General features: G+C 47.8%; 5 protein-coding genes across 9 annotated transcripts in view; 2 read left to right on the top strand and 3 right to left on the bottom strand.

Moving 5' to 3' along the window:
- Positions 1-1971: 1971 nt before the first annotated feature.
- Pigt (phosphatidylinositol glycan anchor biosynthesis class T) lies at positions 1972-12355 on the bottom strand. Its single transcript, XM_021155614.3, has 12 exons — positions 12130-12355; positions 11844-12021; positions 10074-10201; positions 9705-9805; positions 9478-9564; positions 8856-8943; positions 8653-8750; positions 8397-8562; positions 7437-7637; positions 3319-3484; positions 3139-3222; positions 1972-2619 (listed from the first exon to the last, which is right to left on the bottom strand). Exons 1-12 carry the CDS (start codon positions 12320-12322, stop codon positions 2367-2369), a joined length of 1743 nt encoding a protein of 580 aa, XP_021011273.1. The 5' UTR covers positions 12323-12355; the 3' UTR covers positions 1972-2366.
- A 6807-nt stretch (positions 12356-19162) lies between these two features.
- On the bottom strand, positions 19163-42803 carry Dbndd2 (dysbindin domain containing 2). Of its 4 annotated transcripts, XM_029474010.2 has the most exons (5): positions 42625-42803; positions 37451-37635; positions 21904-22050; positions 21587-21724; positions 19163-20239 (listed from the first exon to the last, which is right to left on the bottom strand). In XM_029474010.2, exons 3-5 carry the CDS (start codon positions 22040-22042, stop codon positions 20040-20042), a joined length of 477 nt encoding a protein of 158 aa, XP_029329870.1. In that variant the 5' UTR covers positions 22043-22050; positions 37451-37635; positions 42625-42803; the 3' UTR covers positions 19163-20039. The 4 variants fall into 4 exon arrangements, with proteins under 4 accessions (XP_029329870.1, XP_029329871.1, XP_021004939.1 ...); XM_029474011.2 differs by lacking the exons at positions 37451-37635; positions 42625-42803 and adding an exon at positions 24065-24086; XM_021149280.3 differs by lacking the exons at positions 37451-37635; positions 42625-42803 and adding an exon at positions 23308-23576.
- Positions 36116-41768, top strand: Tp53tg5 (TP53 target 5). Of its 2 annotated transcripts, none has more exons than XM_021149255.3 (5): positions 36116-36199; positions 36479-36553; positions 36742-36872; positions 38266-38753; positions 41707-41768. In XM_021149255.3, exons 1-4 carry the CDS (start codon positions 36152-36154, stop codon positions 38726-38728), a joined length of 717 nt encoding a protein of 238 aa, XP_021004914.2. In that variant the 5' UTR covers positions 36116-36151; the 3' UTR covers positions 38729-38753; positions 41707-41768. The 2 variants fall into 2 exon arrangements, with proteins under 2 accessions (XP_021004914.2, XP_021004906.2); XM_021149247.3 differs by lacking the exon at positions 41707-41768 and adding an exon at positions 39354-39415.
- Positions 42804-44941: 2138 nt separating the features above from the next.
- On the bottom strand, positions 44942-48911 carry Sys1 (SYS1 golgi trafficking protein). The gene is made up of 4 exons (XM_021149267.3): positions 48710-48911; positions 48301-48537; positions 46522-46589; positions 44942-45544 (listed from the first exon to the last, which is right to left on the bottom strand). The coding sequence occupies exons 2-4, from the start codon at positions 48460-48462 to the stop codon at positions 45304-45306; spliced, it is 471 nt and encodes a 156-aa protein (XP_021004926.1). The 5' UTR covers positions 48463-48537; positions 48710-48911; the 3' UTR covers positions 44942-45303.
- A 17941-nt stretch (positions 48912-66852) lies between these two features.
- The window catches only part of Sdc4 (syndecan 4), an 18766-nt gene continuing 16812 nt past the window's right edge, over positions 66853-68806 (top strand). The window contains exon 1 of the mRNA XM_021185829.3: positions 66853-67005. Coding sequence (XP_021041488.1) covers positions 66931-67005 — 75 coding nt within the window. The 5' untranslated portion in view covers positions 66853-66930. The remainder of the gene's footprint in view (positions 67006-68806) is intronic.

Below are 68806 nucleotides of genomic sequence, written 5' to 3' on the forward strand. Positions count from 1 at the left end.
CCCCATCTCAGAAAACATGGTAGTGGGCTGGAGAGAGGTCTTAGCAGTTAGGAGCACAGGCTGCTCTTTGGCTTTCATTTCCAGAGCCTACATGGTGGCCTATCTGTAACCCGTCACAGGGTCTCCACGGACACCGTATACATGTGATGCAGACATACATGCAGATAGAACATACACAGAATACAAGAGCACAGGTGGACAGACCTTGAGGAATGACACTTGCCGTAACATCTAGCTTCCATATGCACCCACATACACAAAGCTGTCAGATTCTGAATGTGTTCTGAAGGTGCGCACCGGATGTGGAAGAGAAGACCAGACACCTCAAAGGGCTGGACTGGTGGAAAGACATGGGAGACAGTGGTTGAGCACATCTCGGGTGGGACAGGGACTATGACAAGTTCAGTGATGGGGACTCTAGCCATCAAATGAAAAGGCGGGTAGAGAAGGGCAGCTGTGTAAATCAATGTTGGGAGAGGCAATCGATCATACATGCAGGAGCAGCCAGCATGTTGAGGCCATTTCTAGCTGACATGCTGGGAGAAAACTCAGGCCCATTTCAAGCTCTTCTGACCTGGTTGTCATCTCCCACCACTTAGCTGCCACAAGTGCCACCCACCTACATTTTTGTTTTCTTTTTCTTGTTTTGAGACAGGGTTTCACTATGTAGCTCTGGCTGTCTTGAAACTATGTAGATGAGGCTAGCCTCAAACTCAGAGATCTACCTGCCTCTGCCTCTCTAGTGCTCAGAGGAAAGGCACTGGCCAATATGCCCAGCCTTTGTTTTCTTCTGTGTTTTAAACACTGGGTCTATGTAGCCCAGTTGAGCCTTAAACTCACAATCCTAACTGCAACCTGGAGTGCTGAGATCCCAGCTCCTGGCCCAGCCACACTCATGCCCCTCTCAGCCTGCTTATTTGCTACTTGGGGAGAAAGTGCAAAAAGAAATGTCTAGACCAAGCTGCTTTTGAGTCTGGACTAGCCCAGCACCGTTCCCTCCTGTGCCTGCATTCTTGTGCTGCTCAAAGACCCAAGTGGCCCAGCCAGTAGTTAAGCCAGGTCTACTGCTATGCTCACACCGACAGACTTCAGGGTGTCCCCGTTCCCCTCTCTATCCTGGATCCCAGACCAGAATTCACTCCCATGCTCGCACTGCTGGACACTGGTGGTATGTCCTGAGATGGTCACATCCTGAGAAGATCCATGCAGCAAGCACTGGTGACAACAGGGACAGTGCAAGGCCTGTGGGAGGACAGAGGGCACTGATGGCATCCTGTCAGGTCACAGCCTTCCCAGAGGAAGCAAGAGTGAGCAGGCAGTTAAGGGTGTGTGGTTGGTGAACAATGCATTTTGTCTAACTGACGAGCTGGGAGGAAAACGTGGGCTATGGGCAGAGAGAACAAGTTACCTGAGTATGCTGGGGAAGCTGGGGTGGGGGAGGCTTACTGCTCACGGACTTGGTCTACAGGAACCCAGCGTTCTCTAAAGGAGGCAGGCAAGGGCAGGCTCCAGAGCTAGTGCTAGATCTAGCGAGCGGTCCTTTTCCTTTTCCTTTAGAGACAGGGTTTCTCTGTGTAGCCCTGGCTGTCCTAGAACTTGCTCTGTAGACCAGGCTGTCCTGAAACTCACAGAAATCCACCTGCCTCTGCCCCACCCCCCAACCGCTGGGATTAAAGGGGTGCAGCACCTGGCTAAGAAGTGGTCCTTAATACCAAACATTTCCAGGCACCACAGAGACTCCGCCATTCTGACACACTGTAGTTAGCCACTGCTCTGCCTTTGCTAGTAGGATTTTCATGATCATAGGCTATATTTACAGAAAATCTCCCAGCCAAAACCAGAATTGGGGAGTCATTAGGAGAAGGGTGGGAGATACACAGACGAGAAGGCATTTCTGTCCGGGGTGGGCCTATAGGCATCAGAGGCTTTAGCTGGGAACTCTTCCCAGGCCTTAGGAAGGAATCAATGACCTAGGAAGGCAGCCACTTTATTACAGCAGTAAGTTCACAGACACTCACCCCCCACCCCACCCCACCCCACCCACACACACACAGCACCACAGCTCTACTGCACCCATTACCTGGGCCATCAGAATGTCCTGTAATGACAGAAGCATCTCTAGGCTGTCCAGCATACTGCAGCATGAGCCCCTTCTAGGCAGAAGCATGGCTGCCACAGGAGAGGAAAGGAAGGGATTTGGCTCAAGTCTACGACACTGGAAACCACGCCTTAGCCCAGACCAGCTCCAGGGGGAATTAGCCTCAAAAGCTAACTCTGGAGACACAGGGGGGGGGGGCAGAAAAAGCCCTGCCCTGCTCCCTTGGGTCGGGTGAGCGTGCAGCTGCAGTTGCTGGATAAAGGGAGGACTAGAGAGGGGGCACACCACGGGCACGCCGGATGAGGTTAGCCAGCCGCTTGGCCAGGCCGCCCGACTTGGGCTCTTCGATGTGAAAGGTTCGGGTGAGGAGATTGTAAAAGGAGCCATAGCACACGGCCACCACCGTGCACGTAAGGCAGATCACATTGTAGGGCATGCTGAAGTCCGGGGTGGGCAGGTTCACCAGCAAGGGCTCTGTGTAGAGTCGGACAAAGTAGCTGGAGCCATCAGACACCGGGAACCTAGGGATGGGAAGGAGGGCTGAGACAGGACTGCTGCCCCACCCTCCATCTCCCTACTCTCTCCACAGCTTGTGTTGCAGGTCCTAGTGCTGACACCCAGTAAGCATCACCTCTCCAGAGAGCGCATGCTCACCTGGTCAGATCAAAGGAGAGCGCCAGCACGGATGCAAAGGGCCGCCTTGTCTACTGCCTTAGTCTCAGCCTTAACGGCTCTCCTCAAAATAGGTAACCTACTGCATGCCGCCACCACCGCCTCCACCAGCATAGCTATCTAGAACAATCTGCCCATGGCTGTGAGCACAGGGGACAGGCCACGTTGTCTATCAGGCGCTCTCTCAAGTCCCTGACACTTCGTAAGCGTTCCGCTGGTGTTAAGTTTGGTAGGTACATGCAACTCCTCTCATCTTTTTGTCTTAGCCTTTTATCCATCTTTACCAATGTCACAGACCACTAGGATTTCAAGAAGGCTGGCTAAATCTCACATGACATGGAAGAGCAGAAGGGTGTGGTCACACTTACAAGGTGTTGAAGAGAGGGCTCCCTTCCCAGTCCACTGGTTTGGCTGCCACCACACTGGGCACAAGGGCGCTGAGGACAGATGGGCTACAGAGAAGCAGACAGACGGGCGTGTTCTTCACTAGGTCCTCCCACCAAAGGGTAGGAGGTGGGGAGGGTGCAGTTTACTGGGGTAGATCCCACCTGACATAGAAGCCGTGGTTGGGGTCTGGTGTGTACTCTGTCCACTTGAGCAGGGCTCGTTCAAACTGGATGGAGACCTTGGTGACAGAGTTGGCTGGCAGCTGAATAAGCATCTCCAGGAGGTGGGGCTGCTGCCTGTCCTGAGCAGGTTGGTAGTGGATGTAACCTGGATGGAGACAAGAGCCATCTAACTGTTTCTAAACTCAGACTTTCTGCCTTAGGGCAAAAAAGGCAGTTCAAGCTAGGGAAACAAGTGGGTTCTCAAAAATGGGAGAATGTTTCCTGTATCCCAGGGCACAGTCAAAAGAGGCTGCCATGGATACTGCAGCCCATCCGTCTTTTTCTTTTTTTTTTTTTTTGGTAAAGATTTATTTATTATGTATAGTGTTCTCTCTGCATATATGCCTCCATATCAGAAGAGGGCACCAGATCTCATTATTGATGGTCATGAGCCACCATGTGGTTGGTGGGAATTAAACTCAGGACCTCTGAAAGAGCAGTCAGTGCTCTCAACCTCTGAGCCATATCTCCAGCCCCCATCCATCTTTAAAACTGTGGCGTCTTGGCTGGTGAGATGGTTCACGGGTAAAGACACCTGCCACTCAGCCTGACAACTTTGCTTGTTTCAATCCTTGGAACCACATGGTGAAGAGAGTCATCCCCTGCAAGCTCTCCTTTGACCCCTGACACATGCCTCAGAACAAACACCCCTCCCCCAAACAAACAAATGATGAAATAATGAAATTTAAACTGGGTCAGCAGACTTCACTGTCTGATATAATACAAGAGGAAGTCTAGTCATTTGGGAATTCTTGCCAAAAATATAGGACATAAATCTAATCAGGTTTCTAAATCTAATACCAGCTTGCAAGGAATGCAGGGGTGAGGTACACATATTAAATAGCACCACAAGGACAAACCCGGAATGTCAAACACTCCTCACACACGCACGCACGTTATGTAACAGATGACCCAGTTTTAGCAAACAACACTTTTTTAAAAGTATGTATGAGAAAGCCGTAAGAAAACCTGTTACTTTGTAAGTGAATAAGTCGGGAGGTAGTGGAGTGCACCTCTAATCCCAGAGTTTAGGAGGCAGGTGGATCTTCAGGGCCAGCCTGGTCTAAATAGTAACTTCTAGGATAGCCAGAGCTACACAGAGAGACCCTGCCTCAAAAACCAAAGCAAATAAATACACGGATGGATGGATGGATGGATGGATGAACGGATGAATGGACAGGTTCAACACCCAGAGCTGTGACCTGTTATAGGTGAGTGTTAACACTTACCAAGCATGAGGTTCTGGGTTCAATCTCAAGCACAACCATGTTTTTCAGTAGTTCTTTTTAAAATGACTTAATTTTTGTTTTACGTTTATGTATGTGTGCCTGTGAGTGGGTATATGCACAAGAGTGCAGTACCCAAAGAAGCCAGAAGAGGGGTTAGATCCCCTGGAGTTGGAGCTCTGAGCCACCTGATGTGGATGCTAGAAACCAAACTTAGGTCAGCTCAGAGTGGTGAGTACTCTTAGCCTGCTCAGCCTTCTCCGCAGCCCCCACCAGCAGCACCATTATTTTTTTTTAAAAAGGGGAGAAAGGAACTCAGCAGAAGAACATTTGGCTCACACATACAAGGTCCTGGGCTTGCTGGGCAGTGGTGGCGCACGCCTTTAATCCCAGCACTCGGGAGGTAGAGGCAGGTGGATTTCTGAGTTCGAGGCCAGCCTGGTCTACAAAGTAAGTTCCAGGACAGCCAAGGCTACACAGAGAAACCCTGTCTCGAAAAAAACAAAAACAAACAAACAAAAAAGGCCCTGGGCTCAGACCTCACCCGCAGCAATGCCAGGAGGTTGGGAAGGAAGCACAGGAAATGCATCATGTGAACTGAGTGAGCAGAACACAGGACCTGAAACTCCCTAAAAATTAAAGCCTGTGTCCTTCAAGATGGACTGGGTGTAAGCCAGATAAGCCCTTTCCTCCCCAACTTGCTTTTGGTCATGGTGTTTCATCCCAGCAACAGAAAACCTGATTAGGACAGAAGTTAGTACCAGGAGTGGGATACTGCTCTGACACACATGACCATGTTTTAAAGAGGATTGTAGAAGGACTTTAGAACCTTGGGGTAAAAAAAAAAAAAAAAAACCATTGAATGTTGAGAGCTTGGTGAGCTGTTCTGCAGGAGCTTGGAGGATAAGAATGTTGGGAGCAGTACAAATGGTGGAGGTCTGGCTTGGGAAGTTTCAAAGGGAAACAAAGACTCTACCAGGTCATCTGTGTGAAGACTCTGTGGTGTTTGGCCAACTGGAGCTCAAGAATTGGCTGTGATTAACAAAAGACCAGAAGCACTAAAGTAAAACCCATGCTTTGCTAGACAGTAGATGCTGGTCAGTGAGCTGAAGAACTAGCTGTGACTAAGAAGAGACCAGCATTATGAGGTGAAGTCTGGAAGTGTTATCTGAGAGTTAGCACAGATGCTGTGTTCCAGAGGTAGCCAAGGTTATACCTAGTGTTGAGCAACAAAATTTGGTAGTGTAAGAGTTAGTCACCTAGCTGGTTCTGAAGGGATGAGAGCACCTGAGGCTTGGCACTATGTGGTAGGATTGGAATCTCTGAAGAAAGCTTAGGGAAGTCTATTGGTGAAAGAGCAGCTCAGTTACAGGAGACGACCCCCGCATTTTGGAAATGCCAGTACATGGAATGACCACCAAGAACAGCAGCAGCAGTGGGGTGGAGTCAAGGCTGCAGAGGGCAGAGTCAAAGAAGTGACCCAAGTTCATCCAAGGAGCCCACACAACCACGAGGGAGTCCCAGACACTGGAGCCTGAGCTGCTTGTATTGCTGGATTTGGTTTTACTTTGTTCAGATTGTGACTGGGCCTGAGTTCTTCCCCTTGGAAATGAGAAAGTATTTATTTTTGATTTTATAGGAGATGAGAGACTTAGACTTGTTTGGTTTTTTGAAACAGGGTTTGTGAAGCCCTGGCTATCCTGGAACTCACTCTGTAGACCAAGCTAACCTCAAACTCTAAAGGCATGTGCCACCACAGGCTGGCTGAGACTTTGAATTTTAAGACTGGGTATTTTAAAGACATGGAATTTTCTCTTTCCTTCTTCCTTCCTTCCTTTTTTTTTAAATTTACTTTTTTGTTTTGTTTGTTTTGTTTTTGTTTAAGACGGAGTTTCTCTGTGTAGTCTTGGCTGCCCTAGATCTAGCACTGTAGGCTAGGCTGGCTTCAAATTTACAGAGATCTGCTTGCTTATGCCTCTCCAGTGCTTGCATTAAGGTGTGCCACCACTGCCCAACTAAGAGAATTTTTAAACATTTGAATTTTTTTTTTTTTTTAAAGTGTGATGTTCTGCATCTCTGCTGAGATAAAGTTTGGAGTATTGTTTTTTTTTTTTAAGATTTATTTATTGATTATATGTAAGTACACTGTAGCTGTCTTCAGACACTCCAGAAGAGGGAGTCAGATCTTATTACGGATGGTTGTGAGCCACCATGTGGGTGCTGGGATTTGAACTCCAGACCTTTGGAAGAGCAGTCGGGTGCTCTTACCCACTGAGCCATCTCACCAGCCCAAACATTTGAATTTTTAAAGACTGTGGAACATTTAAAATCTGGAATGCTGATATTAATGTGTGATTTTGGGGAAGAACAAGAAAGGAAAGTTTATGATTAACAGTGATGTGTTTGTGTTATCGAGTCACCTTCTTTAATCTCCCAAGAAAGTGAAGAAGCTACACACCCCACTTCTACCTCCCTCTCATCTTCCACAACCTGTTTCTCCTGGGCCAATCCACTCTCTCAGAGTCTTTGTCATGAAGCACAAGAATGTGCTTAGGGGCTCAGGAGGAGACACTGAGGACACACAAGGCTGCTGGCCCCAGAGGCGCTAGGAATCAGCATGAGTGCGTTCTAACTGTGGCCGCTTAGTGAGTGACTGCTGAATCCGACACAGTGAAGCTTTCGGCTGCAGTTTTGGAACCTGCTCCTAACCCCCTCCTTCCCACCTGCGCAGGCCTTCAGGTTTACTTTGGGAACTGTTGAGAAGTGAGTCTGGAGGACCTAAAGCTGAGGGGAACTGAGGCGGGGGGGGGGGGGGGGCTGTTAGCTCCTCACTTGGTTTATTCTCCTTGCCCTTGGAGGTAATGGTGAGCGTGTGCACATACAGCCGCAGGTACCAGGGCACCACATCCAGCAGCAGCACGGGGAAGGCCCGGTAAGGATGGGAGTTGTACAGCAGAGTACTCAGCTCTCCCTTCTGCAGTCCGTAGCCACTCACGTACCGCTGCGCATGCAGGAAGGGCACGGGGAGGGCCTCTGCCAAGAGAAAAACCAATCAACACTGCATTGCTCCTAACAGAAACTCACTTCCCACCCCAGCTTCCTGGGCCGTGCTCAGAGTCCCAGGGCAGGGAGTAGATGCAGAAAAGCTCTGGCATCCAGCACTCAGGAGGCAGAGGCAGGCGGATTTCTGAGTTCGAGGCCAGCCTGGTCTACAGAGTGAGTTCCAGGACAGCCAGGGCTACACAGAGAAAACCTGTCTCCAAAAAAACAGGAAAAAAAAAAAAAAAAAAGCAAAGCTCTGGCAGGAGCACAGGGAAGCCTGGGCTCTGGAGTCATCCATCTTCCCTCGCTTACAGAGATGAGGACTAGCATAGTACCAGGGCTCATGTGTCCAGCACGGTGTCCCTTCCGGCCACACCAGTACTCCAGGGTGCTCTTTGCTTTCCCTCGGTGACAGCGCTCAGAAACTGAAGCTTCTCTTTACAACACAGGAGTGGTAGGTAAGCCAGTCTTACCTACTACTCCATGTCTGCAGCACGGCATACATCTAAAACAACTTGGCCAACCGAGTGCACAAAAGAACTCTATTTTACATTGCTATTACATCATCCACTAGGGACCTCTGGCCCCTGCTTTGTTATAGACAGTAATGCCTGGTGGAGCTAGGAACTTGCCCAGTCATAAGGCTTGGAAGACATGGGTTTAGAACCAGGAACATATTAAGCAGGGAATTGGGTCTGAACCCCTATGAATTTGAAGAAAAAGCGTATCTGAATCTGCTGCCAACCTCACCATTGTCTGGGGGTCTCTTCCATTTGAGCTGGATGTTGAGGTTTCGAGAGTTATTGACCATGGCTGTGTCAAACAAGTCATAGACGGCATAGGTCTTCCTGGCGCCCAAAATGACATCCTGGTATGTGGAAGTTGGGGGAGGGCTCACCTCCAGTGTTTCATTATCCTAGCAATACAAGAGCAGCATTCAGAAGCAAGCAGGGGGCAGGCTGATGTTGGGGAAGAAGGGTGTGTGTGTGGCTAGACACCTTGGTACCTGGCTGTAGCCTGTGATGTCCACATAAACTAGGCTCTGAGACGCCAATGGACAGGCCTCTGTGAGAGTCCGGGAGAACATGCGGAAGAGGGACCAGTCTGAGAAGAAAGAACAGGGCTGAGCGAGGGCTAGGATAAGTGCGTCCATGCAGTCAGAGCAGGACCTCAACAGGGAGGTAGAGATGACGTGTCAGGACAGCTTACCTTTCTTCCCCTGTCCTGTGATGAAGGCGTCAAAGACAACCGAAAGGGTCTGCCTCAGCTCCCAGGAGACGCTGGTACAATGAGCATTCTGTCATAGGGATGGTCAGTCAGGGACCAGACTCTCATCTAACACGTAGCTACAAGGACTGGCTCGGACAGCACCCCCCACACACACCTGTTTCTTCATATCTTCACTTTGGCTGCCTTGCTACCGTTCCCCGGGGAGCACCTGACCCTGAGCCAGATCCCATGTCAACAGCTTTATGCACATCAGTTTGATGAAGCATTAAAACCACCCTCAAAGTAGAATCTATTACTCTCATGTGACAGATGAAAGAATGAATGAAGTTCAAGGAAATGAAATGACTTCCTCAAGGTCATGCCAGCTGGCGAGTGACCGAGCCAGCGCTGCATCCACAGGCTGCTGCTCCTGATTTTGTGCTCCATGAGGAAGATTTATTGAATGCTTCCCAGACAGCCGCTCAATTGCCCTGGTGCAGAGCCAATATCTGCATACAGAGTAGCACTCCAGCCACTCGCTACTCAGCCGGAGTCAGGCACATTAACTTGCACTGCCTCTCTGAGCCAAGGATAACGCCCACCCTCACTCCCCATGACTTACTCTGCAGATAGGCCGGATGTGCACTGCCTGGGAGTGGTAACTGGTGTGGAACAAGCGGTCTGCTTTCAATAGCACTGAGAGACCGGCCTGGAGGAGACAGGAAGAGACACAGGGCTGGTCAGTACCCCACTTGACATAGGGGCACAGATTCCCTTAACTATGCCCTGGCTGCCAAGCTGTAAGGGACACATCTGCCCCCTCCTGTCCCCTCACCCGTCTTCACTCACCTTGGAACTGCAGGGCAAGAGCTTCTTCCATGGCGTGAGGTTCTCGGTGCAGACAACCTCCCGAGGCAGCACAGCGTAGCGCAGGAAGTAGTCATCAGTGTCTGAGGGAGACAGGGCTGGGTCCTGTCCCTCCGAGATGTAGGTGACCTCATCCACCCACTGCTGGACAACTCTAGTACTACTGCCAAGTGGTCCCCCCTCCAGGTGGGACTCCAGGGAGGAAGCAATGCAGAGACAGCAGTCTTAGGAAGCTACCTGGGACCTGTACACCCACCACATTTAGCATCTAGCCCCGCTGTGGAGGAGGAGCCCGAGGGGAAGGATGCGAACGTGGAGGGTACAAGGAGGAAAGGCCCAGGGCTATCTCACCATTGGCCAGCCCCAGAGGTTTGAAGGAGGCGGTGGGAGTGACGGTATTGGTGGAGTCGATGAAGTTGAGGGATGCACAGAAGATCCCCGAGAGGACATTGCTGAGCTCCTTCCAAGACTTATCCACACTAGACAGAGACAAACCTACTCACTGGCCTGTGGTTACAGCCTTGAAACCCCAAGTCCTGTGTGGCCTCCTTAATATAGCCACAGCTGACTGCCAAGTCTATGGTAGAATGAAGCTGCATCTCAACCATGAGACAAGCCAGATGATGCTCAGGGATGCTCCTGCCTCGCCTTCTCTGGGCATCTCAGCAGCCCTGCAGGTCTTTGTTCAAGTGTCCATCTTGCCTGGGAACACTCTGCTCATGGTTCTGTCGCCTTCAAAGTCCTGCTCTGGTCTTATCCAGGGAGGTCTTATCTGGTCTTAACCCAAGGAGCCTTTTTGCTCACCTCAAGCACGGTCTGTAGTGTTGTGCTTCTGAGAGTCCAAGACCCCACTTAAGCCCCTTTTAGGTGATGGCTAGGTGCCAGCAGCACATCGCCCGAAGCACCCGCTACATCTGCTGTGCAATGCCAACCTACACAGCTTTCCAAAAACTTTAAAACTACTTGTTGATATTTACATGTCATTTCTCATGCAAAAGTCTGATCTCTCTTGAAGTGACAGTCTGAACTGCCATACGGTTACAATCCATAGGAACTGAGTGGTGACTATTTCAGATCGTCACACAGACTTTTAGGTCTGCCACAAACCCTAACCCTCCCTATCAGGGCTCTAAACCTGGTAATGTCTGCACTACAGATCCTTGCAGGGTAGTTAAGAGGCAAACGAGACACCCTTAAATTCTCACTCCAGGGTTTCACCAATGCTTTAACTCCCTCTGTCATCGGTATTTTGTGGCCTATGCTGAGATAAGTTTGCAATCTCCGCACGGAAAAATTCTACTCTAGGAAGGTCACAGCAGCTACGGGGTGATTTTCTGTAGTTCACAGACAACAGCTAGAAACTTGATTCTGCTTTAAAGTGAAACTCTTGTTTTATTTCACAAAGACCATCCTGTAGCCCACTGCTATCCCACAAATGTTTTGTTAGGCATGGGTATTGGTTTTTTTTTTTTTAATACAAATGAATGTCTTAAAAAAACACGCACCTAGTCTGCCAATTATCTGTGACTTTATATCCCAATAATAGGAACCAACCACCTACTATTTGCCTCGAGAAATGCATGTAGTACCTCAGACTTGGAAGTTTTCAGGAGACGATGTTCACTCAATAATAATGTAATTTCAATTTCTTCATGTGGTATGTGCATGCATACTGATGCAAATAGCTGTGAGGGCCAGAAGTCAACAACCTATGTCTCTTTTATTCCCTCTGTACTTTGTTTTGTGTGTGTGTGTGTGTGGGGGGGGTACTTCTGTCACTGATCTTGGAGGTCATTGATTCAGGCACACTGGCTTCCAGCAATCCTGTTCCTCCTGTCTCCACCTCCTCAGTTATGGGCCTAGAAGCCGGCAGCAGCAACCCGACTTTTAATGTAGGTTCTGGAAAATGAAACTCAGGTCGTCAAGCTTGAATAGCAAGCATTTTACTGACTGGCATCGCTCCAGCCCTGTAATATTAATCCTTACTTCCAAAATCAGTTTTAACTTGGTGTGACCGCTACCTACTGGAGTAGCTGATCCCAAGGCCAATGACAAGATGACAACACTTTGCCTGCCACACCCCCTCCAGGGCCTGTGACAGGTGTCAAGTTAGGAACTCACTCGGTGACAGTGTCTTGGAACCAGACCCAGAGCTCTGCACCTGACGGAGCCTGCAGGAAGGGTGGCCCCCAGTATCGCGTCCTCCAAAAGCCTTGCGTGAACGACAGGTGGAGCTCCCGCAGGGAGTACTTGGAGATCAGCTGTCCCAGGGCTTTAGGGAAGAGCCTGTAATGGGACACTGAAGAAAGCAAGGCAGGTGAGCGGCGACCCAGGCCCCACCCCTGAGTAGCTCTCTTTAGGAACTGAGCAAGGTGCTGCAGACATTTTCCTGGGGTCCTGAACTCACCGCCTTCCCGCTGCAGATCCGAATCCCAACGCGTGCGGAACTGGAATGTGGCGGCCACGTCGCCGGAAGGCAGTGGAGTGATAACGAGCTCCTCTCGCAGGCTGTCGCGTGGGCCCTCCGCGAGGCCACAGCAGCCCCGTCCCACCAGCAACAGCACCAGCAACGGCAAACCGAGCGGCATGGCAGCCGCCATACCTGCGGCCGCTTCCGCCTCCCAGCATCGCCCGCGCCCACCAAAGGCGGTCATCCAATAGGAAGCGCGGGTGAGAGAGGACTTCCGGCGCCGTCCCGGAAACCACTCCGAGGTTACCGGAGGGACACGGAGGACCGTCTACAGATCGTGAATTTTGCCGACCTGGAGTGAAGGGTTGTGGGCGTGTAGCGGGGGAAGAGAGCTGGCTTGAGGGCCCGCGCCACCTCGAGGTGCTTTCACCAGCTAAGAAGTGCTCGATATGCAGTGTGGCCATCCCGGTACCAAGTGCTGCTATTACAGGCGTGAGCTAGAACCGTCTAGTGACTCTATTTACTTGGCTCAAAACCTAGCCTGCAACGGTGAGGGCAGAGTTGTCCTACCCCCTCCCTGTTGTCTTAATAAAAGAATATAATAAAATAAGAGTGTATGGCAAAATTGAAAGAATGAGCAGCTATTAAACATGTGTCTTCAACCATGTAAATTAATTCCACCATTAACATGTTGCTATGGGTACCCACCAACAAGCCCACTCATCTATTATAACTTTGATTCCATCACGGAGTAAATTTCACACATGGGTATTGTGCATTGTCAGAATTTAGTTTTGTTCAAAAATTTCTCACAAAATTACCTGGGTTTTAATTAATATAATATTGTAACTTCAAATCTTACGGAGATATAGAATGTTCCTAAGAACTGGGGCTGGGGATGTAAATAACTCATGGCAGAGTGCCTAGTAGGCATGAGACCTTGGGTTCATACTCGACATAGCAATGTGTATTGGGAGGGAAGCCCCAAACTTAAAGTCCCACCTAAGGTCCCAGAAAATGGTCTAATGCCTTTTTCCTGTCAACAGCTATCTCCAGAACACAATGTAGAGGCAACCAGTGTTCTTGTAATAGATTAATCTGTTCTAGGACTAAATGTAAATGACAGCATGGTATGAGGTTTTGTGTGTTCTTTCCTGAAAGGAATGATTTTGAAACCACATTGTGGTTTAGAGACAGAAACCATAGCTTCATGGGAGTCGGCTCTACATCCTTTGCTCGTCTCTAGGGAAACCGTGCTGATTGGCCTCGTGTTCTCATGTGTATAAGGTTATTTACTGCTGTGCAGTGCTAACATTGTGTGGGTAAGCCAGTTTCTCCATTGGAGACACTCCATGGGCAAAGGAGTGCTTGGTAGCTTTGGTTATCGTAGGCAAGGCTGATGACAGTCTGTACAAGTGCTTTGCACACCTAGGTTTAGCGTGTCCCTTGGGAGAATATTTAGGAGTAGGATGACTGCGGCGAAGGGGAGGTGCAAGCAAGTCTCAGACCTTTCTCCAAAGTCTGTCATTTTATTTTTCTATTAAAAACAGGAGAGTTTGAGGCCAGCCCGTTCTACATAGTGGGTTCTGGAACAGCCAACACTGTAGTAAGACTCTATCTCAAAACAAACGGACAAATTAAAACCTCAAACATCAACAAGAGCTCTGGTTGTACTGCACCCTGGTTAAAATCTGGTGTTGTTAGGTTTGGGATGCAGTGATGCATAGGATATCACTGTAGGGCTAATTTGCATTTCTTTAATAATGGTGTTGAGCACTGTTAATGTTCATTATCCATTCACTTATTGTTTCTTATGAACATTCTGCTATGTATCTTCTTTAAAAAACTTTATTATTGAGCTGTAGCTCTTTCCATATTAAGCTGATTTGGCTTTCCCACTTACCCTCCAGGAAACACATTCATGAATGAGTTTGTGGACAGGCTCTTGATAAAGCACAACTGTCTTTCTAGGAAGAGCCCAAACTTTGTAATTAGCATGGTCTACCAAGAAAGATTCTAACAGGAAATGAATTGTTAAAAAGATGACTTTAGTGGTTGCAGAGATGGCACAGTGGCTAAGCGCACTTACTGCTCATCTAAGTACCCGAGTTTGGTTCCCAGAACTCACACTGGATGCCTCACAACCACCTATAACTCCAGCTCCAGGAGAGCCCAAAGCCTCTATCCTGTGAGGGCGCTTGTACCCATTTGCATGAACCTACACACAGACACATAATTTTAAAAGAATAAAATTGTTGAAAAGATTACTTCATTCTCCCGCATCCAGTGTTCCTGATTATATTAGACATACAGGAATAAGGGAGAGATTAGATGTCAGGTAAGGATTCGGGTCTCCACACTGGCCTTTAATATGTACAAGTATGAGCAACCTGAGAGTTTCTTTCCTCATCTGTAAAAACCTATTTTCAGAGGGCTGGAGAGATGGTTCAGTGGTTGGAAGCACTTGAAGCTCTTACAGAGGACTTGAGTACTGTTCCCAGCACCCACGCTGGGTGCCCCACAATTGCCTACCGCTCCAGTTCTAGGATCTCTTACACCCTTAGGGCCCTATGGACATACATATACAAATAAAAGGAATTTTTAAAAACGACTTTCAGGGCTGGTGAGATGGCTCAGCGGTTAAGAACACCAACTGCTCTTCCAAAGGTCCTGAGTTCAAATGCCAGCAACCACATGGTGGCTCACAACCATCTGTAACGAAATCTGATGCCGTCTTCTGGAGTATCTGAGGACAGCTACAGTGGACTTACATATAATAAATAAATAAAATAAAAAACCATCTTTGAACATGAATATTTAAAAAACGGACTTTCAGAGTCATCACTAGTGTAATAAATTATATGTGAAGATTAAGAACCACACCTCTTCAAACAACCCTATCAGTTAAGTACGGCCATGCTCATGGAATGAAGTTTTTTTTTTTAATTAATTGATTTATTTACTTATTTATTTTGTTTTTTTTAAGATTTATTTATTTATTATATGTAAGCACACTGTAGCTGTCTTCAGACACTCCAGAAGAGAGCATCAGATTTCGTTACGGATGGTTGTGAGCCACCTTGTGGTTGCTGGGATTTGAACTTGGGACCTTAGGAAGAGCAGTCGGTGCTCTTAACCACTGAGCCATCTCACCAGCCCTGGAGTTGTTTTTTTTTTTTTTTTTTTTAAAGGCCCAAACTAAAACTAAAGTGTGGAAACAGATAATTTAAGCTCACAGTGAGTGACAGAACCAGGAACAATGGCTACATTACCAGACTCCAAATACATTTTTACAGAGTAAGTGCCATCATGATTATTCCAGCTTATGCTGTTCTCTCCTGTAGCAGGCCGCAGTCATCCATGCATGTGTACCATGGCCTTCATTACTTTTCATAATCTGCAGCATGTCTGCTCCTGAAAGAACTATTGGCCAACTTGGTATTTTTGTTGTCTGTGCAAGTGGCAGCACACTGCAGGTATATAGTCAGTCAGTCAGTCAGTCATATCAGAACAAATAAGACTCGGTGCCACACAGACCTGCTGGCCTCTCATCACCATGCTGTTTGCAAGACGCTGCACACCTGAGGATGAGTGCTTTTAGGGACTCTGCTGACCTTCTGTTTCCCCTATCGCGCAATTCTTCCCTCTTCAGAGTCTATCAGGACATCTACCCTGTAAGCCTTGCACTGTGGCCTGGAAGACTGAAAGCTGGGCTCTTTCATTTGGAGTTGGCTCTAAATCTGCATGTTGTCTCCATGGATACTGTGTGGTCTGAGGAAACAGTCAGCTCGGGATGGAGCCTCTGAAGGCTAGCCAGGCCCCTGTGGCTTGGCAGGAGGAGAGATCATTGCCTCTACCAGGAAATGGTCTGGTGGTCCCACAGACCCTAGTCTTTTCCAGAAAGAACTGGGGCTCATGCTAGCCCAACTGGAGATTTCCCAGAGGCTCACAAACAATTCCAGTTCTCAAGAGTACTGTAGATCCCTCCCCCAAGAAGGCTTCTGCCCTCAACGCCACAGTCTTAGCATTGTGAGCTAGAAAAGGAAAAGATTTATTGGATGTTGAGGGTAACCAGGCAAGCACAGCTTCTCATCACTCACCCCAAAGGAAAGAGAAACCCTGTCAGGATGAGCCCATCAAGACATGGGGGAGAGCTTCACTATGCTCAGGGGAGGTGGGCACAAGACAAGGACTGTTATCTGTAACAGGATCAAATTACAAGAAATTTTAACATGACGCTGGGTCCCTGGCCCAACTTCATCGATGACCTCAGCTTGAACCCAGAGAGTTTTGGGCAGAAGGTCTTTATGCTACACGTTCACAGAGACCGCAGAGAGCTGAAGGGCACTCTCGCTTCCTTGGAGAAGTGTTTCCTTCCACAAACTTCTCAGTATCCTTAGACATAGTAAGGATAACTGTAGAACTGTAAAATGACTTCCTGGTGGGAAAAACCTGAAGCTGTAAGCAGTGTCAATCAGCCTGAGGAGTGCTGGCTTAGGCTTAGGTCACTCATCCTGCAGGTAGTGTTGGATATGGGAGGGGGAGGGGGGAGTCTAATAACTTTTTAATGTGAAAAAAATGAACTAGAAATCCTTAATGCTGGGCCCTAAAATGTCTTTCATTCAGCGTTCCCTGGGTGAATTCCCTCTTACCATGGCTTTACTTCCCACCCATGCATCCATTAAAGCACGTGTGTTTACTTTCTCAGTCTAATCCTTTTTACCCAGACTCCACACTTAGGGATCCAGGTCCCAGCTTACCACGTTGTCTCCGATGTATCAAAAACACTCAAACTCAATACATCTAAATAAGTTTATTACAATTTCAACCCACACCCGACAATCACCCTGTGGCATGAGGTAGAAACAATACTGTACCTTAGTTCCCTTCCTTCCAAACTCACCCAATAAAAAGGCATCCACGTTTGTCTCTGAAGTCTTCTAAACCCTCCACCTTCCTACATCCTGCCACTCTGCCCCAACTCTTATCTCCTATTTTGATAAATGCAATCTTCTGGTCTCTGGGTACTTGATCCCTGTAATCAGCCTCAAGGGGCCTTCTAGCCATTCTCTCTTCCCCTAGCTTCTTCCTACTTGTTATTCTGGTCTCAGCTCCGATGTCACTTCCTCAAGGGAGACTCCCCGTGACCTCTCTGAATAGGCTGGCTGTTTTGCAGCACTAGTCATAGCTGCAAATTTACATTTGGGCTCCACGACACTGAGCTCGGTGACAGAAGCAACTCTTTGGATACTGTATTTGTGTTTCACACTTGTTAAATACCAACACGCACTACTTATGGGACGAAGTAATGCCAATTTGTTTATACCCTGCTTGAACCTGAGTAGGAAGATCACTTCAGCCTACTGGACCTGTTATGACTTCTATATGTTACTGTATTCTTTGTTCATCTAGAGCCTGCCTTCTCCAGTATATTCTCTAAACTGCAGTCAGAATTACCTTTTAAACAAGCAAGTCCAACCGATGAAGCAGCCTGCCTGCCTCCATCTTAGGCCTGAAGATCATCTGACAGTGAAGACCAACTAGGCTCACTCATTCCTGTTTGTGATTAAATCTGCAGTCTCAAGGATTAAACCTGCTGCGCACCCCCTGTAACCTTCACTATAAATGGTTCTGTGTGGCCCAGGGAACAGCAGCCATGCTTGTTTCAAAAAGTTATGACCGTTTTGGAACCCTACCTTGGTTTCTGAAGGTTGTACGGACTACCTGTTGACATGACCGCCTTGTTAAGACCGCCTCGTTAAGACCGCCTTGTTCTGCTTCTGTAACCCTATTTTGCCAAATACCCCATTTGGAAATGACTCTACCCCTGAGCTATAAAAACCGTATCTTCCCCATTTCCAAGGTTGATCTCTTGAAGCCTGCCTTTAGGGAGACAGCCTGGGTACACGAATAAAAAGCTTGCTTTAATTAATTTGGTCGTGATGATTTGGATTGGTGGTCTTTCTCCTTGCACCTCTGGGGTTAACACAACCATTTGTAATCTTTCATTATGTCCAGAAAAGTCCAAACCCTGTAACATGGCCTCCGACCACGTAAACTGCTAAACGACTACTATCCTCTTTCTCCTTAGGGAAACAAAACAAACAAACAAACAAACAAAACCCTGACCAGTCAAGACAGTAGAGTGCCGGATAAAAAGGGATGTCCCAGCATCCGCTAGACTCGGTGCTTCTCAGAGATGTTAGTGGCGCTGTTATCCGATGCAGTGGCATCAAATTCAGTGATTTGAAAGGGTTATATTGTCTTTCCAAAAGCTAAAATTTACTCTTTTAGAAAATGCTGTGTCAGTGTCTATAAAATGTCTAAAATGCTACATTTTCTGTTATAAAATTCTGGGCAATGAAATATAAGTGGGCACCATTTCTTACAGCTTCCTTCCAGGTGAGAACAGACCCCAGGCTGTGCCCTTTTTGCCCATTCTCCACTTCATCTCGTTTTCTGCCTTTTTCAAAGTCACGCTGGCTGATGCCTTGCCAGCCATCCTAAACACAAGGCACGGGCAGGAATGGACATCCGTGCCCTGGATGGCTAAGGAAAACCACCCCAAAGCAGCCTGGTGCTCAGTTACTATGGACCTTCCCCAAGGAGCCCGAGATTTTCAGCTTCTTTGGTATGAGGAAATAAATTTATCTCTTAAGTCATGATCTTTTACTAGCTGTCACACTGAAACCTAATACAGGCTTCAAAGCATTTCACAATCTGACCTTCATCAAGTTTACCTCTCCCTGTATATTTTTAAATCCAACAATTTAGCCAAACCGAGTATTTTAGCTTCTTTAGCCTTCTTCTTCCTCCTCCTCCTCCTCTTCTTCTTCCTCCCCCTCCTCTTCTTCCTCCCCCTCCTCTTCTTCTTCCTCCTTCTTCTCCTCTTCTTCTTCCTCCCCCTCCTCTTCTTCATCCTCTCCTCCTCCTACCTTCTTCTTCCTCTTTTTTTTTTTTTTTTTTTTGCTTATTTTATTTTTGAGACAGTCTCATGAGACCCAGGCTGACCTCAAATAAGCTAGGAAGCCAAAGCTGTCCCCCTGCCTCCACCTCTGAAGTGCAGAGGTTTCAGGGATGAGTCCCACGCCCAGCCCAGCCTTCCCACTTAGTGTTCTAAGGCAGCAGCTTCTCCCCACGGAACCCTTCTCCCTCTGCCTTGCTTGGCTACTTGTGTCCTTTAGATCTCTGCCTAAGAAACCATCTTGCCACTCTCTTTCCTGAGAGCAGAGGAGGACGTGCTCATGCTATGTACTATACTGTACTCTATTTACCTGATTTTCTCCACCAGACAGTAACTCTGTGAAAACAGGAAAGTACTCCATCTTACTCAGGACTCTCTTCCCAATGCCTTGCAGAGATGAAATTCCCAAGTACCTCTTGGCAAAATGGAGTGAATGAGTGATGGAGATATGACACTAGTTAGTTAATGACAGTGGGGTTGGTATCTTTGCAATATGAAGAATGAGGTGAAATGAGTGGTATATTATTATTTATTATTTATACCATATCCTGTTCCCAAAAGAACTTATAGAGGCAGGATAACTGGAAAGTGGAACTCCTAAGAACTTCCCCTCAGAGACACTGGCTTAGGAGACTCTGTGGAAGACAACAGGATCATCTGGGGGCAGGAGGGGACTAAGGAAGCAGTTGCATCTTGTCCCACCTCACCTCTAGAGTCTCACGTGGAAGTCCTACCTCAGAAGAAAAGCACTGTGGGGGCGTGGCAGCAGTATAGCGTTAGCGGTAAAGCAGGGGAGGCTAACTCGCAGGCACACCGTCCACCATCCTTCCCTCCCTTTGGTGCTGAGGTAAGGAAAGTGTCAGGGCTTCTCCAGGCTCTGCGGGGCCTAGGTCTCCTCTCCATGGAGAACAGCCGGACTGCTCAGTCTGTACGAGGCCCACTGCTAGCTGCAGGGTCCAGGCTCTGCCCCTCCGTCATCCCCGTCCTCCTCATCAGACTGTGCCAAGGGAGTGTCTCCTCCTCCATCACTTGGATTTGGACTGCGCAGGTTGGAGGAGTCAGAGGACAAGGAGGAGGTCCGGGATGTGGTCCTGTCAGACGTGGGTACCAGCAGGCTCAGCTCCTCTGGATGGTCATCCACTCCTGCCCAGACAGAAGAGCGGGTCAGGGCCACACACAGGGCTAGAGAACTCAGATATGAATCTGGCCAGAAAAAAGTACAGAGGGCTGGCACGTGTCCAGAATTACTTCCCAGTCAGTGAGGAGCCAGAATTAGAACCTCCAGCCCCTTCCATATCACTGTACCATCTTTTGACATCCCCGGTGTCAAAATCTGAAAGTTCAGGCTCCTCCTCTCATTTCTTCCTGGAGAGCTTTAGGGAAGCCATTTTCCCTACCAAGGACTCTGCTCTTCCTGGGGAAGGGATACCTGCATTTCTAAGTTCTTAGGGTAAAGTCCTAAGAATGTGTATCAAATGTCTGAGAGGCCATGAGGAAATGAGAGGCCATGAGGAAATAAGAGCTATTTGGTTTTTTAGACTGGGCCTTGCTCTGTAGCTGGCTTCAAACTTGGGATCCTCCCTCCTGCCTCTGCTTCCTGAGGGCTGTTATCAGAAGGAGCGACGGACCTAAGGAGCTGTTTAAAATAAGAGTATGAGTCTAACTTGGTAAGCATTCAGGGTCTGGAGCCAGGCAGAGGGTTTGAATATGAGCATTCTACTTCCTGCCTATGTGACTGAACTTCTCTGAGCCTCATTTTCTTTTACTTCTTTTTAATTTTTTCAGTGCTAAAATCAAACTCAAGAGTACTTGCCAGGCAAGCATATTGTGTAAACTGTGCTTCTAAACTCATACCTAGCCCGTAGCTTCTTTAGGAAATGAAGAGCCTACTCCCTACCTTGACACAACATTGGGGTCAAGAGAAAACCTTGTGAGTTCAAATCCCAGCACCTAAATGGCAGCTTGTAACTGTCTGTAACTCCAAGATCCAATACCCTCACCCAGACATACATGCAGGCAGAACACCAATGCACATAAAATAAAAATAAGTTATTAAAATAACTAATATTATAGCCATACATGGTGGTACACATCTTTAATCCCAGCATGCTGGGAGGCAGAGGCAGGTGGATCTCTATGAGTTCAAGGACAGCCAGGGCTACACAGAGAAAGATTGTCTCGAAAAACAAACAAACAAACAAAAAACCAAAAAAAATTGATAGTAATTATGTTAATTCCACAAATATAAAACTTTAAAAGCTAAACTAGCTAGCCACTGCTAGAACTTTGACTGAGGAATCTATACCTCAGTTGCCCCTTAGAGTCAACTTCCCTAGATGAGAGCAGCCAACTGTTTCTCTAGCAAAAACACATACTTCCAACTTCTACTTAAGATTCTTCCCTGGCTCAGACCTACAACCTCTTTCTTTTCTGGCCCAAATATCCAGCTCTGGCCAAATGGTACTCAGATTCCCAAAGCAGAGGACATACCAGACATCTGGGGAGCTGGCGGGGACTCCTCACAAGGCAAGAACACATCTGCTCCATCCTGATCCGCAAGATCAATAAACTCCACTTGCTCCAGTGTGTCCACATTCACTTCCATAGATGAGATGCTACCTATGGGGGCTGCACACAAGGGAGGAGAGCAAACAGACCAGGCTAGAGCTGAGAGATGATCACATGTACCTGAAAGACCCCAAATTGGGCCACAAAAACAGGAAGGGAGCTGGCTCCCAAGATCTGAAAGCCACAAGGACACCTTTCCCAACCTAGCCCAATTCCATTCCTCACAACTTGAAACTTACGTCTTTGTGACTCAAGGTGCAGATGGGACAGGGGGAAGACAAACTCTGTCTCTGGCTGTAAAATGTCCTCAAAGAATTTCTGCCTCTCCCGGAGCCGCAGCTGTTGGCGCTCCAGGGCTGCTCTCGGATTTGGGTCCATGTCAGCCCCTGTGCGGGAAGAGGGTAAGGCAAGCACAGATGTGGGGATGAGAAAGAACGCAGTGGGGGCCTAGGCATATGGAGCCCCTTGACAGCTGGCATCCCAGCAGCACAGCCTCACTTCCAGTCTGGACAGCTCTGGCCTCAGCAGCCTCTTTCGCTTCTGTGAAACAAGACTCAGAAAGGGGCGAGGCTGGCCCTGGTTCCACAAAGGGGATGTCAGTTCCAGGCACCGCAAGAGCCTGTCGTTAATGAAGGCTGCCAATGCTGGCTAACTGCCTACATGCCCTTCTGAGAGACTGGAAGGGGCTGGCCATTTGATGGACCCAGCTCCCCTCTGAAGGCCAGGGAAGAACAGGGCAAGATGGATGAAGTATGGGGCGCTATACCTCTGGTTCTTCCCAGTCCTTACAAAACTCAAAGACTATAGCAAAGTCAATAATACTCCATGCTTCCTGCCCCCCCAAAACACACACACACACACACACCACCACCACAATCCTCATCACCTCCAAACCCTTTCTCTGAGGGCAAAGACCTAACTTCCTGACTTGCCTCTGCCTCTTTCTGGCCCCAGGGGTCCCACCTGAAGGTATCATCCTACCTACCTCAAACACTATCTGACAATATACTTCGGGAAGGAGGGCTGTTTGTAGAGGACTGAGCACCTGTCCTCTGAACTCTCAGAGTTGTCCCCTCCTCTCACACATCTGTTTGGCTTATTTCCCAAGTTAGTAAGTACCAACTAGAAGGGTGGGGACTGAGTACAGTTCAGACCAGGTGTCTAGATTGCCAATACTGAGTTTTGCAGAACACCAGAGCTCTGGGGCCAGCCCTGTGCATTCATCCCCGTTCCTGGTACACTACTGAACCCATGCATCACAGGGAACAGGGGAAGCTCTAGGGTGAGGACCACACTGTCATCCTCCAATAAACCTCATCTGGCCACAGTGTAATCACAGCGCGTGGCCAGGTCCTCGAGTACTGGGGTAGCTCAGGAGGGACCCGAAACTAATGATAGAGGCAGGGCCAAGTCAGTGCCTGGAGCTGATGTGGCTGCCAGCTAGCTAGGGAGAAGGGAGCCGCAGACGCGGACTCCAGAAAGGCTCTTAGAGCTGCCGCCCAGGTCACAACGCTAAAAATACCCAGGGCCCCAGGGGCGGTCTGCGGAGAGGAGAGGGGAGGCGAGCTCGCGAGGGAGCTGCCGCTGACCCGGGGCCACCCGGACACCTCTCTTTTCCCCTCCCCCTGACGTTGTGGTCTTACCAGGCTGAAGGGATTCACAGGGGGGCTGCGGAGCCAATTCCCAGAGCTAGGTAGTTGTTTACACGACCATAGGTACTGGGAAGAGTAGGGCTTTGGAGACGGGAGGCTGACACCGGGAAGGAACCAGGGAAATGGAGAACGAACGCCCTCTGTCCCGGCCCCACCCGCGCCTGAGGAGGCAAGAGGCAAAGAATTCCCTAAAAGGGGACTGGCGCGTGGGCGAAGACGGGGCGGGCGGAGGAGGGCACCCCAAGTTCCCGTGCTGCGGGGGCCCAGTTCGCGGCACCTGAGCCCAACCCCGCATTCCCCCTACCTGCAGCGCCCGCGCCCCGCTGGCTCGCTGGGTGCGCTCCCGACAGGCGGCGGCGGGGGCGTGGGAGCGAGCAGCGCCGGCCGGGTGGGGCTATGCCTGCGGGGTTCCCTGGGGACCGGCGGCCCTGGGAGCCGGGAACGAGGAAGAGGCGGGAGGCGGAAGTGGGGGCGGGGCGGGCACTCGGGGCTGGCGGCGGAGGACAGCTCCTCTGAACGCCGGGACCCGGACTTGCGGGGCGGGCGAAAAGTTCCCGCACGCATCCCTCCTCGCTCCGCCCGCGCGAGGCTGCGCGCGCCCCGAGGCACTTGCGGCACCCCCGCCCGGCGCACAGCTGCTGCGGGCACACGCGCCGGCTCCGGCCCACGCACACTTGATGCTCTCCGACTCCAGAGCAGCGCCCACGCAACGACCACGCGCACGCGCCCGCTGCCCGCCTCACCGCACCTCGATCACCCTGGCCACGGTTACGCGCACACTTCTCCAGAAGGTGCGGGATGGGGAAGCAGGGTCGGCTGCTGCCCAGCGAGTCAAGTGCATGGACCTTGGATTCCCTCAGCTGGCCTAAGGACCACACAGAGCCGCCGCCCTACGGGTCAGCGCACTGGGCGAGTCAGTGCTGGAGGGGATGCGCCGCACCCTACACGCCGGCAGGGAGCCAACACCTCGAGGTGCTCTAGAGATGCCAGACGTCCAGCCAGGCGTAGGTGGGCGGCCCAGTCGGAAACAGCCCCCATTCAGCGTCTCCTGGCTCAAACCAGGGCTAGGAGTGTCCAGTATAGCAGCCCCTGGATGAAGGCTCTGTCGCCTCCCTCCCCATGCCCCATGCCCTTGTCTGGGCTCTGAATACAGCGTGAGGATGAGCCATGACTGGTGTGTGTGTGTGCTTTCCATTAGAAATGTGTGTCGGGGCCAAGCTACCAGGAAATCATCCTTGTCATCTCCCTCTCCTTTGAGACCCACATTAAAATACACCTCCATTTCACAGTCATTTCTGTTCCCACTCTGGCTCAGCCTCCCACAGTATTAGCCTCCTTCAGGGTTTCCTGTGCCCTCTCTTGCCTAACTACATTCTGCACACAGGCCAGCTCAAGAGCACACGTCTCATGTTTTAATGTCCTTTGTTATAATAAAATCTACACTCTGGTATTTTAAGTTTTCCTTTCTTTTCTCCTCTCCTCTCCTCTCCTCTCCTCTCCTCTCCTCTCCTCTCCTCTCCTCTCCTCTCCTCTCCTCTCCTCTCCTCCTTTCCTTTTCCTTTCCTTCCCATTCCTTTCCATAAGGTTTCTTTGCATAGCCCTGCTGTCCTGGTACTTGCTCTGTAGACCAGATTAGCCTCAAAATCCAAGAGGACTCAGATCCCCCTGCTTTTGCCTCCTGACTGTGTCCCTATGCCCAGCTTCAAGTGATCTTGAAAAGCAGGGAAGCGGGAGGGTTGTGTGCAAAGGGTTTTGGGTATGAGAAACATGCACATCTGGGTTTCCCCACAGGGGGACAGTACTCCTGCAATGCCTGAGGCATGGACTCTTCTGTGTGGCTAGGCTGAGAACAGCCCTGTGAAGTAAGCACAGCAAGCTCCCTTCTCATTCATCCAGAAGAGTGCACTAGTCTGTGGGAGGCAATGAATCCCGAGGTTAAGATTACAGCCAGACCCCTTCAGGAGCTGTAAACTACTGCAGCTCCTAACCAGCTCCTAACCCTTCTCTGACTCTTGATCCTGCCTACTAACTAGGGCTGATTAGCCCCTCTCTCTTAGTGTAGGACTTGAGACACACTGGAAATGCTCCATCAACCTTAGCTCTCTAGGTTGGGATGGGTTCTGAGAAAGGGGAAGACTGCATTCTACTATGAACTTAAGCATGGGAGGGGCCCTGACTGTCGGCACTTCTGTGGGAGTTACCGGTGCCTCTGAGGTAAATGTTGTTATGTCCACTTTACAGACGCAGAAACAGAGCTACAGTAGAGGAACTATTGATGTTTTAAGCTCGTCAGTGACAGGGCTGGAACTGGAACCTAGGTAGGCCGCCTCCTGAGATGGCTGCCACCACGGCTCCAAGCATGCTCTCTTATCCTTTTGTAAGTTTCGTTTTTCAAGAAATATAGCAATTAGAGTCTAACTTCTTATTAATGGATAGAGTAGATACTTGGTATCATTTTATACCATAGAAATGAGGCCAACTCTGGATGGCGTACATTGGCTGGAGCTTAGCTCCCAAGGTCACCGACTCTCTCTCACCCTATCTCCTACCCCTGCCCCATTTTCAAACTCATCTCAGGAAGAACAACTCTGGAAAGCAGGCTTTTTAAAGCTAGTCAGGTGCAGGAGAGCAGGGCAAAGTGTAGAGCAGGAGCTCACTCTAACTGACTGGTATTAATCAACTGAGCCAGCCCTACATTATCTTCAATCAAAGCTGATGAAAGATCAGGGTGTCTGTCCCTTTTATTGCCAGATATTTACCAAGGACTGGTTAGAAGAGGGCGATATCCAAGCTAAATTAAGTCATCAAGCTACACTGTGTCATCCAAAAGATTGATCCCAGGTGTCGAGGAATGGACTGGTGAGGGAGTAGAAAAGATCAGTAAGGAGAAGATGGCTGATACTTCTGGCTTCCAGCTGGGATGCAGGCAGCTGGGATACAGGCAGCTGGGAAGAGCATCAATTTCTAAAATTTGTTATACAGTCTTCATAGCTTTTGTCAACCCTCAGAGAATCAAGGTTGCAAAGCAACTAAGGAACGTGAATTCTAAAGGATAGGCGCCTCCATGAAGACGCAGAATGTAGGCCCTGGTTTACTTCTGAGGGGGAATATGAAATCTCCATGCATAAAGGTAAGAAGAATTAGAAGAACTAGTTAACTAAAATGTTTATTGAATCATTAGAGGTTCGCTGTGGCTCAAACGGGCTAAGTCTGCATGAATCCAGAGGACAAAACAGTGATAGAGACAATTCAGTCTCTCACACTAATGGCTTCACACACAACAGCAACTTCCAGGCACAAATAACAGTGCTTGGTGCCTACCATTCTACGTCCTATGTCCATGGATTGGTCAAAGCACAATACACACATGGACATACAAAAACTCTCAAGAATCAAAGTCAGGCTGGATAGTGGTGCACACCAGCACTCAGGAGGCGGACAATGGAATGTCTGAGTTCAAGGCCAGCCTGGTCTTCCCAGAGAGTTCCAGGACAGCCAGGGCTACACAGAGAAACCCTGTCTTGAACAAAACCAAACAAAACCAAAGAGTCAAAGTTATGACTCTTTGTCAAGTAATTAGAAGGACCAGATCTGAGCCCCAGATGCTGCAGCTGTCTGACAGAATTTAAGAGAACAATGATCCATGAAATGTTCTCATGGAAAATGGAGATGACATAAATGAGCAGACTCTTCAGCAGAGAGCAAGAAACTATTGCAGATCATGTGCAACACTAGATACAGACACACCCGAGGTCTGAAGAACACATTAAAGTTCAACACAGGAAGCAAAGGAAGAAACTGGCGAACTTGAAGACAGCGCGACAGAGGCTTCTCAAGACAAAACAGATAAAATAAACAACATCACCACTAGGGCTGGGATATCACTCAAGTAGGGAAGGGCCTGTGTAGAATGCACAAGGCTCTGCATAAAAACAGGGTCTGAGAGCATGTACCTATAATATCAACTCTTGGAGGTGGAGGCAGGAGGGTCAGAAGGTCACCCTTCATCTGCATAGTGAGTTTGAGGCCAGCTTGGGCTACATGCAGCCCTGCCTCAAAAGAAAGAAAAATATCTAGAGTTAAAAAGTAGGCTAGTGTGGTGGCTCACGCCTTTAATCGCAGCACTCTGGAGGCACAGGAGGTAGGTCTCTGAGTTGGAGGCCATTCTGGTCTACAGAGTGAGTTCCAGCACAGGGAGAAACCCTAACTGCTTTGCCTTACTATTCTATTGTGCTCGCTCTCCATCTCTCTCTCTCTCTCTCTCCTCTCTCTCCCTCTCTCTCTCTCTCTCTCTCTCTCTCTCTCTCTCTCTCTCTCTCTCTCTCTCTCTCTCTCTCTGTGTACATGCATGTGAGAATACAAGTGTCAGCTGTGCTTGCTGGTATGTAATACTGTACATGTGTGCCCAGAGGTCAGCCTGAGGGATCTCCCTCCACCACTCACTCACCTTACTTTTGAGACAAGGTCTCTCTCCGGATCTGATCTCACACATTGGCTACCCTGACTAGCAGCAGGGTGGGACTCTGGCCAGCGTCATCACCAGCAGGGTGGGACTCTGGCCAGCCAGCACACCTGGCTTCTACATGGGTGCTGTGAATCCAATTCAGCGCCCCATGCTTGCACAGTAGGTACTTTATTGACTGAGACATCTCCCCAGACCCCACTATCACTATTTTACTATTTGTATCCTATAAAATCAGATTGTATATTTTAATCGTATACAACAAAATTATATACAATAAAACTTCAAAGATTTCCTGTTGAACACTTTAAAAATAAATCACCACTAATCACTCGTGCAGCCCCCTCCTTGAGGAGAGTGTGAGGATTCCAAAGGCCGATTCTCTCAAGAGCTAACTGGAAGTCACTAAGTAGTAGTCCTATGCTCTTTTTGTCTTTTGTGGGGGGGGGGGCGGGGGGGGGGTTCTCTGTGTAACAGCCCTGGCTGTCCTGGAACTTGGCTTTGTAGATCAGGCTGGCCTTGAATTCACAGAGATCTGGCTGCCTCTGGGACACTTGCAAGTGCTGGGACTAAATCCATGCACCACCACGCCCAGCTTCCTATACCTCTGTATGTGTTTTATAAGTTTTGAGTTTTCATAAGACTCATTTTGAGTTAATTTTTATAATTAAGATCTGGGTTAAAGTTCACTGATATATAACAACAATGCAAGGACTTCAATACAACTTAATAAAAAGGTTATCTTCTAACACTGAAGGGCTCCGTAATGCCTTTATGATACATCATAGCTTCCCGGTAACACTTAAAATCTGACAGTGAACCCTGCAGCTTTTCCAAAGCCACACTGTATTTGCCTTTCTTCATACATTTTAAAATTAGATTGTTGATTTCTAAACAGAATTCCATTAGGATTTTGACTCTCTTCTGTTTATTTTGTGAGAGAGTTCTGCAATACAGTCCTAGCTGCCCCAGAACTTGTGGTAATCCTCCTGCCTCTGCCCCCCCTACCCCATTTTTGGCATGTAGGCGGGACAACATACCCTGCTGTGTCCTCAGCTCTCAAGCTCTGTTCTGAACATCCCACCTCTGCATATTCATTTGCAGATTAATTTTTTCAACCTATGTCTGCCAATGGAATTTTGAAGTTCAGGAGCCTTTTCTTGCTGTTAAAAATATTTTTAAATTTACATTTATTTATTTATTTATTTACTTCATACATTTGTCAGAGGACAAGTTACAGGAGCTGACTTTCTTTTTCTACCACATGGGGTTCAGAAATCAAAGTCAGGCTGTCAGGCTTTGTAGCAAGCATCTCTATCCAGAAGCCATCTTGCCAGCCCCCAAATTCTTTTTAAAAATTTGAAATAACTATAGATTCAAAGACAACAGAAAACTCTTGCAGCTCTTCCTTGGTCTGAGAAAGATTTTCTCATCCCTCAAAACTGCCAGGTGTGTTAGGTCGTCAGCACACTGTCCGGACTGCAGTTAGGGCTTTGCTGAGTTAGGGCAGTGCGGGCTGAGAGGTTCTCCAAGATCCGTGACCTCACCACAACACAACCCCTGCATCTACGACTCCGAGAACATCAGGGAAGGGAAGATGGGGACTGTAAGTGCCGAAGCACCAGGAGATCTGCTGTGAGATTGTGACTCCTAGGAATGACAGAAAGATTTACCCATGGCACTTCAACAGCATGGCTGCCTAAGCAAGGTCTGAAGAACTACCACCGCGGTCAGCACACTGACATGGAAAGGGCAAATCTCCCCGTCCAGACTCAAAGACATAAATAAGCAATCCTTACAGTGGGAGAAACGGTCTCCCTAGGAATAAGCTCCCTACAGTTCCACTGGTCAGCCTTGAAATAAGATACTGGCAAGTTGTGTGTAGACTGTATGTTTAGAGCTTTCTTCTCTTTATGTATGTATGTGTATGTATATATATATATGTGTGTGTGTGTATTATAACAATAACAATTTAATAAGAGGCCACGAATTTTAGAGGAGGCAAAGGTGGAGGGGACACAGGAAAACCGAGAAGATGCAATTATAGTTTAATCTCAGAAAAAGTGAAAAGACAAAGTACACAGACACTATGGCGCCTGGAACAGGAGTTCGAGTCTCTTTTCTTTGGGGTGGTGTCAGACACCAAGGCCAAGGTAACTCACTGGAGTTCCAGTTACTTGCTTACGGTTTCAGAGGGTTAGCTCGTTATAGCTGAGAGCTTTACATCCACAGACAACAGAAGAGAGACGCTAGGTAGGCCTGGGGTAGGCTTCTAAAACCTCAAAGCCTACTTCCAGTGACGCAAGCAAGCAAGAAGTATAAGCCTATGGATTCCATGCTCAGTCACACCACCAGAGGTGGCCACTCTAGGCCCCAGTAGGTGACTTTGTACAGATGTGCACATTGGCAGCACTAATTGGACTCAGTGTGTTACAATAGCAGAGTGTTTAAATTGGGAGGGAGACATGTTGGGGACGGAGTGCAGGGTAGTTGAGAGGGAGGGAACGGGGGTGATATGACCACGATACAGTGTACATGTATTAAATCTTCTAGGAAGAAAAGAAGAACTCAGGTGATAGACTGTATGTCTAGAGCTTTCTCCTCTTTATTATTCCAGGGTTACCATCCAAGTCACTCGGTAGGCTTCTCTCCCCATGAAAGCATTTTCCCTGTGGAAACAGGAAGAACAAACCAGGTGGACTGTGGAAAACTGCTCATGAAGCGCTGTCACGGAACAATCTGGTCTCCAGGGTATGAACTGCTCAGGTGACTCTACTTTGAGAAGGCAGACACCTTGAGCAGATAAGGAATGACAGCTTTGACTTAGCTAAGTGTAATGGCTCACACCCAGGGTCCCAGCCTCCTAGCACTCTGGGGGCTAAGGCAGGAGGACTGAAAGTTGGAGACTAGTCTGCACCACAGAGTGAGTTCCAGGCCAGGCTGGGCTACATAGCAAGACCCTGTGTTAAAAAGATTTTTTGAGGCGGGTGGATTTCTGAGTTCGAGGCCAGCCTGGTCTACAGAGTGAGTTCCAGGACTGCCAGGGCTATACAGAGAAACTCTGTCTTGAACCCCCCGCCCCAAATATATATTTTAAAAAAGATGTCTTCATTACAGCCACAGTCAGTGCTATCTTACAAAGCTAAGTAGAGGACCAGCAACTGCGGTCTCTGGTTTTTCTCCAGAGGAGTAGAAAAGTAGAAAGCTCGTCTGCATAAACACCAAAGACAGCTGTTCACTGCAGCTCTGTTCATACCTGCCCAAACCTCAAGTCACCAAAGATGTCCTTTTTAAAAAAGTGTTTATTTTATATATATATATATATATATATATATATATATATACACACACACACACACATATATATATATATATACACACTGTCACTGTCTTCAGACACACCAGAAGAGGGAATTGAATCCCATTACAGATGGTTGTAAGCCACCATGTGGCTGCTGGTAATTGAACTCAGGACCTCTGGAAGAGCAGTCAGTGCTCAACCCCTGAGCCATCTCTCCAGCCCCACAAAAGATGTACTTTAGTAGGCGAGGATAAACTGAGATGCTTACAGAAAATACTATTACTTATCACTAAAAAGAGGTGATCACTCAAGGTATGAAAAGACACGGAGTATGTTTAAATGATATTATTAAAAAAAGCCAATTCAAAATGGCTAGAGAGTGATTTTCTACTTTGATCACAGGACATATGGAAGGCAAAGCTGTAAACTGTAAAGAGGTCAGTGCTTGCCAGGGCTTGGCCGAGAAGGGGGGGATGAATAAAGTGGAGCAGAGGGGATTTTTTTAGAGCAATGAGACAATTCTGTGTGATGTAATATCCAGGACACATTATTAAACATTCATCCAAAGCCATACACTGGACAGTAGCAAGCGGGACCCCACTATGAAGGATGGCCTCCCATGATAAAGCTAACACAACACTCCATGTCTGTCAGAAACTAAGTGGTACTGTTGGTGGAATGCAGAGGCTACTTCCTTAAGGTTAGAAGGTTATGGGACATTTCTGTACATCTACTTATTTTTTTTTCTTTTTGAGACAGGGTCTCACTATGTGTCTCTAGCTGACATGGAACTTGTTATGCAGACTAGGATAGCCTTGAACTCACAGAGAAATCTGTTTCCCAAGTGCTGGGATGAAAGGCCATATCCTGCTACTTAATTTTGATATAAGCCTAAACCTCCTCTAAAAGATAAAATCTTACATGTGTTCTAATAGATGTATAACTAGAAGGGAATGAAATGCAGTCAGGTTGGGCCCAGCACAGAATCTAGCCTTTGTGTGTCAGGCCCAGCCCTCCTGGGGCTTTCCAAAGGTGACTCCAAGGCTCACAGCCTGGCCCCTAAGCACACAGTAGCATAGTACTTACATTGTGTTCACTTTCCCGGGTCCATCCTGCCACACATGGCTTAGAACCTCACTGCATGCCAAAACCCTTTACATTCCCTCTAGTGAGAAGGCCCTGCTCACTCCTTATCCTTTGTCTGGCCAACATTGATATTTCCTTTACTAATCCCTTTAGATTGGGTCAGGGCCCTCATTTACCCTTGTCACAGACAATGCTATATAGTTGTGGGTTTTTTGATTGATTTTGTTTTTAACTTGATTATGACCTATGATCCTGTAGTGGCTATTCCTGGTTGTCAACTTGACTATATTTGGAATGAACTACAATCCAGAATTATCAGTGATCCTTATCTGGAGGCTTGGAGATAGATCTTGAGGCATAGTGGCTAAGGATTCCAGAAGATTAAATCTCTGAGTTCAAGGTCATCTGGGATTAAAGGTGTGGTAGAACACACCTTTAATCTGGGCTACACCTTCTGCTGGAGACAATATATAAGGACATTGGAAGAAGGGAGTCTTGCTCTTGCTCCTCCGCCTGCTTGTTGAGTGAGACTGAGTAACTGCTAGATCCTTGGACTTCCATTCACAGCTACTGTTGACCATTGTTGGGAATTGGACTGCAGACTGTTAAGTCATCAACAAATTCCCTTACTATATAGAGACTATCCCTAAGTGCTGTGACTCTAGAGAACCCTGACTAATACAGATCCTATCAGACACAGTTCTAGGTCCTGGAAAACTTACCAATGAATGAAACAAAAGCTCCCACTCTTGAGAAGTCTACACTCGAGTGGTGCCTTCCCCTTGGCCTATGAGTTTGAGATGCACACAGAAAGGGGGCATGCTCTGCCTACAGGGCTGCTGTCCAAGGTGCCTACCCCAGCGCACACCCCAGCTCCTGAGCTGGCACTGTACGTGATCTGATGGAGCTGATGGAGCTAACAGGCCTCAGAACATCTGCAGTCCGGTACAGTCCACTGGATAAGCCCGTAATGGCAGTAGCAGCAGCAGGATCCCTGAGCAGAGAGAGAGGCCAAGGAACACTGGGATCCACAAAAGAGTGTGCACAAGGGATTGTCTATGACATCTGTCTTCCTTCCTGATTACCCGTTATCTTCCATGAGGCATATCAATGCCCCCAACACACCTTCATAAGACAGATAAAGGATGTATAAGGAAGTCCAGGATGGAGTGGGTTACTAAACTTGACTGGATATCAGACTGGCTGGGCAATGGGGCAGTGCCTGAGAAGCTAATTCTTACAAGCTCTTCGGATTATTCTGATGTAGCCACCCGCACAGCAGGGCTTCAGACAGACCATCGTCCTTTAGGGTGTGCCTCCATCTGTCCTGAGCCACCATAATTTCCTCTTCAACCTCATGTTCTGCTACCACAGCCTCCATTTCTTTCCGGGCTCTGCTCAAATCTCATCTTCTTGATAAATATTTCACAAACCAGACTTCTGCCTTAAAGGGGAAAGTTATGTGTACGTATGTGTGTATCTGCATGTGAATACAGACACCTGTAGAACCAGAGGGCTGGTGGAACCCCCTGAAACTGTGGTTACAGTTGGATGTGAGCTGTTCCACATTAGGTGCTGGGAACTGTTAGGTCGGTCCTCTGTAGGAGACGGGCTTTTAACCACTGAGCAATCTCTCTAGACTGGTTCTTGTTTTGTCTGAGAGATAGTGTCTCTGTGTGTAGTTAGGCTGGTCTTGAACTGATCCTCCTGCCCCAGGCTCCCAAGTGCTGGCTTCCAGGCTTATACAATCACACTTCTTAACACAGCAGACCCCTCCCTTTACCTTTCTTATCCCCTCCCCCTGTTTACTTTGATCCAAACACTTAGCTCCTTCTGCTGTAAATGACAAGGTAAGTCTGACTCGTAGGCTCAGGGAAGTCTACTCCTCCATTTGAGAATCTCTGCAGGCTTGTTCCAAAATGCAGCCACCACCAAAGGTTAAGTGACTAAAGTTATAATTACATGAGTGACACTGAGCATATAAAGGTAAAGTGCACCCGCTTGTCCTTTTCTAACCTGAAACGCCATCATTTGTATGTCTCCCCGAGAGTCTTTACCCTGTAGACTTGCATAGATATGATGCATAAAGGCATGTTCCTGAATAGTTTTTCTCTACCCTAAGTCCAGTGACACCAACTGGTGAGCTGAAATTAACTTCAATAGGAGCAGTTCACAGGAGAGGTAAGCATGACGAACTGGGTTTAAAAGTATTGTTTCATTGATTTGTCCCTGGTTGGCATGGTCCAAATTCAGCTCATCTGTTGTATTTATAGTTTTCTTGCATTAAAACCATGCCCACTCACATACTATCTGTGGCTGCTTTATACAGAACCAAGGTAGGCAGTTACAGCTATAGCTGAAAAGTCCCACAGTAGCAGCCCTTCACAGAAGACAGTTCCTGGCAACTGGTCTGTCCTTAAGTAATAGAAGCTGGGCTGGGGTGGCGCACGCCTTTAATCCCAGCACTTGGAGGTAGAGGCAGGTGGATCTCTATGAATTTGAGGCCAGCCTGGTCTACAGAGCAAATTCCAGAACAGCCAGGGCTGCCCAGAGAACCCCTGACTTGAAAGTTTAAAAGAATAAAAGAAAGAAAAGAAAATCCTAGAGAAAACGTTAGCTATGCAAAGCCAGTCAGGTCATGGAGGGAGAGAGATTTCAAAGTCTCTCTTATTGTTTCATAGTTTCTGCTATTTCATATTTTTGTTTTCTCGCCCTCTAGTTTGAATAGAAATTCCAATCCTTATGATGGAATCCGCATTTGTTTAGACATGATCACATGCTGGCCAGGGATAGAAAGAAGACTTAAACAAAATTCAAGGAAAGTGTAAGTACGTTGGGAGAGAAAACTAAGGGAGAGCTAAGCAAAGGAACTAAGACAGCTCTCTGAGTTTGAGGCTAGCCTGGGCAACATAGCAAGACAATTATTTCAAAAACAAAATTGACAGCTCTGTGCTTAGAAACACACTCCACTCTTACGAAAGATCCAAGTTTGCCTCCCAACACCCAAGCACCATAACCGCCTAGAGCTCTAACTCCTAGGGACAGCACTCTCTCTGGCCTCTGCAAGCACCCCTACACACACACACACACACACACACACACACACACACACACACACACACCATATAAATAAAAATAAATTACTAATTAAAACCCAAAACAGGCTGGATGTGGTGGTGCATGGCTTTAATCCCAGCCCTTAAACAATAGAGGCAGGCAGATCTCTTGTGAGTTCAAGATCATCCTGGTCTACAAAGAGAGTTCTAGGACAGCCAGGGCTCTGTCACACCAAGACACCCTGTCTCCAAAACCCAAAACCAAAGTCAAACAAAAGAATAGTAACTGAACAATAAAATTTATAATAAGAGCATTATAAGATTATTTTTAGATTTCTATCAGTAAAATTTATAATACACACATATACTATTTGAGGGATACTTGTCTCCACTACAGTGTAAGCCAGTCTACAGCCATACCACCTAAACTGTGCCTGATTTCAACTGAATATAAGCTCATTTTATTCTAGGAATTATACAGAGAAAAGAAGGTCACAGGTGCCAGTCAACATATGTGGCCTGGATAGAGACGGGCAGTTTGGGAACTCCCCTTTTCATGGATTGACTTTTCGGACCTACATCATGTTCTCGGCTCTACCAGCAACCAGTCATGTGAACTTGTAAACTATATAACCTTTAAAAATCTTAGCTTCATTTAAAAAGAGGGGTCCATCTTCTTATCTTATAGGGAGGTCATGATCATATTCACCACCTGCCTCATACTGAGCTTCTCCACAGATGGGTGTGGCCTCTTGCCCCTTCACCCTTTACCCCTGGAGACACAGTCCTGATGCTGTCGCACATTTCAGTGATGTCACAGCTCCCCTGCCTGGCAGCTCCAGCACCATCCTATGTTACTCAGCCGAGCGCTGCAGTGCGAGGAGCAGGGTGCAGGCAGCACTGGTCCAGTCTTGCTCCTACAGCCCCAGCATGAGTCCATCTACAAAGAAGAGGCCGAGAGATAAAGTGCCTTCTAAGGTCAGACCTTGTCCTGGAGCCCCAGCAGGCCCCATAAAAGGGGTCTAATCAGAGAATCCAGCCACAGCAAAGACAGTCTCTCCAGCCATGTGGGAAGGGGAAAGGGGAAGGAGAAATAGAGGCCGGTAGAGCTAAAACTCTCTCAGTTCTGTTCCAAACCCAAAACACCAAGATTCCAGTCTAGGACTGCTCAGACTGTACTCAAACAGGAAAGGCACAATACAGGAACTCGAGGGGATTCCCCTATACTAGCTCGCTCTCTTTCTTCCTACCCCTCAGACACAAGATGAGAAACTGCAGGACAAGATAACCCAGCATGTGAGCAAAGTGATTGAGCGGAACCGACTTAAAATGGTGAGATGTTCTATTTTAGCCCCTGCTTAGGGAAGCCAACCCCCATCTGAAGTGCCACCCCCAGGTGCTAGACCCGGTGAGCCATGGGAGCCAGCAGACTCATCCCTGGGCTGAGCCAAGCAACAGACGGGATGAAGGGCTCCCCTGGGAGATCTGGAGACCTCTTTCCGGTTTCTTGACCCTGACAGGTATTAAAAAACTTGTCCCTCTTGAAGCTATTCAAGAGCTCAAATAGCCGGATCCAGGAACTCCATAAGCTGGCCAGAAGGTGCTGGAATTCAATGCTCAGAGTTCCAAAGATCCTGCAAATCTCTTCTAGGTAAGCTTGCCCACACCCCCTCCTTATATACTCACAAAATGGACCCAATGGCTATCTTTCCCAGGAACAGAAACTTAGTAAAGGATTGGAAACAGTGGCCCTCTTTATAGAAGGGCTCTGTGCAACAGGTATTCACTCAAGCTATTTTACTGATAGGGCCTGAAGCTCAGGAAGTGAAGTGATTTAGCTTGGCCAGCTGAATTGATAATTGGTAGAGTACCTGTCTGAAGTCATTCCTACCTCATAGCAAAACTGTAGCTGTAACAGCGATCAGTCACCTAGTGAGGCGGCGAAGGGCCCACTGGTCACTGGGGTACTGAGTGTGCATGTGCTGGGGAGCTTTCTCTGCTTCCTCCTCTCCCTGGCAGCCTCGCCCAGAGACTCACTCACAGACTGCCCTCTGAATCTGATGACCCATGCTCTTGCTTACTCTAGAATTTGAAGAACAAGTGTGTAAGTGTCCGCTCTCTGCTTGGCATGTTACACATGCACCTACTTAGTTCCTTCTTCACAACAATCCTACGTGTGCCCCATTTTTATGATGGAGACCCAGGGCTCTGGGAGGTTACATGTCTCACCTCATCTGTATGATCAGAGTCCAGCATGTCTGTCTCCAAAGACTGCTGCAGTCTGCTGCGGCTCCACTGCTTCCTACTTGGCAGATCCTGAGAGCCGCCATCCACTGGCATCGCTCTCATCAGCTAGGATGAGCTAGTGTGGGGTTTTGCCCAGCTGGCACAGTACTCCTGAGGAAATCTCCTTTCTGGTAAGAGAGAGAGAGAGAGAGAGAGAGAGAGAGAGAGAGAGAGAGAGAGAGAGAGAGAGAGAGAGAGAGAGAGAATATATTTCTGACTGTTAATTCCTTCCTGAGGCTCTTTCTTTAATGTGGCCTCCCAGATACAGGTGACCGGGAAGCCCAGAACCACCTGGCTCAGGGTGACAGAACACCATGGTTCTGAAAACACAGAAACATCTCTTAAAAACAGTTGTCCCTAACTAACCCTCAATGTGAGGGGCATCTTACCTTCACCCTGCCTTCTACCCAAGGCAGGTGAGGGTACTGGAGAAGGCTCCTCGGAATGCCATGATTTCTCAGAATATAATTTGAAAGGAACACTGGACAGGCTTCCCTCTCAGTTGAGACAGAAGCCTAGCATAGTGGCAGGTGCCAACAACATACTATCCTTAGGCTCCTGCTATCTGACTTCCCGAGGTCTCACATCCATTCTGCCCATACTACTCTTACACCACACCCAGGCTCCAGAGACATTTCTTTTCAGTCTGGTTCAGGGAGCCTGGTAGAGCTAGAACTCTACATAGCAACCACCTCAGGGCTGGGTTGGAAGGACCCTGTTAGCCCTGATCTGCTAATGGTCTTTCTTCTCCCTGCCAGGGACAAGGACAAAGTGAAACAAAATAATATAAAGTTCCAAGAGATTAGGGTCCTTGAAATGAGACCAAATTCTAAGAAGGCAGAGTCCGTAAAGGAACCCAAGCAAAAAACATCCAAAAAGTGGAAGCCCAAGCAAGGATCTAAGGGGTCACCTGCAGCCGTGACATGGAGAAAAAAGCAGGAAATATTTAAAGTCTCCAAGGTATCAAAGAGTGGTGGCTTGCAAACCAGGGCCCAGAAGAGGAAGACCTACGTTAAGAAGCCCCGAGTTGTCTTCTTAAAGACCTACCATCACAGTACTACCATGGGGAAGATGAAGGCACTGGATATAACTGACCAGTTGGTCTGGTTTGAGGGGCTTCCCACACGCATACACATCCCAGGGCGCCGGATCATGTGTAGATCGTCTACCTACCGGTGCCTCAAGCGCTCCTGCACCCGTTTCTGCTGTGCATCACTCTGAGCTGCCTACGCACCATCCACACTAGGTAAGTGTGACACCACCTCAGCCAGGCTCATGCTCGGGGCTGTGGGTCTTGGTGAGTGTGGTTGGCAGTACTGGGAGACTCCATCTCCAGAGAGGGGAAGCAGGCCACACAGCAGGCTAATAGCTGGGCTGAGGTTACATCTCGGTCTGACTCTGAGCTCCAGGAAAGGTACAATGGAATTGAGACCTGATATGCACCATCTCAAATGAGGAGGCCTCAGGAGAGTGGAAACCGCTCTGTCTCTGAAGCTCAATTGATGTTTAAACCTAGGGAGAAGGAGCCACACTGGGCTTTATTGCGTCACTTCCCTTTAGAATCAACTCTGATTTATTCACATTTTAAATAAGACTTATGCTAAAAAGAAAGTTCTTAAAGCAAAGACAAGAAACTCTCCCCTTCACTGGTTGAGGTTCCCATGAATGGAAGAGGCTGACCTTGTCATGAAGTCCACATTAATGTGTTTCCTTTTGGTAAAACCAGAGAGCTCCAATTTGCCACAAAAAAAAAAAAACACAAAGCGCCCAGGCCCTGTGCTTGCTCATCGAATAACAGCGCCCTCTAGGGGCGGTTCTCATAACTAACAGGATGCTCTGCTTTCAGGTGGTGTGTAACCCTGGATGGGACTTGAATTGTAAGAAGTAGAGATCGTGCTATCAGCTTAGTGGAAGGGATAGGCAAGAAAGTCGCAAGTCTACAAATAAAATCTCCCCTATGGCACTACTGGCTCTGCCTATCTGAGGCTGACATCACATAAACATGGAGCAAAGGTTTCCTGGGGAGGTGCAGGGGAGGAGGGTGGGTGTGTATGTGTCTTGAGTCGGCTATCCTCCTCCATCCCACGGCTCGTAAGGTCATTTTGTAAAACCAGAACAGAAAATCTACCAAGCTGTGTCCTTCAGCCTCCCCTAACTCCCCCACAAGGTGGCCCCTTTGAGCAGTGCACACTTCCTCTATGAAGTCAGAGCCCACTTGTCTCCTGGGTACAGGTACCTCATAATGGTCCTGCGACCCAAGGAGCAGCAGAGACTTGTATGCCTCTACAGCAGGTGACTCTCACCCAGGCTTGCTCAGAGAGGAGTCACCAGAGCAAAGTTACCCTCATTCTCCTGGCTTCTCTCCATTCTACTTTCCTAAGGGGAGAAGTCACACGGACTTGGCCCACAGTCTTCCCAGAATCCAGCTCCCCATAGATTATCAGTGCTTGTGGTGTCAATAACTGGGCCTCCTTGGTCACAGATTATGGATCCTGTCCAACCACTCTAACCTTAGTCAAAGATCATGGGAAAACCAGGACAGGTAGGGTAGGCAAGTATCCTACAGCTGAGGTCTAACACAGGTTCACTCTTGAGCCAGGCCCTGGCCAACTTGATCTCATCTCTGTCACCAGTTGTCAGCAGGAACCATAGGCCTTGTACACACAGCTGGGGAGAGTCAAAGGGTCCCAGGTCTCCTCCCTGGAGCTGGCTTCCATGAGTGTGCCTGCCCTCAGGTGAGGCACCAAAGGGCAGGTCCTTCCACAGAGCCCTCTGGGAGGAGAAGGATGGAGGTCGGCCTCACTTGCTCTCACACTGCTGCTCCCTTCTGGGCCTGGCACTGCCATCTGTATTGGAGAGACAGCCTGAGAACATGGACCGGCCAGAGCCCACATGGCATCGGGAGTATCCCACTACACTGCTGTTTCTTAGAGGTGGAGCCCAAGGGCATCTGAGCATCTGTGGCCCTCCTGTGTATCACCGCCCCTACCGCTTCCCGGGACCCTCCTCCCCAGTTGCTCTTCTCCAGCTGTTTTCCTGCTCAGTGGTCTCCATTTTGGGTCCCATCAACCTTGGTAAATAACCTCTGTTCAATCTCTTCCCAACCTCCTGTTTTATTAACCTGTGACCTCAGACCAGCATCTTTCAGTAGGTGCTCAGGGCACAAGCTCTGTCTTCATGGCATCCAGTTCTGAGAGGGACTCGGGTACAGGCTCCAGTGGAGAAGGCCTGACCAAGGTTGACATGCTGCAGTCTGTGCCCAGGAGGAGTTAGGCTGAGGCCTATGTGCAGAGGCTGAGGTCCACCACCGCCAAGGGGAAGAAGGGCATGGTGAAAGGCACAACTTCTGCCTCCAACATAACTTCTTCCAACATGGCCATGTCCCCAAGCCCTGGACATTTGTGACTGCCATCTGCTTACATTCTACTGCCTCCTTCCCTGTATTTAACTACTTAAGGTTTGGTAAGATCCACTATTTGAGAAAAGAGTATCCCAGAAATGGTGTTGAACTTACTCTGTAGAGCAGGCTGGCCCCCCATTCCAGATCCGCCTGCCTCTGCCATCCGGGTGCCGGGACTGAAGGTGTGCGCCTCCACATCTCACTATTTCAATTGTTTCTGTTTGTTTTTTTAAGGGACACTAGCTGGGAGAGGTGGGGCCTTTAATCCCAGCATTGGGGAAACAGAGCTAGAGGGATCCCCATGAGTCCCAGGCTACCCTGGTTTATATAGATAGCACTTGCCAAGTCTACACACTGAGACCTTGTCTCAAAGGGGGGGGGGGGCGGTACCACTAACACCCATCTGGAGGTTCTGAAGTAAATGAAGCTTATGTGGAAGGTCAGTTTGTGGGGTGCTGAAGGACTTTAGACTCCCCCAAGCTTCCTTCACAGTTCCATTCCCTAACATCCCAGGCTTGGTCCTGCTTCTCCCTTGTGAGCTGCTAATTGGCTGCCAATAAGGAACTAGCTGTCGGTTTCCTAACATACCCCAGTTATCTGGATCACGCTTGGAACGGGAGTTGTGTGGTGTGGAGCTGAATTGTTAACACCTTCGTTGTAGTCCCCCTCTCCGTGGATTAAGTGAGAATATTCATGAGCAGGGGGAGGCAGACTGGTAAAAAGAGTCTCTTCTATAAAATGGGTATGCAGGAGGGAGCCTGCTAACTTTTATAATCATTGGTCATTGCCTACTTTCCAGATCTGTGCTACATGTGGGATCTCATGAAATTCTCACAATAATCTAAAGAAGTTGAGTACAATCTGCCCTCCACGGTCCTGAGCCCTGCATACATACATGGATTCATCCAGCTGTAGATGGGAAATACTTGATAAAGATGTCCCTCCACACTAAGTATGTTGGCTTTCCTTGTACCCTGAACAATACTGCATGCCCACCTCCCCACCACACTGCACCATTTGAAGCATGAAAGAATGTATATAGTTAACATGGAAACACTCCAGTACTGTCTTTTGCAGGGGTTGGGGTTAGAGTGTGAGATACAATCGCACTCCAGGGGCTGGTGAGATGGCTCAGTAGGTAAGAGCACCCGACTGTTCTTCCAAAGGTCCAAAGTTCAAATCCCAGTAACCACATGGTGGCTCATAACCACCCGTAATGAGATCTGATGCCCTCTTCTGGTGTGTCTGAAGACAGCTACAGTGTACTTACATATAATAAAAAAATAAATAAATAATCGCACTCCAGCCAAGCTGGCCTCTACTCAGTCACCCCATGCAGCTTCCTAGTCCTCCAGACGGCAGGTCCCACTGAGTAGGATGTGCCAGGACACTCGGCTCCCACGCCCCTCTCCTGCCACAACAGTTTCCCTTAGCTCTTGTCACTCTCCTACAAGCTGTGATGTTTGGTCTCTGACTGCCCTTTGGTCAGAAGAAGGAAGTCACCCCAAAGCCACAGAGGAGAGCCCCAGAAACTCAGCTTCCAGGAGAGCCTTTATGAGTCATGATTCCTTCAGGACTTAGGAGGACCTGGGGCCTTCCCTCAAACCCCTCCCTCCAAGATGTCTGCCAGTGCAGTCTGACTTCCATGTAGTCTTTCTAGGGGCTGCCTAGAAAGAGGAGCTAGGTCTCCTCTAAGCCATACTCCACCCCACCTCACCTGTCTTTTGGGGTTAACTGTTTTGAGCGGCAAGTGCACAAGTCTCCACATGTCTCTTGAATTCAGGTGTGAGGCAGAGTGAAGGGAGAGGCAGGGTCAAGACTTCAGGTCTCCAGAGGAGGTATGTTCATTCACCAGGAAGCCAGAGGTAGGTCTGTTTTAGACTGCAGCCTTCATCCTCTGGAAAGACACACATGGCATGCGTTCCTCTGTCACTTGTTAAGCTGTGGTCCTTGTACACCGCCTGCGCATTTTTCATGACTAGCTTGTTATGCTTTTAAAACTCTGTTCAGCCTAATCTAGAGTGATAGTTCGGTCTGAAGGCCTGGCTATAAGGTTATATAGACTGCTGGGCCAATCAGAATTTACATATCCTAATCTCTGCCCTCTGCGCAAGAGTGCAATGTCACCTCCAGAGCCCAAATTCCAAGGCTGACAAGCTCGTTTCCTTATCTGTAAAATACGGATGATGGGACTTCCAACTGAAGTTGTCACATGAGAAGAGGCAAGTCCCTGGCCCACTACTAGACACTTGTTAAGCACCCCGTGGATGCATTTATATTAAGATGATGCGCTGTCACTGCTACTGAAGCCTGGAAGTCATCTCTCTAAACCATTCGCATTGTTGCTTCAGAAACCGCACACATCTCGCATGCATATGGTGTCTGTACAGGTTGAGTGTGGGTATGCACACATGTGGGGCCCAGAGCAGGATATGGAATTTACACCCCACCCCACTCCCTGCCTACTATCCTGAGACAGGGCATCCTGAACTGGAAACTTGTTACTCCAGACAGGTGGGATGGCCAGTTAGCTATGGAGACAGACCTGTCTCCCTGTCCTCTGGGGAAGGTTATGCAATCTTTAATCAACTGTTACTCAGCTCAGTCATCATATTAGCTGGAATAAAAAGAAATTAAAAAAAAAAATCCACCTTGGTTCCTTTGGTGATTTTCCAATTTCCAAAAATCAAATTAGCAGTCAAAAGACACAGGCTTCTCATTTAAAAACAAAACAAACAAAAACCTATGTAGGAAAAGCTGGCATAGCCATTAAGAGAAACCGGTAAGAGATGTTCCTGCCTGGAGCAACAGAATCCTCAGCTTAAGGGAGCAGCCACACTCCTGAAATCATTCACTGCTGTCATGTATGTGCCTTCAGAGTTTGTTAGGGAGGAAACCCACCAATCTCGCTGGGCCCAGGCCCTGCAGCCAGTGTGGCCCCAACCCGGGTTACCCCCGGGGCTCACCCTAGCTCACCTAGCCTTTGTCCAGGTATTTTCAGTCTCAGATTCTCACTCTACCAAGCAGAGCCAAGAGGCAAGAAGGGCTCCCTGTGCAGGAAGCAAAACTCATCTTAGCTGTGATCCTCAGCTAGCTTGGACAAGCTCCAGAAACCAGACTTCACAAAAAAATGTATGCCACAGTTCAGGAATCACAAGTGTGTGTGCTGGGGGGGGGGGGCAAGGGGGGAGTAGGGGACTGTGGCAGCTGCAGGTGGAGGGTGGGATATAGTATTCTGCCTGTTTTCTTGACTGAGTTTGTCATGTTGCCCAGGTTGGCCTCAAACTCATGATTCCCCCAACCTCAGTCTCCCAAGTCTTAAGGCAAGCAGGTGCTACCACACTTACTCTGGCATTTGGTATTTTACCTGGAGCAGTAACCCTGGGGCTCAGCAAAGAGAGAATACTAATTATTTATAGCTCTTGTGCACAGCTGATCTCTCTCAGTCCCAACAATGACATAAATACAAGGCAAAGGATTGGAAAATAGTGTATTTATGTACCTAGGAAGGACAGCTGCCAGCCCTTCCTGAGGAAACCACTTGGAGGAAAGCTTAGCAGGGCAGGGCGAGCCTCCAGCACCTTTAGTACACCCTCCCTGTCACAGAACTCAGAAGACAGCAAACAGAAACTCCCACCACAGTTGAGGTCCAGTAGAAGCTGGCTGCCTGCTCGCTTCCAGAGAGCAGACAGTGGCTTTTATTATGAAGGTAAGGCTGGGAGGGATGCTAGGGTTTTCTCTGGGTCCTGTCTCTGGCTGTGCTGAGTGACAACAGCAAGGCAGAGTCCATACAGGGAACTAGAGGGAGTCAGTCATGGGTCCTGGACACACACACACACACAAAAGTGTGTGTCTAATGGCACGGCCATGCATTTTTCTTGTGCTCGATGCCTCCGCCCCTCGACGTCCTCTCAGCAGCCTAGCACTCTGTACCTACATTTTTTCCTGTGGCTATGGACCCAGAAATCAGATATTTCTCCACAGAGAATCCCTGTAGTTTGGCAACACGGCAAAAGTACCGGCTGTCACAGGCATAAGACAGACAACGAGAAGAGTGGTTTATTCCAATCAGATATCCTTGATTTTTTTTTTTCTTTTTAAAATAACAGGCTGGTGACAGTATGATGGCTCATGTGACATGGTTCCAAATCTGTCACTACCCTCCATGAGGTCCCTTACTGGCCTCCAGATATCAAGGCTTTGGCAAGCAGAGGCCATTCTTGCATCTGTGATCATGGCTGCTACCTGCCTTTATGATGGGGCCTCATTATCTCTCCACCAACAGACTTCACATTTCCAGGGTTCTGCTCAGACTTGGGCCAGACCCCATCTGGAGGTCTGAGCAGCCCAAGGTGATGGGGCCCAAGTGCCAGCAGAGTGTCCAAAGGGCCCAACTCTAGACATTGGACTTAGGGGCTGAGCTGAGGGGGATCTCCTTGAGCTCTGTCCGCATGCACAGGTACTCCCCGATGACGGCCATGAGTGCAATGCACACAGCCTGGACCAGCCACCAGGTCAGCGCCGAGGGGAAACGGGAGCTGTAGAGCCAGCAGCCCAGGAGGTGAAAGAAATGCACAGTGACAGTGAAGTCCAGGCACTGCTTCCCTCGCCGGATGAAGTACAGCAAGCCCAGGGCACTGTGGGGAGAGGATAGCAGCGAGTTGTCACTGGGTTGTCCTGGCCTTACATCAGGTTGCTGGGGAAGTGGGGACAGTTAGGATGACATCATGATGATCAGAAGCAAGCACGGTAAGTGAGAAGCAAGGGTCATCCTATCAGATGCCTACAGAAACCTACTGGGTAAGATCAAGAGTGGATTGACAGAGGGATGTCGGGTGGAGAGTTTGATGACAAACAGCTACCCAGGAATGGTTCAGACTGCTGGGTACTGGAAAGTATACATGGTCTACGTAAAATGCAGACAAAAGCTACGTACATCTAGACAAATCTTACTACAGCCTGGAATCAATCCATTTCCCCACTATTCAAGAAAAGCCAGAAATCTGTATACTTCCCCCCATCAGCGTAGTCTGAATGTAAAGGACAAGATACTGTTTGAAGTACTTCCCATGAATTAACAGCACTTTACAGCTAAGAGCTAAGTGACTGGATTCGCCCCACTTTACTGATGACCAAATTGCAGATAAACTATCCAAAGTCACTATACCAGTGGTAAGGTTCAAAGCCAAGTGAGACTGCTCGTAAGTCTAAGATCTTGGTCCCTATGCTAAACTGATCCTTAAAAGATGAGCAATGGTCCTAAGTGACCTAGGACGCTAACAAGTCCAACCCCTGGTATATACACAGGGAGCCTGGGGCCAGGAGAGGAAGAGGAAGGGAACTCAAGCAATGGCACAGAAGAAGAGTGTAAGCCAATTCTCCCGGTGCCTGGTCTCATTCTTCCCTTACCTCACACTACATTAAAGAACGCCATCAGGCACATACAGTGACAGCTGAGCTTTGCACTTAATTCAGAACAACAATGGAGACCATGATGGGGCCAGGCCACAGAAACACACTCTTGACCCATCTTACTACTCCCAGGAAGAAGTGCCAGCCTGCCTCAGGCTTAGGTTTAGGAAGTTAGACAAATAGTACAGCTGCTGATACTCACCAGGTGAGGGCGTTGAGGACGAAGGACATCATTGAGAGCCGGCCTGGAGGGGTGGAGAAGCCCAGGATCTGAAGGGGAATCACAAAAGGGACACTAGAGAAGCGGCTGTGCACAGCCGGGATCCCAGCACAGAGCTGATGGCATGAGCACTCTTCTCAGAGGACAGGAGACAACACGCTCTCTTCACACGCATCCACTAGGATCTCATTTGAACCTCATGGTATGTGGGGAGGGACTACTATTCATTCTCCATTTACAAAAGATGCAAGAGTTTAGGGAAGTTGCCTGAGGCAATAGCTTATCTAGACAGCAAGAATCAAGTCTAGGAAATCTCCTTAGCAAACTATGGCTCCACAGGTCAGGCTTCTGCTTCACAGATACACAGTTCACAGTAGGGGCGGAGTTGAATAACCATGACCAAAAACCCGTTAGTACCTCATCCTTCCAAAGCTGTCGCCTAAACTCAGGCTGTGGACATCAGGTCGCTCTGCAACGAAGCCTGATTCCCATAGGCCCTTACAAGAAGGATGGCGCCACCCACAAGGTGCCACTACTCAGCATATGCTATGTTTGCCATACTTATTGTTGACAGAGTACTACCAAATACTAAATACCCGTGCCATGCTTCAGCCTGCAAAGGCCTTTGACATCCATGATCTCACAAAGCTCCTAGTGTCTCTTTCCACAGAATTAGTTACCCAAGGGCCGATGCAAACAACAGTAGTAAACGCAAGGACTCCATTCCAAGTTCTCCCGAACTAAGAACTTTGTTCATATCAACTATCACTGTCTCTCCTCTTAGCTCTTAGGCTTCCACTATACTTCACAAAGCATTTTTTTGAAACAGGGTTTCCCTGTGTAGCCCTGGCTGTGTTGGAACTCACTTTGTAGACCAGGCTGTCCTGGAACTCAGAAATCCGCCTGCCTCTGCCTCCCGAGTGCTGGGATTAAAGGCGTGCGCCACCATGCCCGGCACAAAGCATGTTCTTATTCCTAAACCTCTCTGGGCCTTTTAACATTTTACTATAGGTAACATGACAGGATTATCCTGCTCACTTTGCAGAGGATAAAAGGGATTGGAAAGGCAAAACAACTCTTCAAGTTCTCTCAGCTAGATTGGGTGCTAAGCACAAGCAGGCTCTTTGAACAGTTCACCACCTCGTGCCAACAGTATGATATTGCAGACGGGAGAGTTAACATTTGCCCAAGTCACACAGCAGAGAGGAATTTAAAGGAACCTATCTGACACCAAGTCTTAACAGTTTCCACTTCATCACGAGGGATGCCCTTTTGTTTATCCCTCTTCTTACGGAGGCTCCTGACAAGCTCAGCTGGGAGAAAGGAAGTCATTTTTCTAGAGGGTCTCAAGAAAGAGATATCATGTTTGCCCGGGACACAAGTCTGTTGACTGTAGTATCTGCCATGTGTGTTCAACCTCTAGCCACAAGCTGCGGAGCTGGCTACGAGGCTGAGCGCAGCGGCAGCCAACACAACACTGTAAGGTTCTTTAAAACCCTATGAGATTTTGCTTGTTTGTATCACGAACGCGCAGTTCCTGAGCGTGAACTTTGTAGATCACTACTTTGCTTCCTAGACTCTATCTCCTTCCCTGTTCTCAGTCGTTCCGTTTTACAGATGGGCACCGGGGTCGGGGGGAAGCGCACACTGAAACCCCTTCTTTAAAAAAAAAAGTGTCCACAAAATGAGAACTTGTCCCAGACCGACCTAGAGCTCGGCGGTGCCCCACTATCAAACCCCACTCCTTTCCGCTAAGCTTACCTCCGCGTCGAACATCTGGTCCAGGGACGGGCTGCTGCGCACCAGCGCGTCCACCAGCGCCAGCCACAGGCCCAGAGAGCCATAGTAGACGGTCTGCATGAGTACGATCTGCGACAGGATTAGCAACGGGTCCCACACGTAGCTGCGGAACTGGCCCGCCATGCCGGCCCGCGGGGCTCGGCAGCCGCCCGCGCCTGTCAGTGCCACCAGGCCATCGTCCCGCGGCCGCCGGGATACCTGCGGGAAGACACACGGAGCTGCAGCCGGTCAGCCGGCCGTCGCCTTGGTAACGGCGCGGGAGGGAGGGAGGTGGGCCTGGGACCCGGGAGCGAGCCCATTCCCGGGTGGGAGAGGCGGGGCGGGCGGACCCACCCGTTCCGACCGCCGGGCTCCTCCCGGGTTCACTCACCCGCGACCGGCTCGAGGGTCGAAGCGTCCGAGCGCAGCCGGCCCTCGGCGCTGGCCTCCTGACACGGCGCTGACAGTCAGGACCATGGAGCGGAGGACCCGCCGGCCTAGAGAGGCCGAATAGCTGCGGCCCACGGCTTCCTGGGAAGGGAGAGCTTCCGGGGACGGCAACCGAGGGGCATTGCGCAGACGCAGTGGATGAACCCTACACGCCATCCAAAGGGGCCCTTGCGAGCAGCCCGGAAACAAACTCTGCACATGCGTAAGAGGAAGGATGAAGGCAAACGGAAGTGAGGCACAAAACCGTGGGTTTTGCGCGCCCTCTAGAGGGAGATTTTTTATAATCCAGCAGGTCCATTCCTAGGAGGGAAAGGGGTGGAAGGTCTACACTTTTAAAATAAAATAAATAAAATTAAAATAAAATAAAATAAAATAAAATAAAATAAAATAAAATAAAATAAAATAAAATAAAATAAAATAAAATAAAATAAAATAAAATAAAATAAAATAAAATAAAATAAAATAAAATAAAATAAAATAAAATAAAATAAAATAAAAAATAAAATAAAATAAAATAAAATAGCATTCACTGAGGAATGGTGAGATGGTTAGAGGGCTAGATGCTTGCTGCCAAGACTGACGACCTGCGTTTAATATCTTGAACTCACATGTTGGAAGAAAAGAACTGACTGCCTCCTGTAAGCTATCGTCTGACTATCACACTCACAGAAATACAATGATAACAATTAAAAAAAAATTTTTTTGTTGTTTTTTTCAAGACAGGGTTTCTCTGTGTAGCCCTGACTGTCCTGGAACTCACTCTGTAGACCAGGCTGGCCTCGAACTCAGAAATCTGCCTGCCTCTGCCTCCCAAGTTCTGGGTTTAAAGGGGTGCACCACCACGCCCGGCAACAATTTAAATTTAACCAAAAGGAACTTTTTTTTTTTTTTTTTTTAACAGAGTCTCACTATGTAGCCCTGGATGGTCTGGAACTTGCTATATTCCAGACCCACATGGAACTCCCAAGGACTCCCAAGGGAAATAACACATTTAAAAATTGACTATTTTCATTTTAGATTCTCAGTGTTTTCTTTCTTTAGTATAGAGCTTTCAGGCTCTTATATATTTTTTTCTTTTGGCCTCTGCTCCCATTATACACATGTTTAAACTAAAGATCAGAGAAGAGAGGCAACATACTGTCTTTTGTTTTTGTTTTTGGAGACAGGGTTTCTCTGTGTAGCCCTGGCTGTCCTGGAACTCACTATGTAGACCAGGCTGGCCTCAAACTCAGAAATCTGCCTGTCCCTGCCTCCCAAGTGCCGGGATTAAAGGCATGTGCCACCACTGCCCAGCTAATATACTGTCTTAAAGACATAAAGTTAGCCAGATGGTAGTGGTGCACACCTTTAATTCCAGCATTCAGGAGGCAGAGGCAGGTGGATTCCTGTAAGTTTTCAGCCAGCCTGGACTACAGCACGAATTCCAGGTCAGTCAAAGCTGCACAGAGAAAAACCTGCCTTGAAAAAAAAAAATCAAAAACCTAAAGTAAATAAATTAGTTAATTAAATAAAGTTAATGGCAAAACAGGTTTTGGTTCTTATTTTCTCGAGACAGGGTTTCTTTCTTTGTGTAATCACGCTGGCTGTCCTAGAACTTGCTTTGTAGACCAGAATGGCCTGGAACTCACAAGAGATCCACCTGCCTCTGCCTCCCAAGTGCTGAAATTAAAGGTGTGTGCCATACCGCAGCAAAGCAGACATTATAATTCAATGTTTCCAGGGATTGCAATGCTGGGTTTGTGTCCATTGGAGGCTAGGCAGGTTTGGACACATGAGACATTGCCCTGGACTCAGACATGGCTACATTTGATGGCAGGACAGTGGGTGTTGAAGTGGCTCATCCAATGGGAACAAAGCACAGCTTCGGAAATCACGCCATGACCTTGCCTGCCTCCACATTCATTTTCGATCTCCGCCTTCTCTGAGACTGAGTAGTGGACAGTTGGCAAATATTTGCCGAATGAATCAAGAACAGAGAAAGGGCAAAGGCAAATCCATGACTCAATTGATTTCTGTTCCCAGAGACCCAAGCTCCCCACCTCCACAGAAGAGCACGGGAAGGGAAGTGAGCGCTTCTGTGGAAGACTGTGGGCTTTTGCGCTGACTCTGCCGCTTGCTAGCAGTGTGACTACAAAGCAGCGCCCCTCTTTAAACCTCAGCTTCCCTATTTCTGAAACGAGGAGTTGGAGTGAATGAACATTCTCCAACATCTAATCGACGCTGTCTAAGGCCCCACATAGCTGCTAATCAGACTTTTCAAAGAGCAGCGATGGTCATGTGACCACTTAGAATTGCTAGGACTCGACAAAAGTAAAGAAACAAGGCTCTAGCCAGGGCACGTGATTTCTCTTACAGTTAGAAACTGTAAATAATTCACCTGGACTCTAGTCTGAGGATTGCTGAGCCACTCCTCTGCTCCATCATCTTTGAGGTACCTCAGTTCAGTTCAGCACAAGTGTTCAGACTCCTCCAGTCCACAGACTTGCGGAACCCAGTGTCTGTGAGACTGTCAGGGACACACATGAGTGATGTAAATCTCAAAGCCCAAGACAGCTGAATGTGAAGAAACCGAGGCTGGCCAAGTGGTGGTGGTGGAGTACGCCTTTAATCCTAGCACTTGGGAGGCAGAGGCAGAAGCAATCTGAGTTTGTGGCCAACCTGGTGTACTGAGCAAGTTACAGGACAGAGAAACCCTGTTACAAAACAAAACAAAACAAAACAAAACAAAACAAAACAAAACAAACAAACAAGAAAGAAAGGAAGAGAGGGGGAGAGGGAGAGGGACAGGAAGGTGACTTAGACTGGGCTTAAACAAAGGCTACGTGGCTGCAAGCACCAAATTCCTTTCCACATGACAGGAGAAAGAAAGAAGGAAGAAGAGGGTGGCACTGTAGTAAAAGAAAAAGGAGCCATAAATTCCCCCACTCTGCCTAGGAAGGACAGATCAGGGAACAGAGGGGGGAGCTCTAGAGAAAGATCAGCAGGGAAATTTTTCTTAGTTCCCTCAGGCAGGTCAGTCCTTATTTGATCCATCCCCTTCACACCATAGCTGGGTTAGGGTCCACCCCACCTCATCCCCCACGGGAAAGTGTTCTTTCTCATCCTGAAATAGGACTCACGGTAGCTGTGTGACTGTGTAAACAGATCCCGTCTGATGTCACTCCTGCAGCTCAGAGCCTGCCTCTGAGAAAGCCCCAGTGGTGGGGTACATCCTTTCCTGCCCTGCTGTTTCCTTTTCCCTTTGAGGGTTCAGCTTTTGGGTTCCTACCTTGTTGAGTCTGAGGAATGGCCACCTATGTCCTAAGCTGACTCCAACAAGGAAACTAGGGGCTAAGAGACCCATGACAGTTCTCTTCAACAGCCTCCTTAGTTTATTTTTGAAATTTGATCAAAGGGTCCAGGAAATGTCATTGACTTGTCATTTGACCTTGGGCAAGTCCCCTGGTGGGCCCCATCTGAGCCCCCTTAAGAAACAGGGCATATTTGGATTCTCTACAAAAGCTGAGGGTAGAGATTAGTCTCGGGATTGAAAGATGGCTAGCTCAGCAAGCCAAGGCACTTGCTGCCAAGCCTAAAAATCTGAGTCCACTTCCTGGGACACACTCAGTGAGAGAGTAAGGGAGTGAACTGCCCAACTTCTACAAGCATATGGCGGTGAACCCAGGGCCTCCTACATTTATACAAACACTATGCTATTGAGCTACACTTCAGTAAAAAAATCTATACATTTAAAGCTAATCCCAAACTGAGCATAGTGATACATGCATGTGATCCGTACACTCTGGAGTCTAGAGGCCAAGACAGGATCAGAGGTCACAGGAATCTTGGAGACATAGAGATACCTTGTCTCAACAACAACAACTTTAAAAGAGTGAGTCAGAGCTACATATTTGGCAACCCTAGAAGATGCTCTCTAATTGACCCCAAACTAACTCCCCCCATCCAACTGAAAATTTTTCTGTGACCTTGATGTGTCCATGGTTGTCACTGAGCTTTAGGGTATTTTTCCATTTGTAATACGGGGGGGGGGGGGGGAGTTGGACTAGAATAGCTGGTCCCCAGGGGCTCTTCCCACACTGCCAAGTCTGTGGTTACAAACTTATGAATGAAATTCAAACTTTGGGTCAGAGGCAGAAGTGGCAAACAGCCACCAGCTGGGACAAACTGTCCTCTGAGTGTCTGGTCATTTGGTCACTTACATCATTCCCCACATGGGGGCCTAACTGCAAGCATATAAGGACAACTAGTACTGGGGTCACCTTCTGATCCACCCTGGGAAGCCACTCAGGTCCAATGGGACTGGAGTCAAATCCTGGCTCCACTTACTGCCTCAGTTGGTAACCTTGGGGAACCTACTTCACCCCCTCCCCCCGCCCCATCTTATTATTTTTTTCTCTTCCATAACACAGGGCTCACAGTAGCACCCCTATTGTGGGCTGTGCTGAGGATCAAATGTGTGCTTAGCCCGATAACTAGTCAGTGTTGTGTAAATGTTGGCAGGATTCATTACTGCGGTTATTTCTTCCTTTGGAATGTGGGAGTGGAAATACCTAAGCTCTCAGGATTGAGACAAGGATCTTACTATAATAAGTATCAGACAGAACTAACCTGGAGCCCAGGACATAGTAGAAGCTCAATAAATATGGTTCTTTCTCTGTGTCCGTCTTTTAGTACTGAGGTCTAGACCTAAGGCCTTGCGCATACCTGGAGAATGTCTCATGGACAAGTTTCCTTGTCTCCATTTTCACCTTTTATTTGAAGGCAGAGAGTCTCACTATGTAGTCCAGGCTGACTCTGCAATTCTTTTTGTACTTCCGGCAGGCTTTGAACTTGTGATCCTCCTGTCTCAGCCTCTGGCATAGCTCAGAGGACAGGCTAGTGGCACCAGGGCCAGAGCCTTCTCTCTCCAATCTCAACCCCACACTTCAGCTCCCATCCTCCTCCCTCCAGAGGTTACTCCACAGCTCTGCTCACGTTTCCTTTTGGGGACTAGTTTGTGGAAGTTCTCTGAAGGCACGTCCTATGACAGGTTACGCAATGCTGCACTCACACTTTTTGGAAACTCCGTGTGGGAGGTTGGCATGGGTTCCTGTTCTCCACATCACTGACTGTCCTGGACTTTGGCCAGTGAGTTCCTTTCTTAGAATGGAAACGAGAGCGGGGGTTGCTCATTGGCTGCCTGTTTTCAACTCCAAACTGAGAATACTTTGTTACCCTGACTACATGAAGGGCTATGTGTGTGCACACGTTTGAGAAGGGACATTTCCTGGGTGCCTACTGTATGTTAAGAGGCTTCTCTTATCTCCTTTGGTCCTTATTTGACTTCTAAAACAAGCCTTCGAGTAGGGCACACTATTGGTATTCTCACGTAGCAGATAAGAAACCTGAGGTTGAGAGAAGGGTGCTACTTACCCAAAGACCTCCAGAAAGGGGCAGCGCTGAACTCCAACCCAAGTCAGCTCGACTCTAGACGAAGTCACTTCTTCCCCACAGAGTCCACTGGACATTACAGTTTACATAAAAAAAAAACCAAAAAGAAACAAAAATCCAAAAAATCAAACAAACAAAAAAAAACTCTCTGACCTACATAACCTTGTCTATGCCCCCCCCCCAGCAAGGTGAGCATAAATATTGTCCCCATTTCACAGATGACTGGGGCTCAGAGGGGGCAATCACTCATGGTCAGCCAGCCGCATAAGGTATGTCTCCTCAGCAGGCAGGATCAAAATTAGGCACCACAATGGCTAGAGGCGTCTCTCAGAGGTAAAGCCCTCCATTAGCACGTGCAAGGCTCTGGATTCCATCGCCAGTGCTGCAAACCAAACAGAACAACGGGTAATACAGTTCAGAAGTGTGGAGAGTCTGTGTCTGCCTGAAGCCTGCGAGTTTCCAGTTCTTCCCTGTACCACAGGGGGCCAGGGGGATAGGGTTCTGTCTTCTAAGCCTTATCACGGAGACTTTTCTGCAAAACATCTCTCAAGGGGTGGATAATGCCAGGCATGCCAGTGAGTAGCTGGGCCTCTAGTTGGCTGGTATTGTTTCTCTTAAGTACCGGACTCTGCTCTAGGGGTTACCTGTCTGAGTTAATGATATCTAGGACACGTTGGGAAGGAAAAAAGGCAGGCAACATATTCTCAAACAATTGCCTTCCCCTCCAAAGACAAGATTTATTTGATTCTTCTTCTTCTTCTTCTTCTTCTTCTTCTTCTTCTTCTTCTTCTTCTTCTTCTTCTTCTTCTTCTTCTTCTTCTTCTTCTTCTTCTCCTCCTCCTCCTCCTCCTCCTCCTCCTCCTCCTCCTCCTTCTTCTAATTGTTTGTTTGTTTGTTTGGTTTACTTTGGTTTTGAAACAAGGCTTCATTGGATAGCCCAGGTTGCCTCCTTATGTAGTCTAGGTGGACCTCAAACTCTGCATCTTCCTGTTCAGCCACTCAAGGGCTGGGATTACAGGCATGTGCTTTCATGCCTGGGCTCGTAGCTTGATTCTTGACCCTGTCCTAGAGGTAACTCCCTGTCTCTGCCTAGAAATGACTCTTTGCTCTTAACTGTAAGGACTTAGACTTTTTTTTTTTTTTAAGAAGTCGTTCATTCATTTGATAAACATTCACTAGGCATCCATTGTTTGCCAGGAACTGATGTAAACGAATGAACTAAGTTAACCAAGAGGAAACACTCTAGCTTTTGGAAGCCACAGACAAGCAAGGCAGGCGGTGATGTCATATTTTAATATCAGGTGATGAAAAGTGTGAAGGGGTTGGTGAGATGGAGCAGCCGGTCACCGCACCTGCTCCTGTTAACTTATGGCATCGGGGGGACATGAACCGAGGCACATTCCGGGGGACCTGAGTGAAGAGGCCAAAGTATGGAGCAGATCAGTTCGTTCACCTGCCATGTCCTACAAGTACCTCTCTCTGAGTACTTCCTAAGTAGCTGAAGTAGCTGAAGTAGCTGGCGCTCTGCTAGGCTGTGGGATCCAACATGAATGCAAGCCAGAAAGAGTCCCTCCTCCAGGGGCCTCAGAGTGTAACAGGGGCAGTGTACAGGAACAAGGGCACAGGCACAAACACAAACACATAGCTGTGAACATGTAAGTGTGGTGAAGGCTGGCAAGATGGCTCAGCAGGTAAAGGTGCTGGTTGTGCAAAGTTGGTGATCTAAGATCGATCCCCGGAGCCTGCCCACTGTACTATGAGATTGCCTTCTGAACTTCACACAGTTATTATGGCACACAAAATGCCACCCATACCCCTACCTCCTGTCAAACTGATGATGATGATGAAGGACATTGTGTAAAAGAATTTGAGGAGGAAAACAAGTTGGTTTTAGCAGACAATATCTCAGAGGAAGTAGCATTTCAGATTTATCCTGAAAGGTGAGGGTTGTGAACCAGGGCAAGGACAAGCCCTTTGTAGTCAGAGTATCTCAACATGGTGTCAGTAAATAGATGGAGAAAAAAAAAGACAGAGAAAAACATCAGGACCCTGAGACATGGGAAAATCACCATGATGGGCACAGGAAGAAGATGAGAGCCAGGCAGGCTTAGGTTTGTACACAGCTGTGCTCCCTGCAGCCCCACACTAGGCACCAGGCAAGCAAGTTCCCTGCCCGAAATCTGCCTGGCTTCCCTAGTATGTTTCTCTCTGGCAGCAGCTCTTTGTAATGAGCCTGTTCTGATTTCAGGAACATCTGGAGCACAGGTGCGCTGCCTTCTCATTGACCAGATGTTGAATCAGGGAGGGGGATTTCAAGGGAGCCTTGGAAAACAAGCGGGAAGGCTGAGGACAGCTCAACTAAACGTCCACCCCCGTCACTATCACACAGTCCTCGCCACACTCGTCCAGGAGCCGGAACATGTGAACTGCATGGCATTGTGCCCACTACACAGGAAGTGCCAGATGATGGGCTTTGTCAAGCACTCAGCACCAGTAAGGTGTTGTGGAATGAGCCCAGGGCCAGAATCCAAGAGATGGGTTTCCAAGTAAACCTAGGCCTCCCAGACAACTGATTTCCTCCAAGCTTTGGTTTCCTCCTCGGCAGCTGGGTGGCTGTAACCACAGGGTGCAGCTCAGTGGTACAATGCTTGCTCGGTGTTAAACTGCAGGGAGGGGCAGAGAAAAGAGGGGGCCGTAACAGCATTTTTAAATGTAACCCATTTAAAAATGATTGCATGTGTGTTGCCTACAGCAGGGATCAAGGGAGCAAGCTCAGTGGAAGAGAATGGGAAGGCAGATGCAATTAAAACAAAACAAAACTGAGTTTGAATCCTGTACCAGCCAGCTTTTGCTGCATAACCAGTAGCCCCAGATCTCAATGGCAAACAGTAGAGATGTGTGCTGCCGGTTGGCGAGTTTGTAGGTCAGTTGGAGCAGTTTTATTACAGCTACCCGTTATTTCTCCTTTCTCATCTGTAAAATGAGAAACTACCGACCCCATGAGATCAAGGCGAGGATGGCCTTAACATTCTCTGCTCAGGGGATGTTAGACAATGGATGTCCACTCTTAAAACTAACTGCGAATGCATCCTGTGGTCTCAGCTATAGATCTCTAGTCAAGGAACAGCAAATATTATTGGTTATGCCAATAGCAATGGCTGTCACCTAAATATAGACTAGAAGAGAGAGACCCACTAAGTCAATAGAAGGGAGAGAAGCACACATCCAGGGAAAAGAGACCCCTCAAATAAAACCCATGCAGAATTAAAGGTCTTGAGCAATGCGCATCTGGCAGGCGACAGCAGGAGTCAGGGGTCACACATAAGACTCTGTCTCAAGGTTAAACAAGGAGGAGGAAGAGGAGAAGGAAAAGGAGGAGGAAGAAGAGGAGGAAGAAGAGGCAGAGGAGGAAGAGGGGGGAGGAGGAGGGAGGAGGAAGGCTTCTCATTGTTAGGCATGGTAGCACATACCTTTAATCCTCCCAGTACTTAAGAAGCAGAGGCAGGCAGACCTCTGTGAGTTCAAGGCCAGCCTGATCTACATAGTGAGTTCTACAACGACCAGGACTAGCCGGGCGTGGTGGCGCACGCCTTTAATCCCAGCACTCGGGAGGCAGAGGCAGGCGGATTTCTGAGTTCGAGGCCAGCCTGGTCTACAAAGTGAGTTCCAGGACAGCCAAGGCTACACAGAGAAACCCTGTCTCGAAAAAAAAAAAAAAAAAAACAACGACCAGGACTATGTAGAGATAGCCTGTCTGGGGAAGATAGAACAAAACAAAAGAAAAACTAAGGAAAACAGAAAAAGAAAGAAAATCTGTAGCTAATTACAAGCCTAGGAAATCACCATAATATATGTGTCTTCCTTTGGTTTTGGTTTGGAGTCCTGCTTCTCTAAGTCCCCTTTCTGTTGTCTCTTCTCCCTCCCTCTTTCATCTCTTTTCCTAGCCAGGGTCTCACTATGTAGCCCAGGATGGCCTCCAATTCACCATCCTCCTAAGTGCTGGGATCATAAGTGTGTGCCTCTGCTTTCATTTCTTTTTAGCATGTTTGAGAAGACATGTTCCTTACATTTCCAAGAGCTGAACTGAGAGAGAGAGATGTCAGCCCAGAGTATAGTACACTGCTGTGTGACAAAGCTTGATGAGTCAGTGAGTTGTATTAGTGTTACATATAGAAATATGGGTGAGAGGTCTTACAGGAACAGAAATGACTCAAGGACAGGGGCACTACCAAAGCCCACGCCAGCATGGGTTCAGCTTACAAAAGCTGGGAAGCTCAGAGCACATTGCACAGTCTACAGGAAACTCAACTGGTTGAAGAGTGTCCACTCTAAGTGACTCTGGTCTAAACCTCTGGTTTCTGCTTCTTCTAGGCAGCTGGTTGGGTCTCATGGTCTTCTTTGTAGCTTTTGCTCTTCTGAGGGTCTTCTTGGCAGCTTGGCTGGGCTCTTCAGCTTCCATTGTTTTCTCTGGCAGGGAGGGGCCTAGTGGATCCTGTCAATTTCAGGGACTTCCTGAAGTTGGTTTGAGTTGTTTATCATCCTGCTTAAGTTGCTTCTGTGCAGGCTGGAATTTTGTTTGTTTTGTTTTGAGACAATGTTTCTGTTTAGCCCTGGCTGTCCTGGAACTCAAGACTGTAGACCAGGTGGCCTCAAACTCAGAGATCTGCCCACTTCTATTTCCTGGAATGCTAGGAATAAAGGCCTTTAACCTCCTCTATGCCCATTGGGTGATATGGGCAGACACATGCATAGATAAGTCACTATCCCTGCCTCATGTAACTTACATTGGAAAGGCAAAACAGAAGACAAGTGAGAAAACAAATCCATGACGTCAGATGAGGAAAACGTTAGGAGAAAGAAATTAGGCAAAGCACACAAGGTAACGGGAGGAGCTATTTTCAGAACCTGAAAATATCTCTGGCGGCTGCTGACTCCCAGAACTGACCTTGGTTTGCCTATCTCACAATGAGGGTACTGTTGGGCCGAATGGTCTGGGAGGATCCTTCTGACCAGAGTGTTTCCAGTTTCTGTGGTTATGCAAGGCAGCGGTTGGACATTCCACAAGCTCTGGAAAGTCCAGGCTGTCATTATGTAGAACTGGGGAGAGGTTTGCATGGAGTGAGGAAGATCAGAAAGAGTTGGTGACATTCTGGGAGAGAGGGTGTCACGATCCAGTTCCTCAGCTGTTCTGAAAATTACCTCTTTGTGGTGTGGGGGATGCTGCTGGCGAAAGGAATTACCTCAATACACTTACAAGGGAGGCGGCTTTGATTATAAGTGGTTTATGGGCGAGGCGTCGTACTGTCAACATTCTCCCTGTGACGCCTAAGGAGGCACAGAGAGGTAGTGTCTCGCTCCAGATCACACAGCTAGAAAAGTAGCCCCATTCTCTCTATCCGAAGTGCTGTGCCTTCTAACAGGGGAAAGGGACAGTTGCCCAAAGAGAGCAACACTAGATATTGCAGAGGGAAAGACCAAAGTTAGAAGGTGAAGGACCCAGGACTTCTAGGAGATGGAGCAGTTGATGACAGTTTGGAGAACCCTGAGTTGGGTGTTTCTGCTGTTCCAGGGTATACACCCAGGCTCAGTTAACTCTGGCCTGTTCCAAATCATTTCATTTGTTTGAAATGAAGCTAGGGAATGGCATGAACATGTGACCCACGTTGTTTCCTGGACTCCTTCCAACTCAGGGATAGAAAATAAGGAATCGGTAGCAGGAACCAGCACGGCTAAGTATATGCTATGCGCCTGTCCTCCACCCTTCTTCTCCTCATTGCCCCGGGAGCTGAGGAACAAACTAACTTGTAAACTTTCCTCCAACCAGCAATTCCAAGAAACCAGCGTCTGACTGTAAGAACTGTGTAAGGGACTGATGAGATGGCTCAGTGGGTAAAGTACTTGCTGGGCAAACAGGATGACGTAAGAATTCCATTGAGAAACCCACATGAAGGTAGAAGGAGAGAGCCAAATCCATGTACTTAGCTTCTGACACCCACATTCTCATCACTACACGCAATTGCTACATCTTCATCTCTCTCTCTCTCTCTCTCTCTCTCTCTCTCTCTCTCTCTCTCTCTCACACACACACACACACACACACACAAACACACACGCACGCACGCACGCACACGCATGCACACTAGTAGTAATGATAATAGCAATAGTAATAAATTGAGATGGGGGAGTGGCTAGAGAGATGGCTCAGTGTTAAGAGCACTAACTGTTCTTCCAGAGGACCTGAGATTAATTCCCAGCAATCACTTGGTGGATCATAACCATCTGTAATGGGATCTGACATCCTTACATACATAAAATAAATAAATTAATCTTAAAAAAATAAATAGCCGGGCGTGGTGGCGCACGCCTTTAATCCCAGCACTCAGGAGGCAGAGGAAGGAGGATTTCTGAGTTCAAGGCTAGCCTGGTCTACAAAGTGAGTTCCAGGACAGCCAGAGCTATACAGAGAAACCCTGTCTCAAAACAAACAAACAAACAAACAAACAAAAAATAAATAAATAAAATAAATTGAGGGTGGGTTTTTTTTTTGGTTTTGGTTTTTTGTTTTGTTTGTTTGTTTTTTAAAGATTTTATTTATTTTATGTATGTGAGTACACTTGTTGCTATCCTTAGACACAGGAGAAGAGGGCATCGGATTCCATTACAGATGGTTGTGAGCCACCATGTGGTTGCTGAGATTTGAACTCACGACCTCTGGAAGAGCAGTCAGTGCTCTTAACCACTGAGTCATGCCGGGGCCTAGCAAACACAGGAGTGGATGTTCACAGTCAGCTATTGGATGTATCACAGGGCTCCCAATGGAGAAGCTAGAGAAAGTACCCAAGGAGCTAAAGGGATCTGCAACCCTATTGTTGGAACAACATGATGTACTAACCAGAACCCTGGAGCTCTTGTCTCTAGCTGCATATGTATCGAAAGATGGCCTAGTCGGCCATCAATGGAAAGAGAGGCCCATTGGACTTGCAAACTTTATATGCCCCAATATAGGGGAATGCCAGGGCCAAAAGAATGGGAATGGGTGGGTAGGGAAGTGGGGGGCGCTATGGGGGACTTTTGGGATAGTATTGGAAATGTAATTGAGGAAAATATGTAATAAAAATAAAAAAAAAAAAAAAAAAACAAACCACTGAGTCATCTCTCCAGCCCCGGTTTTTTGTTTTTAATTAGAATTAGGTTCTGTGTTGTTCAGCTTTTTCTTTCCTCTTTTCTTTTTGGTTTTCTGGTTTGCTTCTTTTAAACTTTGGCTCCATGTAGGACACTGGGCAACCTTAACCTTAATTTGCTATTATAAATTGTGTGTGTGTGTGTGTGTGTGTGTGTGTGTGTAGATCAGAGTTCAACTTCAGCTGTCATTCCCTGGTAGATATTCAGCTTTGTTGCTGACAGAGTCCCACTATGTAGCTCTAGCTGGCCTGGAACGCCCAGTGATTTGCTTGCCTCTGACACTTGAGTGCTGAGATGAAAGGAGTTTTCTTTTCTTTTTCTATTTTGCTTTTTTTTTTCTTTTTGAGTCAGGGTCTTTCTTTGGTCTGGAATTGGATGAGTGGCTGGCAACAAGTCTTAGGTAATCTCCCTATGTCTGCTTCCCCAGAGCAGTGTTACTACTGAAGCTGGCCACGCCTCAATTATGTATACTTGTTGCTCCCAACCCAAGAAGTCCAGGTTCAAATCCCATAAACCCAGGGATGACTACAGGGAAACACAGTTGCATCCTTTTAAGAGATTCTCAGAATCTGAAAAGGAAACGATGAAGTCCAGAGTTCCAGGTGTTTGGGACAGTCTTGCCAGCCAAGAACTTTTGCTAACTATGAACTGGCCATTACAGCTTCTTTTGGTAGTAACCCCCACCCCCACCCCAGATTACTATTATTTTAAAGGTACATTTATTTTTTTTTAAAGATTTATTTATTTATTATATGTAAGTACACTGTAGCTGTCTTCAGACACTCCAGAAGAGGGCACCAGATCTCATTACAGATGGTTGTGAGCCACCATGTGGTTGCTGGGAATTGAACTCTGGACCTTCGGAAGAGCAGTCGGGTGCTCTTACCCACTGAGCCATCTCACCAGCCCCTTAAAGGTACATTTTTAAGTTAGTAGCTAACATTTCTCATTAGATGTTCAAATAGTTGCAAAGGTCAGTTTCCCAGTTTATTGTAAATCACACATTTACAAATGTCTACATTGTTCCTTTATATGTATCTAGTTGAATCTTAAACAATAACATAGAAAAGAAAAGAAAGGAACAGGGGAGAGACTGCTCAGCAGTTAAGATCACTGGTTGATGTTGCTGAGGACCTAGGTTCAGTTCCCAGGACCTATATGATGGTTCACAACCATCTGTAACTATAGTTCCGAGGGATCGGATGCCCCTTTCTGCTTCCTCGGGTACCAGGTACACGTGTGATGCATATGTATGCATGCAGGAAAAACACTTGCACAAATAAACAAAACCAAACAAATCTTTAAGAAGATACACGAATAAACAAAGTTTGAGTTATTGTCTTTTCTACTTATACTTAATTTTTTTTTTGTTTTTTTTGTTTGTTTTTGTTTTTCGAGACAGGGTTTCTCTGTATAGCCCTGGCTGTCCTGAAACTCACTTTGTAGACCAGGGTGGCCTTGAATTTAGAAATCCGCCTGCCTCTGCCTCCGGAGTGCTGGGATTAAAGGCGTGTGCCACCACGCCCAGCTAAATTTTACACTCTACATGCTGCCACAGAATTTCCTTATAATGTATTGTTTACATGAGACTTATTGATGACTTTTCAGTGTGCTTGTGTGTGTGTTCACATGTATTTATGTTCACCACATGAATACTCCATCTCTCCAGCTTCTCTGTATGTTGCCTGAAACAGTTTTAATATATAGGCCAGGCTGGTCTCACACTTGACATCCTTCTGCCTCAGTGCTGAATTATAGGTACTCACTGCCATGCATATTATTTTACTTTCTAGAGCATGAGACCAGGTATTAAATTTTCTGTCATTATGATTCTTGTTAGAATACAACTGATTAAAATGTTTTCATATATTACAACTTTTTAAAGTCTCAATAATTTAAGCAGCTTTCTTTTTAAAAGAAATGTATTTATTATATGTAAGTACACTGTAGTTGTCTTCAGACACACCAGAAGAAGGCGTCAGATCTCATTATGGATGGTTGGGAGCCACCAAGTAGTTGCTGGAATTTGAACTCAGTACCTTCGGAAGAGCAGTCAGTGCTCTTAACTGCCGAGCCATCTCTCCAGCCCCTTAAGCAGCTTTCTTAAGGTAGAACCAACAAAAGAAAGCACAAGAGGTTTACAATGTGCACTTGGACATACACGGTCGAGAGCTGAGGTTGTAGCTCCGTGGCAGAGCACTTGCCTAGCGTGCATGAAGCCCTGGGTTTGATCCGCAGCATGGCAAAAGCAAAACTAAAATAAATAATGATACAGGCCAAAAACCAGGTCTAACAAGTTTGATCAGCATTTACTAAGCAGAAAAAAAAAAATGAACTTTGGTTGGGAATGTCTGTCTTACTGCTGAGTGGGGCATTTTCTTCCCTCATAACTTGATTATTTAAGCCTGGATGAACACTGCTTACACTAAAATGGGATAGATTCTAGCTACAACTTTACCTCTATTTTTCATTTCATTTTGATGTTTCCCAGATGTCAGCATCAGGAAATACTTCAGAAGAATCAAGTCTTGGAGCTCTGGGAGCTATTTGTGAATCCTAACTACTAGTGTAAGTTAAATTACATAAACTTGTGTGTGTGTGTGTTTTGAAAAGGAGGGTTGGCAGGATGGCAGAGTGGGTAAACATGTTTGCCATCCTCTCGTGACCTGAGATCAATACGTGGGACCCGAATAACAGAGAACAAACCTCTGCTGGTTGCTCCATATGTGGGCTGTGTCATGTGCAGCGACCCCTCCAAAAATAATCTTTAAAAAAAAAAAAGAGAAAGGCTAGCCGGGTGATGGCACACACACCTTTAGTCTCAGCACTCTGGAGGCAGAGGCAGGCAAATCTCTGAGTTTGGGGCCAGCCTGGTCTACAAGTGAATTCCAGGACAGGTAGGATTACACAGAGAAACCCTGACCCGGAAAAACAAAAGCAAACAAACTAACCGGCTGGCCGTACATCTCAGTGGTAGGATGCTTGCTTAGTTTGCGTGCCTTTGGGTCAATCATCTATATCAAATAAGTAAACAGTTCTGGGTCTGCGGCCTTCAGAGACTCATCACTCACACTACTGATACATTTTCACCAAGAGGAGAGGTAGCTAGCGATGCCAGGTCTACACCCCAGACTCCACTTTTCCCAAATGTAGCAACTAGGCTCTATTGTTAGTCAGGGGTTTTAAAGTAACATCCTGTTTTTTAAAAGGTATATCTTCCAGGTGTTCATGCTATCTCCAGCAAAAACAAGCTTTTGTTTACAGAAGCAGAAACGGGGATTGACCTCGCAAGCCATTATCTTGCATAAACAACCCTTTTGTTAAAGTTGTACAAGCCCGGGCAATTACAGAAACAACTTTTAGCTGCCCTTAACATGCAGAGGTCCAGTTTTGCTTTATATTCTCTTAAGCACAACATTATTTAAACTTTGAAATAACATAAGGTCAGCCATCAACAAAACGTTAGCCACCAACATGTTAGCCATCACTATAAAACATTAGCTATACCTTCATTATTAATGTTTTTGAGATTGTTTGCACCAACCCGGCCTGGCCCAGGCTTGTTTTACCAGCTACTTGGGACACTGAGGTAGGGGTGGGATGAGTTTAAGGCCATCCTTGGGCCAGTTTAGCCAAATCCATGGAAAGACTGGAAACCATTTGAATTGCGAAATGTTTTCTTTCTATTATTTATTTACTTCTTTACTTTTGAGACAGGTTCTCTCTCATTGCGTAGCTCTGGTTGGCCTGGAACCTGAACTATAGAACAAATTGTCCTCAACCTCAGAGATCTGCCTGCCTCTCCTATAAAACCATGCCTAATAAGAAAGGATTTCTCCTTGTCATCCTCCTTCTTCTTTTGAGACAGGGTCTCTCTAAATAGCCCTGACTCATTGTGTAGACCAGGCTGGTCTTGAATTCAGAAATCTACTGGCACATGTCACCACCCCCGGCTTATGAGAAAGTTTCTTATTCTAGTTAGAGTGATTCACTTATTTTCTTAGTGCCCAACTTTTAGGGAAGTATATTCAAATAATTGAGAACAATTGCTCACCGTTAAGTCTGGGGCAAGATAAACCCACTGTCAGTATTGGAAATCTGTTTTTCTCTCAAAGCTCTCTGCCACAAGAGACTTTAATTCTCGGGAAATAATTAAGGGCTAGAATAAGGAAAGCCAAGGAATAGAACAGGATAGAGTATGCCCTGCCTGTATTCTTATGGAGGGAGTAGTGCTGAGCTGGGACATTGTAAGTTAGGGTTAGCTTAGGCAATTCAAAGAGGAACAGGGGCGAGGGGCATACTTACCTCGGAAAGCATGTGAATTCAGAATATCCTAAGACAGGCCAAAATGCCCTAATTCCAAAACCACATTATGTATGCACAAATGTACCCTTAGAACAAGGTATCCGTATTTCAAAGGTCGAAACTTTTGATTGATGGTTCTAGCATGCCCCTCCCCCTACTTTTTTAAAGACAAGGTTTCACACTGACACCAGCTGGCTCATTTTAAAACTCCGACTGTCCCCTTGCCTCAGTATCTCAAATGCCAGGATGACAGCCCTTCCCCATCACGTGTGTGCGTGTGTGTCCTTCAGTTCTTCGATTACTGATTTCATCAGTATCTGTGCTGAGGGTGGGGCTAAAGAATCTTACCATTACCTACTTTGTTAGGATGGTGTTAGAAGCAACGTTCTTGGATCCGGTGTAGAAGCCGCCTTGAGAAATAAGAGATTCAATTGAGAAAGAAAACTTGCAAACCAGTTTTCAGAGAGATGAAAAATAATCTCTTAAAAACCGAGGTCCGTCTTCCTGGTTTTGTTTGGTCCACTGCTAAGGATGCGGTTGTTTTTTGTCCCCCCCCCCCTCCATTTTTAATTGGAGGACAAGTCAAAAGAGCAAGACTATTTCGTGACACGTGAGTATTACACACAATTCACACTTCAGTTGATAAATCACACTGTTTAGTGCACAGGCAGGCTCGTTCCTTTGTCTTTCCAGCTGCTTCTGCGCTGGCGCCCTGGGGTTGGAATAATTTCGACAGCAGGCCTGGAAAAACTTGAACCATTTCGTCCTTGTCGGTTCAGAGTTGCTAATCAAAAACTATCCGAATTCAAGCGCCACTTGGGGAATACTCCATGACAAAGCGGAGCGCACCCGCTTTGAAGACTGGTTAAAAACAGCAGACCCCTAGTCAATCCTACCCTGTTTATGGGCCTCAGTTTCCCCAGCTATAAATTGGGGGCTAAGCAGTGATCCTCGGTTTTTAGGCGGACTGCCTCGCAGTAGATCAGTTAACTATCGTGGGCAGCAGCTCCTGGAGCTACAGATTGGGGTCAGTTTGGAGCCGGCAGGCACGCTGTGGGCGGGTCCCCGGGCGGGTTGGGTCCCACCCCAGTGGTTTCCAGCTTGCCCAGCGCAGCACCCCGCAGGCCTAAGCTTTCCCGGGGGAATTCCGGGCGGTGCGGGCGAGAACTGGGGGCGGGGCAGGGCTGCTGCTTATAAGAAGGGCTGCGCGCCCGCTCCGGGCCACTGGTTTGCGCTGTTGAAGCCATGGCGCCTGCCTGCCTGCTTGCGCCGCTGCTGCTGCTGCTCCTCGGAGGCTTCCCCGTGGTCCCCGGCGAGTCGGTATGTATTTGAACGATGTCTTAGAGGGGGGAGAATGGGGAGTGCCTTCTTTGTCCCCTCAAATCCCGGGATCCGGAGGGAATAGGGTGCATCGTGAACTGTGCTCCCTCCCCCCAACCCCCTCGGGACGCCGAGACACGGAAAACTTTATGAGGAAACTTTGCTCTTGGGTCTCAGGAAGGCTGCCGGAGACTCTTCCACGCGCCGTGCACCCCTAGCCGGTTGCTCTGAGCTCTGGACTCAGCCTGGCCTCTGGGCTCCCGGGTGGGACGTGACTAAGTTGGTGTCAACTTTTCTCCTCCCACACCCTCACCCCTACTTTGTGATCCCAGTGCTGGCGCTGCGCGCAGAGTGGCCCTCGGTGTCCAGAGCAGGAGGCTCGAGTCTGAGATGGTCTGGGGACGGGGTGGGCAGCTTGTATTCGGGAGCTGGAACACTTTAGGGCTGTGCGGAGGACCCCGTTTCACAAACCCTGGGGAATGGAGAAGACTGAATCCTGGCCTTCGTTCTGGCCACAGTCTTGGTACGACTGACTTAAGGGGCAAGATCAGCTCCTTCTAAGGTCACCTTTCCTATCTACAGAACAGATCATGAGGTGAACCTTCCTGCTTTAGGCTGTCCAAAAAGTTGGGTTCCTTATTTTTCCAGAGCGGACTCAAAGGACAACTTTCCGATCAGCTCCAGGCTAGAGATTGAGCTCCAACTGTTTTGTGGGACGTGTTTTGGTTGAAACCGCACACGGGGAAATTGAGGCACCCACCTGAGTGCGGAGAAGGATCTAGAGGAGAAAAGATCCCAGGGAACCTAAAGAAACCTTTCCTTTTCAGGATCAGAGTCAACAAGGATCTAGGGCCGGATCAGCTCAATCCTAGTAGGCGTTTAGGAGGCAAGGGAATTTACAGGGCATAACAGTCCCTGGGAGAGGGGGGTCTGACCCATGAGCACGGGCCATTTGTACCTTTAGTCTAAGTTTTGGGGGGAGTGAGACTCTGGAGTTTAATCATTAATGTTCTTTTGAAAGCCACCTTTTTCTCTGGGCTTATTTAGGGAATAGTTGATCCTGTTCAGGAGGCTTCAGGTGAGAGTGTATGCAGTCTCCAGCACAATTGCAGTTAGGCACGGAACCCATTGCATGCTGGTTTCTGCTCTGATGGCTTCCTGGTGGCTTTGGAATCAAGCGTGATTAATTTCAGAAAACCTCCCTGTTGACTGTTCTTAAACTAGACCTCAGGCAGAGAGGTTAAGTAACCTGTTGAAGGTCACACAGCTACCAACCAGCTGAGTCAGGCAGAAGTTAAGACAGTCAGACTTGGAAATGCCTGCTTTTATCTTCTCGTCCCTGTGGCTGCTGTTAGGTCCCGTTTTCCCATAATTCCAGACTGGTCTAACATCTGTTGATGTTTGGGATTGGAGAGCCTCAACTCAAGGTGTATTGTGAGTGGAATGAACATGAATATGAGGGAATGGCTTTCCACTAAAGCGAAGGCATCTTTGCAGAAAGGTTGTGACTGAGCGAGCCCAGCGTGCCTTCCTGTTGTATTAACCTTAAATGAGCGGCTGAAGGCTATTCTGAAGTTGAGTCCTTCCTTGTGGACTTCTGAAGGAATGCTGGCTGAGCAGTGTGAGGAAAAAGGACCTAGGCGATGGCTGAGGTCACCATGTGGCCAGTCCCAAGCCATTGAGCTCCCCTCGGGCTGCTAAGCTAGCAGGTGCTTTGGGGGAGGACTAGACCGCAGTGTCCCCCAGATAGAGTCAGAAGGATGTGGTTTGGGGGAGGTAGGTTTTGCCAGGCCTGCTTTGG

Source organism: Mus caroli, unplaced genomic scaffold, assembly GCF_978045245.1.
Source record: "Mus caroli unplaced genomic scaffold, Mus_caroli_1 scaffold_2, whole genome shotgun sequence".
Lineage (NCBI taxonomy): Eukaryota > Metazoa > Chordata > Mammalia > Rodentia > Muridae > Mus > Mus caroli.

What these genes read in the sequence shown, in the direction of transcription:
- Pigt (XM_021155614.3), bottom strand. Translation starts at nt 12,322, where the DNA reads ATGGCGGCTGCCATGCCGCTCGGTTTGCCGTTGCTGGTGCTGTTGCTG. An exon ending in AACCACGGCTTCTATGTCAG is followed by an intron (nt 3,223 to 3,318) that starts GTGGGATCTACC and finishes GCTTCTCTGTAG; the next exon opens with CCCATCTGTCCTCAGCGCCC. An exon ending in AGCCCTCTCTTCAACACCTT is followed by an intron (nt 2,620 to 3,138) that starts GTAAGTGTGACC and finishes TCCCATCCCTAG; the next exon opens with GTTCCCGGTGTCTGATGGCT.
- Dbndd2 (XM_029474010.2), bottom strand. Translation starts at nt 22,042, where the DNA reads ATGGACCCAAATCCGAGAGCAGCCCTGGAGCGCCAACAGCTGCGGCTC. An exon ending in GCACCTTGAGTCACAAAGAC is followed by an intron (nt 21,725 to 21,903) that starts GTAAGTTTCAAG and finishes CCTTGTGTGCAG; the next exon opens with CCCCCATAGGTAGCATCTCA. An exon ending in GCCAGCTCCCCAGATGTCTG is followed by an intron (nt 20,240 to 21,586) that starts GTATGTCCTCTG and finishes CTGTCTGGGCAG; the next exon opens with GAGTGGATGACCATCCAGAG.
- Tp53tg5 (XM_021149255.3), top strand. Translation starts at nt 36,152, where the DNA reads ATGAGTCCATCTACAAAGAAGAGGCCGAGAGATAAAGTGCCTTCTAAG. An exon ending in GAGATAAAGTGCCTTCTAAG is followed by an intron (nt 36,200 to 36,478) that starts GTCAGACCTTGT and finishes CCTACCCCTCAG; the next exon opens with ACACAAGATGAGAAACTGCA. An exon ending in AGCGGAACCGACTTAAAATG is followed by an intron (nt 36,554 to 36,741) that starts GTGAGATGTTCT and finishes TGACCCTGACAG; the next exon opens with GTATTAAAAAACTTGTCCCT.
- Sys1 (XM_021149267.3), bottom strand. Translation starts at nt 48,462, where the DNA reads ATGGCGGGCCAGTTCCGCAGCTACGTGTGGGACCCGTTGCTAATCCTG. An exon ending in ACCAGATGTTCGACGCGGAG is followed by an intron (nt 46,590 to 48,300) that starts GTAAGCTTAGCG and finishes ATTCCCCTTCAG; the next exon opens with ATCCTGGGCTTCTCCACCCC. An exon ending in GTCCTCAACGCCCTCACCTG is followed by an intron (nt 45,545 to 46,521) that starts GTGAGTATCAGC and finishes CTCTCCCCACAG; the next exon opens with TGCCCTGGGCTTGCTGTACT.